General features: G+C 38.1%; 2 protein-coding genes across 2 annotated transcripts; both read left to right on the forward strand.

The window, feature by feature from the left end:
• Positions 1-30187: 30187 nt before the first annotated feature.
• On the forward strand, positions 30188-38496 carry LOC116179728. The gene is made up of 2 exons (XM_031499550.1): positions 30188-31540; positions 35841-38496. Exons 1-2 carry the CDS (start codon positions 30584-30586, stop codon positions 38457-38459), a joined length of 3576 nt encoding a protein of 1191 aa, XP_031355410.1. The 5' UTR covers positions 30188-30583; the 3' UTR covers positions 38460-38496.
• A 4960-nt stretch (positions 38497-43456) lies between these two features.
• LOC116179416 lies at positions 43457-60136 on the forward strand. The gene is made up of 4 exons (XM_031499208.1): positions 43457-43478; positions 43541-43773; positions 53568-53733; positions 59983-60136. The coding sequence occupies exons 2-4, from the start codon at positions 43584-43586 to the stop codon at positions 60134-60136; spliced, it is 510 nt and encodes a 169-aa protein (XP_031355068.1). The 5' UTR covers positions 43457-43478; positions 43541-43583.
• The last annotated feature ends 9018 nt before the right edge of the window (positions 60137-69154 follow it).

The following is a 69154-nucleotide window of genomic DNA, read 5'->3' on the forward strand; positions in this document are numbered from 1 at the left end:
TATGGTATAGATAATATGCGTGTTTTCAAGGGCTGTGTAACGAGATGCTCCAACAGAGGTCACATTTCAGTGTGGAGAAAACTCTGATCGTTTTATTAAGTTTTTACTTTTTACGGCAATATTAAATTTTTGTTCATAAAGTATCCACGGAAACCCTTGTACCTTCCAAAAGAGAACAGCTTGGCTTTTCTCGGAAATTTTTCGCAACTACGTAATTTACGGACGGATTTTCGCACTCCTCATTTCCCTCATTCTCAACTTTTACCTTATTCGTTCTCGGCTCTTCACTGACTTTGGATCGGGAAATTGTGCAAATGAAAATCGCGAGCCGCAAGAAAAACGTTTCCCGCTGGCTATATACCTAATGCCCAAAAAAACTATTATTTCGGACCATGCACTTGATTCCAAAATCGAATGCCTTACCGCTCTCTTTCCTAGATGCTTTCCTACTCATTTTCATTTACGAACACGCCTACCAAATTGAGCTAATAGGTTACATTGACGATTTTTAATCAATTAACGAATAAGCTCCGGTCCCCAGCCCAATCACGTGCGCATAAAGATCGTTAATCTAAGCCCACAACTCTTTGAAATCTTCCAACTTAGCGTTTCTCGCGCTGCTCTATGACATCACTAGGAGTCATTCTGATTTAACGGTGTCGGTCACGTAAAAGACATTAAGATTATGTTATCACCCGTCAGACTAGCGCGGATACTTTTTTCCTAGACTATTAACCAGTCACGTCGCAGGCAAGTTCATTGACTGAAAAAAATTGAAAACAATAAAATTTTTGGAATAAAAAGCCATCTAATCTAACCACCCTGTACCTCTCGTAATGCGCGGTGCCTAAAACTGAGCTATCCCAAATAAATTTTGGAAAGTCACACCCATTAAATGCTTTCCGTTAGGTACAGACAATAAGCATATTATTTGTAATTGCGCCCGACTCCGACACCGACGAGCGCCGAATTACGTTGTTTCCGGATCAAGTAAATTAATTAATGTGTTCATATTTAATGATTACTTCACATTTAAAACTTTACTTTTTTCGCTACTGTAAGTAATATTTACCTCAAACATATCTGCTCCACCCTAAAATAATTCACGGTGGTTGGCTTAAAATCCCTCGCCACTCATCGCAAATTTCGCACAATATATAAACAATTCCACATGGTTTATAAAATCCAGATGAGTCGGAAAAACCCACGCTACGTAGGAATGTATCAACCTTGATAGCTACGACTGCAAAACAAACAAAATCTTTCCTGTAATATGGACTAATTGCGTCACATTCCCGACTTATTGGCGCCCCAAGCTTTCAAACGCATTTACAGGATCGTATAAGGGAGCACAAACCACAAAATCAAAGAAATTTAAGTAAAATTCGAATTAAATTAAATCCGTTAACGGTCTCCCATTACAAATGTTAAATGTAACCCAATTTAGTTGCAAAAATGTGTGAGAAACAAATGCAAGCAGATGAATGAAAGCTAATCCCCGAAATACCAAAATCTTGTGTCTTCTGTTTGAATCAAACTCTCGTTAAAGGTGAATCCAGCAAGCATCTGACTTAATTTCTTCCGTAAAACACCCGTTTATCTTACCTAAATCACACCGACTTATTTCGCTTATAATAGTCACATAAAATATTTACGTCCTAAGTTAAAGATGCTGCATCATTATATTTTTTGGAGTATTTCTGCTTCACTAGCCAGCGAACAAACACTCTAAATTCCCGATTGTAACGGTCGATAGTGCGGGTTCAAACCCAAGTGCATTTTTTTTACAAGGTCTCCATTAAATTTATGCGACAATTTTTTGTATTAATTATTTTAATTATAAGGTACGCTGGTACGTGGGAGAGTGGTCCCGAACACGGTGCTAACTATTTAAATGCATTAAAAGCACTGAGAAGTCGCGGGATATGCCGAGATTAGCATTATTGTGTACTGTATGATTGTAATTACTTGCTATGCTTTTCATATAAAAGGGATGTCTCTCATGATTAACGTGTTTATCGATTAAAAATACAAATAAAGTACATTGATTTTCAATCTTGATTTGATGATCGATACGGCACATGTACTAGAAATTGGAATAATTACGAAAGGAATATACGTGAAAGGACTTGCTTTTTATTTCGGGGTAGGTTCGCTAAACAAACAAACGCGATAGATGATGATCGCTGGCGTTGGTTGCTTTTTTGTAGTAGGAATAATGAAGACAGACGCGAAGAAAGCTTCCACAGCGTTGTACAAACAAGTTCGGCGAAAATGGCATGCTGCTTTTTAACATACACGCTCATTATTGATGGGTGTACAACGATATATTGTATTCTTATTCGGTTGTTGTTTGACGAATGCGCATAATGCAGGCTTAACTTCGGTGACTCATGAATATCACATATCAAGTAAGAATATATACAGGGGCAGGCGAAATAGTTATATACATGGCGTATCTTCTTTGAAGATATTTCAAAGGAATAACTAACGGAACGAATTCTGGTTTGGAGGGCAACATCCGGTTTAGTAACTATTACGATAAATGCGAACAATAGCGATTTTTAACTCTCGCAGATAAACTTCATGCCGTATTCGTCGCCCGGTTTTTGAGTGGAGATCTCCCACACGTGATGTCTTATTGACTAAAGAATTATGTGATATAAATAAATAATTCCCTTTATTAAACTTTATCCAACTTCCCTATTGAAATTTGACTCCTTTCGCAAATACCTCAAAAAGTACCGGGTGTTCCTTTAGAAGTGATAATCGTTTGAATTTCCTCCAAAATAAATTGGTTTCCTCCAAAATAAATTGGTACTGACTCGCAATCATTTATTTAATTACAGTACGTGGTGTATCATCAGACATTCACTAAATGCACAGTCACGTTTGTCATATATTTCAGTGTATCGACGATAGAAATTGTTCAAAACCGAAAAATTAATAAAACGCAAATGGCACACGGCGTAATAGATTTCCTTATTGACGGTCATGAGGTCATGACAGAAAAAAATGATATATAGACCACCAATTCAAGACCGCAATAAAACATCACTACTGAAGAAACATTCAGTGTAGGAGCATTTTTACTTGACACGTTCATAAATAAAATAAATGGGAAAAATGTATCATACAATAACGTTTCGAAACGCCCACTAAATTCGTCCTCGCACCTAAGTTCGACCTCAAATGCAAAACTTCAAGAAAGCGATCGTAAAATCTATCAACGAATTTTTGTTTTGTTTTCTTCCTCTAAAAGTCCAATAACAAATACCTAAACCTCAAGTCCTGAATTTTCCACCGTTTTTTATGGTATTGGAAGTTCCCTCACTCTATACCTACCTGCAAAGGCGGTTGGGGATCTCCAGAAATCGAAAGGAAATGATTACATCACTTGGGGGATTGTTTCGTCAAGGTTCAATATCAGTAAACTCAGGGTGTGAAAATATTCCAGAAAACGCAACAAGTTTCTTTACGTTTAATTACGTTGCGTAACGGGCTAGTTACACTTACAGGGGTTGAATCCCGTGATATATAAAATTTTTACGGCACTGATAAAAATTAATCCTTTAATTAGTTGCACATTGAGTTATTCACGTTGATAAATTTCCGGTGTTTCGTAGTTTGTCAAAAATAACCCTTGTAATTTAGGGTTTTAATGGCAAACAGGAGCTTCAAATAATTGTCTTTAATCTTTTTACCGGTAGCCGTTTTGTTCATAATGTTATAAACCCGCCGTATAAACAAATTAGCTGCACAGCTTTGAATAATAAATTATTTTTTTACGTAACAGAATGTTTTGCACCTGGTACTTGAACGCTTTCGTGGTAACAACTTCTGATGGCATCTGGTAACCAGTAGGTATCCACGTTCGCTAAACTTGTAAAAAAGGCGGCACCGTGTTTGGTTGCGAGGGCGATGATTCTTCCACACCGCGGTCTCAAAAGTGCCGTACACAACATCACAATATTCGCCTTGACAGTTTGGCGAAGAATTTCGTTTTACCTAATCTATATAAATCTCAGCGTTCACAATACGTAAGTTTGTAACGAAGGTTCGGCTAAGAAATCAATACGTGATTGAAAATATGTAGCGCTTGACCGGCACAGCTTCTCTTCGAAAGTTTCAGTAAGAATCCCGCTCTCCCACCACATTTTCACTTATGTACCTCGCCAATTCAAATATTGTGAATTTTTTGAGGTTGGCAGTTTTAGATATTTTGGGAATATAGGGGGTGTCCAAATTGAAAGTTTTTGTTTTGGTTTTTTGTTTATTTTATTTATTTTATTTGTTTTATTTATTTTATTTATTTTATTTATTTTATTTATTTTATTTATTTTATTTATTTTATTTATTTTATTTATTTTATTTATTTTATTTATTTTATTTATTTATTTTATTTATTTTATTTATTTTATTTATTTTATTTATTTTATTTATTTTATTTATTTTATTTATTTTATTTATTTTATTTATTTTATTTATTTGTGTATATTGATGTTAGTAACGGTCGTTTTACTCAAGTCAATTGAATCAACAACAGTAATAAAAATATGAAACATCGCATTATAAACAGATAGATAACAAGTTACAAAACAAGCAGGCTTGGTTAGAATTTTACTGGAAAAATGTTCTCTGCTTCCGGTTGTTTCACCTTTTTTAAGTCACAAGACTCTCGGAAAACTCGCATGAAATTAGCGTTTCAAACCAATGCAAGAAATAAAACTTGGACCGAATTCTCAAATATTTTAACTCGTAGTTAGACTCCTTTGATGACAGAAAAATTTGTTACTTTTCTACATTTAAAACGCGAAAAAATATTTTGAGCAGTACGATGACGCTCCCATAACTAAAAGTCAAAAGTTCATGAAATTGTCTTTTGGACCACAACTGGTGGCACTCGTAGCCCAAAAACGAATCGCTCCACAACTATCCCGACTAATCCTTACCTATTCTTTGTTAATATGAACCCCTTTTCCAAGATCCAATCGGAATCACTGATCCCCCCGTAACGGGATTGGGTACATTTACAAAAGTCGAAGACCTAACTTGCGTAAAATAAAATAGAACCTCTATAGCACTGGAAAAAGTTTCTTTATGACATCAATTTTTAATTTACCAACGGCTAGCTCTGTAACAATAAAACATGTTCATATACTTTTGGGTTGGTTTAATTCAACTCGAATCATACGACTTTAGTTGATTAAATATATTAATAAAAACAAAAGCGATCAAGTTTCATTTGTTTTTACACGTTCTTGGATGTAAATTACGAGGTAGATTTATAAAAAGAAATACAAGAAAAGAAGCGACACTTGTTTCTATGCTGAATTGGATCCTTATCTAAATATTTTATCATTAACACATACCAAATTACCGATACATTATTCTGTGCAATATATGCATACACTTCTGAATGCTAAACAAAATTTTAATCACTGAAATTAAATACAAAATTCTCAATCAATGAAACAAAATAGCCCAAATACTTTGTTTGGATTTGGTTCATATCAATAAATACAATACAAAATCTGTTTCGTGTAGGTACTTCTCATAGGTCGATTTCTTCAGGAAGATCAAAATTACTTCAAACAAAGTCATGAAAATAATTGGCCACTACTTTATATAAATTGACGTGGATGAGATTCCTTTCAGGTTATAATTGGTCTGATCCGCTACTCCATTTAGAAATATGTAACAGATCGCTTCTGTACAATGCGGCGGACTTCGTGGTAATGCAAAATTGACTTCTAATCATGCACAGAAACCTTCCACTGTGTTGATATTGATAGCCCCATTTAATAATTTAATCTTATTGCAAATAAATGGATCGATTCGGTGATTGTCTTTGCTACCGTATGCCGTTGTATTAAAAATGTTATTTATCGCACAAGGCGCTGTCCGAATGGCTCTGGGGAGCTTGCTTTTAACAGTCCGCTACTGTTAACGATACGAACAAACTTCCTTCTTGATCACGATGAATTTGAATGTCAATTAGTTGAAATATCGTCCTAAAGTTATTCCCGTTGATTTTTTATCTCTTGAAAATTAAACGGACTTACAACGAACTAGGCTAACATCTCGTTTGAATGCACAATGTTAACTGTAAGGAACTCGTACTTTGACACGAGTTCTCGCTACTTGATATAATTTTTCCCGAAGTTAAAACTGCTAATTCTTCACTACATACATTTCATTCAAAGAATGCCGTGTTGATTCTTGAATTTCGACCGCAAACGTTTACACATAATAAAATATTTCTCGTAAACGAAATGATACCCGCTTGCTTTTATAACTTCTCTAAGAATTCAGTTTCGACGCACTTAAAATGTTTCGCGATGTTTCGTGAAAATCAACTGAGATTGAATCTTCACCGATAAAAACAGGGCCCGTGATCGATCACCAAAAAAGTATGTTTCGATTCTTTAAATCCGGTCTCTCTCCGCTTGTTTTGCACCTCACACTTCTGTGGGAAACGTGCACGTTGTTATCGCCAGACATACTTTCGTTCTCGCTCGCTATGAAGCGGTGTATTCCTATGTTGGATAATACAAATTTTAAAAAAATCCTAAAGCGACCACCCGTTATACCCGAGAGTACAGGGGGACTAGGCTGTTGTTTAAGAAACCCACGCACTGGAATTCGACTGAATTGCATTGTGGACAATGACTCTGTGGTTTGCATCAGATAAAACTAATTAAGATAAGAAATTTAGATCTTGTTACCATGACACCATGACGCCCAGACTTCCGAAACTTACGAAGTCAACAAGCCGTAGAATTTCAATACTTAGAAGAAACGATCGCTAAATTTAATTGCAAACTCCAACTTGTACTCGGATCTAAATTTTCACTGCATGAAAAGCGAAAAAATTAATACTAATACCATTACAATTCGAAGGTGACCATTGATTATTAAATTGTCTTTGACATTTCCTTTCGTACTGACACTTTTTGTGTGATAAATGTATGTTCCTAAAAAAATGTAGTTATATGAACGGGATGAATTACATTTCTCAGAGGCTAAATAAAGTAACACATAAAACATTTTTATACCTTTGGCCGTCTACAGCCGGGCCACAAAGTAGCGATATAAAAACATACCTACCTACCTACTCATCTAATATACATTGGATGCCCACCGCGTGTGCAAGAAATATCTGCTAAATGCGCTGGAGTGTGTATTTTTCCCATTACCTACGTATTCTTTTATGACACTTTCTAGAGATCTCAGCTGCTGTTCACCGGTTAATCTATGAAAAATGTGATACTCTACCATAGTATCATGCTACCCTGAAGACGTTTTCGCTATAACTGACGTTGACGCTTGTAATCTGATAACGTGTCAAGATGAGTAGAACGTCAGACCCCCAAACTTCTTAACATACGGGACGTGTGGTTGCGTTTTTCATAAACTACCTGTGTACCTACTTACGAATGTATGAGCAACCAACGGCAACTGGTGACCGTTAATTATTTTGGTAGGAATAAGAAAAACTTCATTATCATATTAACAAATTTTATGGCGATTTCACTCTAAAGATCACGGAGGCGGTTTAATTTATTGTTTAACCTGGTGTTTCCCATCGACATAGTTCACATGTCTTTTACATTAAAAAGATCATAGGGCGTCAATTCTAACTGTATTCGCATACTTGCATTGTAAAAGTATTTTAATGTGACCGGAGAAATTTTGTCAGAGTGCCTAATCTTGTAAACTAAAATTTAGCGCGTTCCATTACTTTTCTCCGCTTCATAAGCAACACAATACGCACAATCTACGAGGGAACATTTTTATGTATCTATGTACCTAGATCTGAAAGAAAAAGAATTTAAGGCAAATAAAAATTATTCCAGTACCTCTACACTCCTATTTCTACCGTAATAGTCATTAACATAAACTTTTATTTATTTATTTATTTTGCCTTTACTTTTGAGTGGGCGGGGTTTCAGCCAAGGCTGCTCTACCAACCCAATCCACTATACATTTACAAATATCCATGCCCGAACCCGGATTCGAACCAGGGACCCTAGCACCACAGTCCAGCTTTAACTGAACTGCGCCACACGGGCCGGTATAAATTGTGCACAACTCTTGTGCAGATAAAGGGCATTTTTTTTAACCGAAATAGTTTTTGTTTTGACATCACTAATGGATATATTTCTTGCAGACGTCTCAATCGCCCTTTGTGAGTACCCTCTTCTGACAATCCGTTCTTGAGATATAACGGAATACTCCCGATCACGATTATAGGTCGAGGAGGAGGGCTATGGTTGGTAGAAATTAATTCCTTTCGTTGAGACCTTTCATTAGGGTACCACGAAGGATAAAACTAGTTCCACTCCCCCCCCCCTCCCCCTCCACCCCGTACTTTGATAAGAGGACAGAAAGAAGGGCAGTAGTTGGTAGAAAACGGTTCCTTTCGTTTAGAATACAATGAGAGGTAAAATTAATTTTTAACCCCCTCCCCCATTTCCTAAAGTTTAATTTCGATTTTAACAAATTTGGTATGGTTGAATAGAGCATTCCTTGGGCAATGAGAATCAACCAAAATATAGTTATTTTAGTTGCATCCTTCTCCACCAGGGAGCTAGTTTTGACACTATGACCCAAAATTCTAAAAAAAGAAAAGAAAAGCGTTTTTCAAAATCTCGTTCCTAACCTCAAATATTTGAGAAATGAGATTAATTAATTAATAAAAATGCTTAAATTGTATCTTAAATTTACTTTTGACGTAGGTATTTCCGGTATTTGTTGATGGCGCGAAAGTTTGTTTGGAAAAGCACCCTACACTTTTAGGTAGGCCTTGGAAAATTAAAGAAATGAAACACGATGCATTATAAAATAATAACACCCGTAATTTATAAATTATTCTTCTGTGTTTACATTCAGAAAGTACAGTTGTCTGAATTTGTAATCTTTTCTAAAATGCCGATTTCTAACCAAGAAGCATTTAATATGCTGTCGGCGATGGTTTGTGGTCGATTCGGATAACGCAAATAGAAGATGCGGGCAGCGATGTCGCATTTTGAAAATACTCAAAATATATCGCCAGCATATTAAATGCTTCTTGGTTAGAAATCGGCATTTTAGAAAAGATTCAAAAACCTGCACTTTCTGAATGTAAACACAGCAGAATATAATTTACAAATTACGGCTGCTATTATTTTATAATGCATCGTGTTTCACTTGTTTAATTTTCCAAAGCCTACCTAAACAAACAAACACCGGAAATACGTAAAAAGTAAATAAAGATATAATTTAAGCATTTTAATTAATTAATTAATCTCATTTTCCCAATGTTTGAGGTTAGGAACGAGATTTTGAAAAACGGTTTTCACTGGCCTCTTTGGATGTTATTTGGGTATTTTTCATAAAGAAAGAGTCATATCATTCCATTTGATTTTTTTGATTTTTTTAGAATTTTGGGTCATATTGTCAAAACTAGCCCCCTGGCGGAGAAGGATTCAACTAAATTAACTATATTTTGGTTAGTTGATTCTCATTGCCCAAGGAGTGCTCTTTTCAACCATACCAAATTTGTTAAAATTGGTCAAACGATTAAGGAGCAGGTTATTTAAAAAACAATTGAACGCCCCACACCATCTTTGTTTTTGAAATAACTGAGTTTTTGTTTTTACGAAAATAGATAAACTGGTTCTCTTTAAAAATGTAAAAAAAATTTTTTAGTTTATTATGTGAAATTTAAAGAAAATGCAATTTTAAAATTTAAGATGGCAGTTACGCCCTCTGTTGGTCATTTTTAGAACTTGAAAATATTTTCCAGCGATTCTTCATGACCGATTTAACCAATAATTTTTTTTACGTCATATGACGAACGGTTCTCGAGTGATGGCCTAGGAACCGTCTTATTGGGTCACCCGGTAGGTACTTTTGTATGCATACGGTGTGACCCAGTTTCCAACCAACAACATGGATCGACCTCGAAGCATATATTGCATTTTTTGCGGAAGTTTTGACAAGACCTGCGTGGACGAAATAAACAGATACGTCAATGTCCGACGAGAAGAACGACAACGCAATGCATAGGATGTAACGGGAGCCCACTAGAACATTTTATTTGATTCAATTGTCCTAATTTTTTTATTTGGGAAAATGGTTCCTGAGTACAGTCCCGTCGAGTTAAACGTGTACGAAAGTTAGCGGCGCTAGAAGATCGCGAAGCAAGAATTACGTGACGATTCTGCTGAGCCAGATCCGCTCGTTATCAGAGTGATGTGCTGTGTCTAGAAGAAACCAATTCAAAGCGGATCAATTTTGATTTCTGGAGGTTCCATTAGTTGAGAGGAAGTTAGCTTGAGTGGAAGAATAGATTCAAGTATCTGTACCAGTTGTACTTGTTCGTTTTACTTTAAAATTCTGTTGAGTCGATACACCGCAGATAAAGGGATGCAATAGTTAGCGCACGACCCCAGCACCTGATACGTAATTACATTAATACTAGTTCCCAGTTTTCAAAATTGAATAAAAAGGAAACGATTAGAGCGTACTCTTTCAAATGCGCATAACGAGCACGTTTTATTGATTAAATTTTCTAACCAAGCGAAAATTCAATCACGTAGATGGGAAATAAGTGAACACTTTTTAGTAGGTAATAATTTCGTCATAATTTTTTTTATGCGCGGTAGCCTTCCAGTTAGATATAAAATAAGAAAGATGCCCATTTTACTTGAATTGTATCTGTATGTAAGCTTCCCTGCATTTGTACCAGACAATATTTAACTCGTTTAATTGCTGTATTTAAAGCATACGACATAAACTAGCAGCAGGATTGAGATAAAATTTAATGCAGCTACTTAGTTTAATTGTGCAACTTATCCCCCTGTGCGAATTACCCCAGCAGTTAGTAGTTACCGTTAAAGATTGTATGTTAGAAACATTTTCACCTTATTTACATAATTTTCTCATTATTCCTTACATTATGCATGTATGTCTGTCTCTGCAATACAAAACAAACGAATTATCGCTACAAATTACATCGTACTTTGCGGAATATGCAATATGCGTAATTTGAGAGTTCAACCCGAACATTTTGACTTTAAGTTCAAATGTCTATATAAATCCTGAACTGTAGAAAAACATTGATGGTCACTACGTAGGTACAATAACATCTATAGTTAAAGGTCCCGTCCGAGGTCCCGTCTTATGTTCATGGAGTTGTAGGAGATCATTTTGAAGATAAAATTTTACTTCCAAGAAGAAGAAAACAATGGTGTCGATGCAGTTCTACTCAATTAGGTCACAAAACGCACTGCATGCTGCGTGAGACAACGAACAAACTGTTCAAAACGTGTCCAATAAAAAACGAACAAGTACAATTGGTACAGCTATTCCACCAATCAGCTAACTTCCTTTTCACCAATGGAACCTCCGGAAATTCAAACTGACAAATATAACACAACTCCGCTTGGACGGGCAAACCGCAACACCCTGATAACGAGCGGATCTGGCTCAGCGGGATCCTTACGGAATTCTGGTTTATTTCCTCTCGCTTCGCGGCGTTTTAGCACCGTCAACTTTCGCACATGTTTAACTCGACATGGGTGTACTAGGACCTCATTTTCCTAAATAAAAAAGTCGAAATAAATAAATAAAATGTGCTAGGGGCCTCCCGTTACATCCTCTGCATTGCGTTGCAGTTTTTCCCGTCGGGCATTCACGCATCTGTTGGTACAGGCCTTGTTGCAGCTTCCGCAAGGAATGCAGTATATGATTAGAGGTCGAGCCGAAGCGGAGGGCACTGAAGAAATGTCGTTCTTTTTGCATAAGAGAGTGTTACTTTTTCTACAAGTGCTTCTTCCTCATCGAATATCATTCGTGCTGGTTTGTTCTTAATGTGTTTATTGGTAAAACCATTTTGGGACAGGGTTGTTGTTCATTTTGCCATCTCTGCTTTGTGGTAATTGGAATTTATGTCACACCGTATACTTACATATACCTACCTATTTGGTGAACTAACCTTTAAATCACCGCTATGAAAGCGGATCAAATTTGTTTTTATAGAAACAAGTGTCTATAGTTAATATGTCCTTGCATACTTTAAAACTCAACGAATTTCAATAAAGGCATTTGCTGTGGCTGGCGCAGGTACCCCCACACCTGCGCATGCGCTATTTTGACCAAAATTTTTTAGCTGTTCTCTTGTGTCTAGGAACATGTGTACCAAATTCGATTCTAATCCGGTTCAGCCGTCACTATCGAGAATTTGTTGTGGGGGTCTGCTAAAAAGGAAGTGAAAGGGGTCTGCAAATGAGAAGAAAGATGTGGGGAAATGCAAAGGAAAACGCGAAGGAGGTGGGGAGGAAGCGTGATTGCCATGAAAAATGGAAGCGAAGAAGAAGAAAGATTAAAAGGAAAATATGTATGAATAAAGGAAAAGTGGAGACAGAGGCCAAAAGCATGCCATAAAAACACCTTGTAAAAGGAGGCATAATGAAACAGAAAGGCGGCGAGAACCTCCAGGAAGATGACGTGAAGAAAAGCGTAATCGCTAACGAAGGTGTAACAGAAAATGGCTCGAAAAAGTCATGAAGGAGGTTTAAAGGAATATTGAGGATGGCGGCGAGCAAGGGACTTCAGGAAAACCAAAAGGGACTTAGTGTTGAGAAAAAAAGGAGGGGTCAATGACGCGTACAGAAATGAAGCGATACAGAACGAACAGAAACGGGTTCATGAAGCAACCGTGGAAAGTGGACTCAATGAAAGAATCCGCAGAGAAGAAAAGAACAGGGACGAATCCGTGAAATAATCCTGGAAATCAATGCGACGTAGAGGTTATTTTGAAAACTGCAGAAGACGGGAAGAAAGAAGGTGGCAACAAATCATGTATTATAAAGCGTGGACAAGTTGTGACGGACAAATATAACAATGAAGCGTGAAAGAATACGAGATGATTTGTGAATGAAGAAGAAGGACGAAGAATCTTGCCAACATGATGAAGCGTAAAACAAATAGACGTAAACGAGAAATGCGTGAGTGAAGCGCGAAGAGGGTTTAGACCAAAGAGTACCCATAGTACTCTTTTTTTTGCATGGCCACCTCATTATTATGTCAAGATATTTCGAAATCTATCAGAGATAGGTATAGGACATTATTATCAAAAGTTGAAGGGTTTTGGAGGAGCTAAAAGATGCCAGAAAAATATACAGGGTGTTCTATTTAAAAAAAGTGAGATTTTTTAATTTGAAGTTTTGTAACTTTGGACTTAGGTACCAAAAAAACACCTTGTAAGCTATTTTTTAATGTTTTATAGTAGATGTAGTTATTTGACTTTTACTTAACCCAGGATAAAAGATATAAAACCTGGAATATTAACCATATAATAAATAAGACGTACAATTACACGTAGAATTCAAAAATGCATTCAAATACAGGGGGTTCTATTAAAAAAATGTACCATTTTGGCACCCTACTTTGTGGGCGCACCCTGTATAATTCCAAATATTTTTAAAATGTAGAGAATATGCAACCATATCATAATACAAAAGCACTCTATCCAAAAATCTTATCTTCAAGGCATTAAGTTACTCCGCGCAATCATTGACTCACCCTGTACAGGCGTTCCATAGTAGCCAAATGGAATTCTGTCCAGCACAAGAAATCTAAGTTTTTCATTAATTAAAGAACTGAACGGTTTTTCCACTTGGAAAGCGTTTTAATCCAAGATATGACACAAGGTGATGATGCAAGAAACATCAGTTTACATTCGGTGAACACGAGGACTACCCTCCGGCTTTGGAACCGTATTGCGAGGGGACTCGAGTTGTATAGTATTCCACCAAGAATGGTGAAGATCCTGGCACCGTAGGCGATCTAGTGAACATGTGAAGATTCAGATGGTGCCTGGTAGACGATTGAATTTTAATATGTCGTGGTTCTGGCTTTTAGGATCCTCCTGCTGCCTGCATGTTCTTCAAACCGTATCGCTTCTCGGCAATCAAATGTAAAAAATTTGGTTTTGAATTTGTATCTTGTTCAACTTAGAAAAATATACCGTTTCGTAGCGAACGTGGACAAAAGTATGTCTGGAAATAAAAACGATTGCAACGCGGATATTTTCAATAAAAGTGTGTGTTTCGAGACAAGCGAAAGGAAATCAGGTTTTAAGGGAGTTTTCGGTAGACGAGGTTATAGCGTTAGTGATTCATTCATTCGCTTCGTTAAGAAGAGTTAATTGAAATCAGATTGGTGAAAAAGTGTAAGTTAGCTGCAAGTATAATTCTATGTTAAATGCAAATGTTTTCGGGTGGTAAAAGCGCGAATTGGCAATTCTGAATCTGAGAAAGTTTTTTCGGATCGCTAACCTTCACGGCTGGTTAAGGGCAAGTTCCTTAAAGTTGACTGACGACATTGAGTATCGTATTGCAATCTCCGACGCTGACCGATTTCGAACACTGCTTGCCGATATTAAAATTTAACTCAATTGCGCACACAGAAATAAAGGTATTGTGACTTTATCAAACCTAAGTATTGCTCGTTTACGTTTAGGGCCAATTTCTTTGTGCATGCTAGCGCGATTCGCACATCAATAAATCCAAATGGAAATTATATTTGTATTTCCGCAACTTTCGTAAATCCGATTTCACTTCCTCTCAAAATACGGAAAAATACATAAAGCGTCGCTTTGAAAAGGGGATCATAATAGATTGATGCGCAATTGTCCCCTATTCTGTATTGTATCTTCGGCGATTCCCTTTCCGATTCAACTTCCTTCAAAATAACGTGGCAAACGGAAGTGTTAGTAGTAAATGTAAAACTTATGGTAGTATAAATTTCGTACATCAGTAGACCCAAGAGGACAATGAAATCTTGCTCACTTCAAGCAGCGACAACTAATCCAATAGCAGTTGTAGTAATTCCTTAGAAGGAGTTGTTATATACGCCGGTAAATTTCGCACACATTAAATTAACGGTGCTATAAAGAAGTCATTATACCTACGTTTAATTTTAGTGGAAAAAATTACACATTACCCATATTTTGATGTTTTACCTCTGGTGTATTATTTAATCAAGTTAACGTTAACATTAAAATTAATTGCAAAGCTTTTTTGAGGGCTTCATCCGTTATTGTGTTGAATGTACCCTTAGTTTTAGTGAGTGATTGAATGTGCTTTTAGTGCGTTAGGAGTTGGGGATTCATTTTTGTCGTAGTCGTTGAATGAAAGGTGAAAAATCCAAAGCCATCAAATGAAAATTGCCGAAATGTTCTATCTAAACGTATTTACGTGAATGAACATTGTCGATATCTTTCCGAGGTAAAAATGTTTTAATTGGATTCCTTATTTTCTTAACTACGTTTCTTTGTAGGTTATGCCATCTGTTTTAACTGAATTACCTACCTTTCTTCAAGCTATATCGCAATCCGAAACCCATTTATTAATGGGGTACATAGTTTCAATTAATTTGATATTAGTTTAATGTATAGTGTACTCTTGCTTTGTGACTCCTTTCCATTTCGTCTTTCTGGACGCTTCCTTTTTTCCACGCCTTTCTCGTTCACACTTTCTTTTAAGCTTCCTTCGCCCTCGCATCTTTTCTTTTTACTTCTCCGAATCTTTCAGATATCTTTCAGATATCCTTCCCTCTCGTCCTGTCTTCTTCCTTCACGCCTCTTCCTTTCCTAGTAAATATCCCACCCCCATTCGTTTACACCCTTTTCAAGTCTTCGAAATGTTTACTTCAAGACCAACTTCCATCGTTCTCGCTCATCGTTCTTCGTTGTGCTTCGCGACTTACAGTTCCGTCATATCTCAGACCTCCTTTCTTCCATGCCTTTTGGACGCCCTCAACCCTGTCTTTATTTACGCATGATACAACCTCGCTGTTTTTGAATCTATGTCCTAATTACCCTATTCCGTTTACTCATGCTCAGATGTTACACCTCCTCTATTCTCAACTCTCCTTCTTCGCTTCTCTGATTCTTTGAATCTTTTAAGTATATTTCGCTCTTTTTTAGCGCATTTTTTAAGAATTAAAAAAATTTGGTATTGTTTGCGTTTTGTCCGTCCGTCCGGACCCACTTCTTCCGTTTGGAACTACTTCTAGGGGAATGGTCCTAGAGTCCTGGAATTTTTGGAGTAGATAGCCTATACCTTGAAGGTGTGCCAGACGACCATCAAATTTCGCTGTCTAAAAGCCCCCCCCCCCAATTACTTCCTGAGATGCTGTTTTTGAAAGTATAACTTTTACATACGAAAAAATTGGTCTCAGATTTTGCATACGCATGCCTTTAGTGGTGCCAAGTTAAACTTTAGAAAATGGGGCGAAGGGGGGGGGGGTGGTAACACATGTTCTACCCTTCATGGTATTCTAATGAAAGGTCTCATCGAAATAAGTTGACTATAATTTTCCCGTGCGATTCTTTTTCGAGATCAGTGAGCGACAGGGCCTGACGGGAGGGTTAAAAATAAATTTTATCTCTCATTGTATTCTAATTAAAGGTCTCAATGAGAGACTACTGCCCTTCTTTCTGTCTTCTTATCAAAATACGGGATGTAGGGGGAGGGTGGGTTGGAGTGGAACTAGTTTTATCCTTCATGGTACTTCAATGAAAGGTTTCAACGAAAGGAATTAATTTCTACCAACCATAGTCCTCCTCCTGGACCTTTTATTGTGATCGGGTATATTCCCTTATACCTCAAGAACGGATTGTCGAAAGAGGGTACTCACAAAGGACCGATTATACAAGTATTTCGGGTGGAATATAATGCTAGTGAATCACAATGTTAGTCTAACGTGTTTTTGTTTTTTAAAGAAAAATTTTGCACTGTCTTGAACTGTAAACCTAGTCTATTTAGGGTGGAGATCGCCGTTTGTTATTAGGTAAGATGTATGTATATGATTGAAAAAGTGTAGTGTGTCTTTAGCCGTTGGAAAACGTAGTTTGGCACCGTGGACGTAGAGAGGCGAGTCTAAGGGTGGGCCCGAGTTATGCCGAACTCGCCTTCGGCTCGCTCGGCATTGGTGTGCAAACAAAGTGTAATGTGTGTTTGGCCATTGGTAAACGTCATTTGCCACCGTCAACGTAGAGAGGCCAGTCTAAGGAAGGATCCGAGCTATGCCGATCTGTACAAAAAATGTAGTGTGTGTTTTAGGTATAATTTTTGCATATTTGAAGCGCAAGCGCAACTCTACGTATTAACGAAAAAATTGGCGTTAAACTTCGACAATATACTTAGGTCGTATGTTGCTATATTCTTGGCGTTACAAAGCATCCTCGATGATTTTTACCAACCGCAAAGCTCAAGTTGACGCTCTAGATCTAGAAAGACAATTTCGACAACTATTCGCCTTGAATTTTTAATTTTATTAATTTTCGTCAAAATATAGTCCCAACTTAGGACACCCCTTTGTTTAGCGTAAAATGGACTCGCCCATCCGTTTGACATTTAGTTTTTTTGAAATGGCGGAAAATTCCACAGAGTTGTATATAAGTAAATAGAGAGACAGTCTTGTAGCGAAAAATTGACTCCAATTGAACCTTGCGCAGGCCGTTGGTGAGTGTGCGCAGTAATCGACAACAGAACCGGCTTCAAATTAATTTTTTTTTTTTTTTTTGTAATGACTAATTATATTTACAATCTGCTCTAATAAGCAATAAGTAAATCAGGTGGATTACAAAGACAGAACATGTTGGATGCCGTCCCAGTGGAAGGCTTCCCCAAAAGAATTACTTATTATCTATATACAGGTAATATTCAACATTCAAGACAGTCTAGTATCGGTCTGGAAGGTCCAGGGGGCTGATTCTCCTCAGTCTGTTGATTGTATTGCTGTTATCTAGCAAATTCACAGCAAGATGGTTTGTATGATTTTCTAACCTCGAAAGATACTTTGCACTCACGCACTTCACTTCTTCTTTCACTAATTTCACTCGAAGATCCCTGTCTATGACTTCGTTTTTAACGTACCATGGAGCATCTACTATTGCCCTCAGGGTTTTAGACTGGAATCTCTGCAAAATCTCTAGATTGGAGTTACTTGTGGTTCCCCGTTGCAGCCCGTATGTCCAGATAGGTTTGAGTATACTTTTGTAGAGTAATACCTTGTTTTCTAAAGTTAACTTGGATTTTCGTCCTAATAGCCAGTTTAATTTCGTGAACTTTAGGCCCAGTTATTTTCGTTTACTAAAGATATGTTTTTTCCAAGTTAGTGTGCGATCAATGTGCAGACCGAGATATCTGACTTCGTTAGCTTGCGGTAGTGGTATATTATTGAGGGTTACTAGCGGACACGTTTCCCTTCTTAGTGTGAATGTGACGTGTGTGGACTTGATTCCATTTGCTTTCATGCGCCATAGCCGGAGCCAGTCTTGAACTTGACTGAGAGAGGTTTGTAGGTTTCTTGATGCAATAAGAGGGTTTTCATGAGTTGCAAGAATAGCAGTATCGTCTGCAAATGTAGCGGTGGTCGTATGATCGTTGGTAGGTATATCCGCCGTGTATAGTAGGTAGAGCACGGGCCCTAATACGCTTCCCTGTGGTACGCCGGAGTTAATGGGGTGTAATTTTGTTAGTTCGTCCTGAAATTTCACCTGGAAGTGTCTGCTGCTCAGATAGGATTTGAAAAGTTGGAAATAGGTGTGGGGCAAGTTTTTCTTAATTTTAGCCAGTAGTCCTTCATGCCAGACCTTATCAAAGGCCTGGGCTATGTCTAGAAAGGCGGCAGAACAGTACTTCTTTTCTTCAAAGGCCTGGTTGATTACGCTTACCACCCTGTGAACCTGTTCAATTGTAGCGTGTTCTTCCCTAAAGCCGAATTGATGTTCTGGTATGAGATCATGTTGGTTGAGAATTGGTTTGATTCTTTTTAGTAAGAGTTTTTCAAAGACTTTAGATGCTATTGGTAATAAGCTGATCGGGCGATAAGATGTCGTTTCTTCGGGAGGTTTTCCTGGCTTAAGTATGAGTATTATTTGGGCCACCTTCCATTGGGCTGGGAAATGGCTCAATCTTAAGATGGCATTAAATATGGCCGTTATTAGTTTGTATCCTTTCTTTGGTAATTGTTTTAAAACTTCACCTGTAATTAGGTCATAGCCTGGTGCTTTCTTAGGATTTAGTTCGGACTTAATTACCGACATCACTTCTGCTATCGTGATTTTTTCTATTGGTAAACTTAGTTGGTCTGGTGTCTCCAAATATAGTTGTGTTTCCTCTTCTTCTTCTGGGGTTAGTTCAGAAGGAAAGGGTTGAAAAACATTTGTTAGGTGTGCTGCAAATGCATTAGCCTTTTCTTGTTCGCTTCTGGCCCAGGTTCTATCAGATTTACGGATTGGAGAGATTGCTTGCTGTGGGTGTTTTAGTTTTCTCGTGGCTTTCCATAATGAGTAATCTGTTGCTTCAGTGGCAGAGAGGGTTGATAGATGATATTGTATAGCTTGATTTTTATGGTTTTGAAGCATTGCTTTCAAGTTTTGTGTTGCGTTGTTGAGCCTATTTTTATCATTCGGGGATCTAGTGTTCTGCCAAACTCTGCGAAGCCTTCTTTTCTCCGCTATTGCTCGTTTTACTACCACTGGTAGAAAATTATGCGCTTCGTTCTCTTTCGATAATGGGGTTGAATCCCATGCCGCACTTTGTATAGTACGATTTAGGTACTCTACTGCATCATCAACCTCATCGGTGGTCTTGAGGGGTAAGTCTAGATCTATTTTTACGTTAACTATTTCTCTGAATAAGTTCCAGTCGGTTTTCTTGTTACTGAGTCTAGTTGGTCTAGGCCTGGTATGTATTTGCGCACTTAACGTAATTATAATTGGGGAGTGATCTGATGTCATATCAAGACATGTTTCAATTCGTAAATAATTTTGTGCTATGTTTTTTGTAACACAAAAGTCGAGCAGGTCTGGAATTTTATTCCTGTCCGTAGGCCAGTATGTGGGTTGTCTGGTAGTGAGATAGTTGAGATTATTGGTGTGAAGCGATCTTAACAATTCTCTGCCCTTGGTGGTGGTTACTCTAGCACCCCATTCCTGGTGCTTAGCGTTATAATCGCCACCGGCAATGAAGCGTGTTCCAAGTGTACTAAAGAATTGGGTGTAATGTTCTGTTTTTATATTGTGCCTAGGAGGGCTATACAGAGCGGAGATTGTAATTGGTCCTGTCCAGTCTTGAATGACCACGCTGGTAGCTTGAATGTGCTCATGAGTATACTTGTCTGTTTGATAATGCTTGATGGAACTTTTTATAATTATTGCTGATCCTCCGTGTGCAGCTCCGCTAGGGTGTTGTGTGTCGTACACGATGTAATTAGGTATTGTAAAGTAGCTTCTTTCTGTAAAATGGGTTTCAGATATTAGAACTATATCCAAATCGTGATTAGTAATAAACGCCCGTAATTCTAGGGTGTGATTTGACAAGCCATTTGCATTCCATTCGGCAATTTTGAGTGTTTGTGCCATTAATTCAGTTTGGAAACGATGGCTGCGAGGAGGTTTAACATTGTTTTTATATTCTCGGCTAGTTCTATCATCATTTTTTCCAGTTTTTCTATGTGGGACGTTTGTGGTATATTGGAATGGTAAGAAGATTGTTGTCCGTTTGGCACGTCTTGAGCAAGTGTTCCTTCATTTATGTTTGGCATTTGTGTGGGGATGAAAGTTGGTTGAGTTACAGGCCCTCTAGGGCGTGGCGATGGAAATTTTCTCTGCTTCAACTCCTGATAGACTTGACATCCTTTGTAGTTTGCAGGGTGTGAACCGTTGCATAGGACACACTTGGGCTGGGTTTCCTTTGTTTTTGTACACGTGTTCGTATGGTGGTTTGCGCCGCATTTCACACACCTAGGTTGATGAGTGCAGAATCTTTTAGTGTGACCATACCTCTGACAAGTTGCGCATTGTGGAATTTCCTTTTTCTGGTGGGGTGGTTCTATTATTATTTTTGTATGTAGTAAATATTTGATGTTATATATCATTTTGTTAGTTTCGCAGGGAGCTAGGTCAAGAAAGATCATTGAGAGTGGCTCTTTGGTTTTTCTGTGCTTGACATTATATATGTTCAAGACTTTGTGTCCTTGGCTTTCTATTTCGGTTTTCATTTCGTTAACATCAATAGAATAGTGAATGTTCTTAATAACAACACGGAAGCTACGCTCTTCTTTCAATTGATAAGTATGGAATTGCACTTTTAGTTCCATTAATCTAGTTACTAATTTTCTATAAGTATCTGCGTTTTCCGCCATAATTTTCACTTGGTTTCTACCTATGACTTTCAAAGTATACATTTTTTCAGTTGTAGTATTCAATTCTTCTATCAATGGGTTGATATTTAACACGTCCGTAATAAATATTGGCGGCGGTTTTGCCGTTTTCGTTGTTGCGGGTGTATCTGTGTTCGTGGTATTATCTACTACTGGGAGCGCCTGAAACCGATTTGTTAAGCTGAGTTGTGGTGATGGTTCAAAGGCTTTTTGCTTCACTGTACGATTTTCGTCGTCTTGCATGTTACGTTTATTTTTCCTTGAGGTAACTGTGGTCCATTCATCGGTTTGCTGCTGTGACGTAGGGGGTTGATAGCAGGATTGTTGCCATTGCATAGTAGTTGCCGCATATTGTGGTCCTACAGTTGGTCTTACCTGTTGGCTGTATGCAGGGTATGTATACTGAGGTTGTGTTACTTGGGAGGGTGGTTGCATCATGTTGCCCGGGAGCTGGGGATACTGCGATTGGTACTGCATCGTTGAAGGCTGTGAGTATTGCACGGAGTAATGTTGATTAGTGCCAGCCATTGCGGCTGGCACTAAACTGGGTGTCGTCACTTCTAAGCGCTATATATTAAATATTGTTAAGTGGGCATAAATTGTATTTTTAAAGTGCATCAATTGAGTGTAATAAATCACAAATGTATTTGAAAGTAATCGCGGAGGCGCTATCACTTGACCCGTCGCGCTCGGAGATAAGCACTACCTTACGCTACGAAAGCCAAAATGATCCTTAAAGCAGGTTCGGCTTGAAAATAATATGGTTTCTCATTGCAACAAAAATTGAAAAGAAATTCAATGTGGTGAATGATGTTGTTAACACTGTGTCTTGAATAAATAAGAAACATTACAATCGTTAAGAACTTTTAATTCAGTAGACTACAATACAAAGCTGGTAAGGGGCTTACAACATCAGAATCGAGAAAAGATTTTTTGAGATTCTGGTATAAAGGAAATCGTATATTTGTCGTGCGATCGAGTTTAAAGATCTATTTATGCACTCAGTGAGTATAAAAATAAGCAATGAAAGAATAAAATAAGTTGAAATTTTATTTTGGTGCGGGACAAAATTTCAGGTGTGCAATGCCGAAAACACAGTTTGAATACGGGTAGCCACAAAGTCGACAAACTTCAAATGCCAATAACTCAAATATCTCAAAAATGGAGCATCGGCAGAGGATATGTAGGTACAGTGGCACCACGCTTAGAAGGTTCCTGACAGGGGTGTTCCGAGGACGTTGGAAATTTAGACTGTACTTACATTCTCATGCAAAATTTGACTCTACTAAATATAAATAAGTGGGCACGCGATATGAGTTGCATTACTTCAAGGGGAAACAGTAAAATTAATAATTTTATTTCTACAAAACGTAAACACATTTAAGATTGTTAGATGTTCATGTTCAACACAATGTACAATTCTGATGCACTTCTGCTGTGTAAATATGGACAGTTATTGAAACAATCACATTGAAATTAATAACACTCACATTGACTAAATTCACACACAACCTTTAACTTTTTTCATTCATTATCGTCACTTGACCACTAATCATCATCGGAACTGCCGGTGTTCACAATAAATTGTACATTGTCAATAAATTCATTTCTCGTAGGAATGTTATTTGCTTCTAACCAAAAACGTATCACTTCCTTAGGATTATTCATTGTCGGTGACTTATTTATTTGAACACTGATAAGGTGCGTGAGTTTGCTGGTAAATTTGGTATAAGCTGCTTCTCTAACCACTGTATAAAGTTTGTATGATTCATATCATCGTAATAATCCCCCGATTTACTGTGCGACATCCTCTACAAAACCAGAACGACTACCAGCATACTACGATGTACCTCTGACCAGCCCTATTATAAACTTCCGATACTTCATCTGATTGTTAGCATTTACTCACTCCGTTCGATGGGTGAATATAGGTTTCGTCCAAGTATATAACGGGTTTCTTGTCACATTCAGGTTGTTCATTTTCTTTTAATCTTCTTAAATAACGAGATGCCATACTACAATGTCACTTCTTTCCATTACCAACCTACGTTTGTCCCGACACTTCTTGTATCGAAAACCAAGTTTCAACAATTGCTTGCGAAGAGTTTTCCTTCCACCCATATATTTGATCTTTTCTTGCACTTTTCTAGGAGCATTTTAAAATATCCTTTATTTATGTACCTACAGATCGTCGCCTACTAAACATTGAAATGGCAGTAAAGAGTATAATGTAATGGGCATGCTTAAATTATTACTCCAAAGCGTCTGTTTATTTACAAATGAATCTGAAGCATCTGAAAAATTATTGCTGTTTTGTTTTGTGATTATGTAACTGAATGCACCCAAAAATCGTGCTGATTCCCTTTCACGCACTGCGCATGAGTCCCAACGGCTCCGCCATTAAAAGTCGGCCACTGTAGTTGGAGTTATTTTTCCACGCGCAGGTCGTATGTACTGCCTCTCTATTTACTTATATACAACTCTGTGGAAAATTCTTATTTTAAAGGAAATTACGTAAAATTTTTCGTGAAGACAAAAGACTTCCAACACATGCGGATGGAAATTTTAGAAAGTTTAAGACCCCTCACGGACGTGTCCGCGTCCTATTTAACTCAAAATTGCAAAAAAAAAGCTTCACTGATGACGTCATCGGTGCACGATTTAAGGGTTTCTTTGCAAATTTCAAGGTGAAGTATAGTCCAGTCAAATTATGGCCGTTTGCATCGACAAATTTAAACAGAGCTTAGCTTAAGCGTAGCTTAAAATTCATGGCAACGATTATTGAGACAATGGTTGCCATGAATTTTAAGCTGCGCTTAAGCTAAGCTCTGCTCAAATTTGTCGATGCCAACCAGGTGCAAACGGCCATTAGACGTAAAAATGCTAAATGGTTACAAAAGGTCCGGTAGAAAAAAAAAAAAACTTGTTTAAATACTAAAGAGTGAGAAAAACCCAAGTTTGCCAATGCGACTGACGTCGGGAGAAATTTCTGTGGTCAAAAATCTGCAAAAATACTATCCGAAAATTGGTGAACTTCTGTCGAAAGAGGTCGAGGTGAAGCACACGCTTGAGCACTTAATTTCGGCAAAAGGACAGTAAATCGCTGTGCATCAGCGAGGTTTTATCAACGACCTGGTGTGAATCGGAATGGCAGACTTTAAGCCAGTCGCTACTCCAGTGCGTCTAGGTACGAAGCTTGTAAAGGGTCCAGTAAGGAGTAGCCTGCTTTAGAGGTTATGACAACAAATCAAAAATCAAAAAGCGTTTGTTGAATTTAAACTTAGAGGAAATGACCCTAAAGTCTTGTGGAGAGAGCTTAAAAAATTAAAAGTTGTTGCCAATAAGGAGAAATTAATTCCTCCGCATCTTCAACGGGCTGATGAGATAAATGATTACTTTGTTGATAATATTCCCATTGTTGCTGGCGATTAGTTTAATATTGACGACTATTGTGTTTCCTCATCTCAAATTGTGGTCAATTTTGAATTTTCCGTTATCGATGTACCTACGATTGCCAAGATTATCAATAGTATTAAAACGAAATGTGCTGGTTGGGATGGACTAAACGTTGACATTATTAAACTATTTTGTCCTAACATTTTGCCGTATGTGGCTCATATAATTAATTATTGCTTACTTACTAACACATTTCCAACCCTTTGGAAGAAGGCAATAGTAATTCCTATCATCAAAGGAGCTAAAGCAGATAAATTCAGCGACTTACGCCCAATCAGTCTACTGCCCGTACTGTCAAAAGTTTTCGAAAAGATAGTGGACGGCCAACTACGTTGTTACTTGACCCAGAATAACATTCTCCCTGACAATCAATCAGGGTTTCGGCCTGGTTATAGCTGCACCACTGCACTACTAAATGTTACGGATGATTTACTGAAAGCTAAGGATGAGAACAAGATGTCCATATTGCTACTCTTGGATTTCAGTAGAGCATTCGATACAATTAATCACCAAACTGCAATTTCCATCTTACGTGCTACAGGTCTTTCTCCTAATGCTACCTCATTACTTCATAGCTACCTAACGGGCAGGTCACAGTGCGTTACTTTAATGGGTAAGTCATCTGGGTACAGGGAACTATCTAGGGGTGTGCCGCAAGGGTATATTCTTGGCCCCTTATTGTTCACTATATATACTTTGTTTTATACATCAGTTCCTAAGACGTGTCTAGTTCACATGTATGCAGACGACATGCAGTTGTACCACTCCTTTAAAAGTGAACATTTACACGAAGCGCTAAATCTGATTCAAAGTGACCTTAAGGCTATTGAAAGGGCTTCATTGGAGCACTCGCTGGTTCTCAATCCTCTAAAATCGGCAGTCATGTTGTTTGGTAACAAGCAGAAAGTCACCGACTTGAAACATTTGGTAAAATTCAGAATTGGCGACAAAGCTGTTGCACTAAAGGAGGAAGCAAAAAATTTAGGAATAATGATAGACAATTCGTTTAGATACAACAAATTACTCACTAGCTACATCCAGAGAGCATATGCAAATTTAAAATGTATCTTTCCCCATAGGCACTACTTGTCCCAAACTTTAAAAGCTCAACTCTGTAACGCGCTGGTACTAAGCCACTTTAATTACTGTTCGCAAGTCTACGGTCCGTGCATCACTCAGGATATGTCTGCAAGAATACAGCGAGTACAAAACTCCTGTATTAGACTAGTATTTGGTCTTAGGAAGTCAAAATATCTTTTAGAACCGATGTTCACAACTTAAATTTACGGTTTAGAGGTGGGATTACTCCACCCTCTCATCACACAGAAATGTACAAGAGATCTTTTAGTTATAATATTTTTAAAGTATATTCGTCTGTTCCAGATTTGATTAAGCCCCTTTCTCCGCAGTATTTCAAAATTAAATTGCGTCAAATATTAGCCCATGACTCTGTACGTACGTTGTAGATTGTCATTCATATCTATCTTGTTTAACTTGTCTCTCGTCTCTTTGTCCGCTTTTCTTAGTATATTACTCAATCTCTTTTCATCTCACTCTCATTTAGTTACTCCTATGTGCATTTATTACTATTTCATATTTTCCTTTTTATTATATTACTCAGTTATAAGCATTACTTGATTATGTTAATTCTAATTGTATTCAGGGAGTCGGTGGAAGATCAGAACCTGCCTGTGCAGCAACTGAACCGATAACCCCTGTGGTTTCCATTTCTTTAATTTGGTGGAAATAAATTTAAAAAAAAATCGATATATTTCGTTTAGCCACTTACCTGAATAATAATTTCTGTTCATTCCGTAGGGAGTAACACAAATTGTCGCAATCTCGCTCTGTTAAAACAGGTAAATTGGAATATTACATCCAAAACACATATACTTTGTTTCACTGGTGCTGAACCTGACGTCATAAATGTGATTCTCTCTTCATTACATTTAAATCGATTGAGACAAAAAAATTACGTCATCAACGTAAGTCGTGACAAATAAACCAATTGATCTGTCAATATCAATCCGTCAAACGATGTTCGTTATAGACAGATTTCCAGTGTTAAATGCCTTTTGATTAGGTAGTTTGTGTTAAAAGTGAAGTGTGAAGTAAATATCATCAGTTAAAGTTAAAAACGCTTAGGCAAGTCGACAGTGTAGTACCTAACGCCGTTAATAGACAAGTATTTTAAAAATTTTAAATAATGGTTCGATTCGCCCATATCATGAATTTAGGTCATTCCCGTTACCATTAGCAAAGAGTAACTATAATTATGGATACTCTTTGCCATTAGGTAAATATGATGCACCGATACACAGAAGGTGAGTACACAAAACGAAACTTCACTCTTTCCATTACGACCTGTGGTTTTAGACGAAACATTATAAACCAGGCCTGGGAACGGGAACAATATATTGATACATCAGACATCTTACCGGTGATTGTCAACTTGGACGAATCTGATAGTGAAGAAGATTATTATGAGGATTAGATTCAAGAGGCAGAAGAGAATGAGCGTCTTTATAAGAATATTATTTTGGGCCGTTTATACATATATCCTTGTGGTGTAGTGTCCTTTTGTACATACGATTTGAATATGAACATTTGAGAGTTTTTTCAGGAATAAATATCTTCACTACCTGTTTTCTCTCACAATTGCGTTTTTTTTAAATAAATCGGATCAGAAGATACTCAAAATCCTTATGCGAATATCTTGAGTGTGTGGCAAAAGAACAGAAACTGTATGTATGCTTTGTTATTTCAATGAGCCTTTATCTCAAATTAGTAAGATATATAAATGCGAAAGGCTTACCGATAAACCATGGCCTATTCTACTTCTGCAAATGACTAGTTAAGGGTCATTAAAATTCGCGCAACCTAACGCGTATCCTTCACATTGGTAGTTTACTTAATTTCACCTCAACATTATGTAAACAAAATATTAATTTTCGTACTTCCGGGACTAAAGTAAGAACTTCACTCCTTTATGACAAGTACTGAAGTGTCACTTTTTGTCCCGCCGGGATTAAATTTAGACGAAAATCCCGGAAGGATGAAATTACTAACAAGGCAATTTCAGTAGGTTGTTCCACATTTTGTATGCGGCACTACTTCTTAAACGCATCGTACTGCTGCTCATATAGTTTTTTGGATTTCGGTGGTATCAATTCTTTACCTAGTTTGGCTGCTTTTTATCAATATCAAATACACCTTTGTCACCCACCACCAAAATTATGACACTAGTAATGACAGTTTCCAAATTATTTTTGCTACCATAGCCACAGTGTCGTACCAACGCAACGTTCCTATGGTAACTGGTTAATCAGCGATTTTTTGAAAGAACGCGTTCTCTAACTCCATACATATTAAGTGTTTCAGTTTCGGAAGTACGAAAAATATCGTATATACTTTGCGACTGAAGTAGTGGTCTTAATCCCTCAGGTAAATTATGGCCCTCCCTTCGGTCGGGCCATAAACTTTACCTTCGGGATTAAAAGTACTACTTCAGTCCCGCGGTATATAATATACTATTACGAACTGCCTAAACAAACTTTAAGTTACAAATGTTCCTATGCGTTTTCTGTAACCATCATACACTTCATCTCAAAGAGTTTCTGATGCTCTGGCAGTATCCATTTGGACTGTCGGTGCAAAGAATCGGTTACATGAGGTGATTACAAACGGTGAAAAAAGTTTAATTCATACCAACGGATTTCCTCTACATAAAATACATGACCATTTAGCCATTACAAAACCTGGGAACAGGAAAAAACCTATCAGGACCAGATGCCTTACAAGTGATTGTCAACTTGGACGGTCTGATAATAATGACCGATAGTGACACATTAATAAATAAGTTGAAACGTCAATGTGACAATAAATGTCAACCAACTACTAATTTACGACCTGCCTTAATTTTGCTATGACGTCAGATAGTTGTGACGAAAGGTTCAGGACCCGTGAAACAAAGTACAATGTGAGCAACAATGATTGAAGCGTGCGTCATCACCGCTTGTTCCTATTAATATCAAAACTACCTTCTTTGTATGGAGTTGTATACGAAAATGACGTTGTGCGCTGTCACAGTGACGTGCGTCTATTCGTATTTCGTATCTTGTATCAAATCAGCATATGCTATGAGCGGCACATTGCCAATTTAGCTGAAGCGGCACGCTTCATCTTTGTTGCTCACTACTGTATATAAAATACACTCAAAATCTGTCAAGTTGAATTAGGAAATCGGCCTACCATGCTGTGTTGCCATAATTCTCAGCACGGCTTGTAATTATAGCCGGCTGTGCATAAGCTGTTTATAAATGTCACCTATCAAGCTGACATTGACATACCCCCACCAAATGCCGTACCACTGTACCAGTCAGTACCAGTCACGATTCAGTCTGCTTCTGCTGTTAATAGTGTAGAAACGGCATTCTCCTCGACCAAATGACACCTTCTGCGTCAATGAAGAAGGAACGCAAGCATAGAAAAAACACGTTATTGCCACGTTGACCCAAACCGTTATGTTTAAATTCCAATTAGTTTTCTTGTTTCATGTTATATTCGTTTGTTCATTGTTATAATAATTAGTGGATTGTTATTGTTAATAAATACTTCGGCATCCCTAAAAACTTGTTAGTTTTACTATCCCGTGCAAATTTCGCTTTATCAAATTTTGACCGTATGAATATCACCTCAACTTTTTACGGACTACTTGATTCCGTTGAGAAACTTGAGTTACCTCAAAACCGGCCGTGACCTTCAGTTGTGTTTTACCAATATATTGAACAAGTTATACATTGTTTGAAACAGGTGCAGGAAAGCTTAATTAACGATCAAGTTCAAGTAAAATTCGTCTTATTTTGTTAGGCGAAACTGAAGCGTTCCGTATTTTCAAGCGTTTACTGTCGCCCATAAAGAATTATGTGCTTATAACTAAGAAAGTGTTCACTTATTTCCCATTGACGTGATATACGGCACTTTGATGAAATTTAATCGATTACACTTGTGGCAATGCTGAACAATGCAGCGAAGAAAGTGGGACGATAGTTATTAAGAAAAATCTAATAGGTGGAAAAAAAGTTTTTCAAAATGTTACGAGGATCTTATTCCGTTCTGCCTTTTAAATTTCACACGAAAAAGTAAAATGAAAACTTAATTTTGCATGTATAATCACTTTCTTTTCGCAGTCTATAATATTACAATGTCAGCGTCTGTTTTGGAGAATATGGAAATCTATCGAATTTCGTTTTTTTAATTACCAAAAATTATTCATATCTATTTTCGAATGAAAAACCGCCTTTCACTCGCAATACGTACTTTGTATAGTAGTTGTCGCGGCAGCGGACTGTGACAATTTTGCGTAAAATTTTGACCGGAAAATATCGTTCAGTCACGCAACGCTGGTCGCATTCCTTCGTTCAAATTCATTTGTTAAGTGCAAAGCCGCAAATTACAAATTGGCATTCACAATTCCACTATCACTTTCACCTCATCAAAACCGGCAGTCGTTCCACATTCAGTATAAATCAAACATGCTGAAACGAAACTTAATCGCATTGTAGTTGTTGAGTTGTTGGAATGATGTGTAAAAATTCTTCGTCTTGAGGTGCATTTGTGGCGCGGTTGGAGTTGCGGACTATTGAACTCATTTGCAATCAATTGTGGTGAAAGTGATCTTGTTACGCATTTCGTAGTTTTACGTAAAACCAATGAAGTGAGTGGAAATGGGTTGAGTGCGTGTTTATATAGCGATCTTGTATGTCCATTGACACGTTAACGAAGATTGACAGTTAGGTGAACTTGAAGAAGGCAGATGAGGTGTAAACTTCTTAAATAATTAACCTCCTTTTACAAGTTATGAATTTCCTTGGTGTGTCCGTACAGTAATCAACTTTCTAACATGATTTGGCTAAGCGCGGTTTTAATTGCGATTACGACGGCGACGTCCGCCATACGGGTACCGACGTCGTGGTCAAGTCCAGACGCGTGGGACGTCGTGAGAAATGGGTTGCCCAAACAAACAGTCCGTGTACCGTTCCGAAACGAATACACGCACGCGTTCAATCACAATTACGTACGCACACCATCTGCGCCTTCCACAATCAAAACACAATCGGCTTTTGTAAAAAACCGTAAACCTAATCGGTATAATGACCTACAAAGTTCATTATCTTCGGATAATTGGATTCCTATTAGTCCAAGCGTCGTCGGTAACCGAAATGTCAGGAATCCGAGCGACGAGGATACTAAGCCAAAGGACGTCCCGACGAAGGTCAACTATCCAGGTGTCGGTAAATGGGCGATACGTGGGATTAAACACAAACCCTACGTCCACGTTCCCACCAAGTACGCGGAGGAAAAACCCGCGAGCGTGGATAAACCCGAAGGGTACGACATCTTCGAAAGGGCGAGGCCAACCTTCAATCGGCAAAAGCAGAAACTCGTCCACAAGTTTTCGCCCCATAGAAAACCGAAGAAGGTCGATCGCGAAATCGAAGAACGAAGCGAGGATGACAACGACAACGATTTTGTACCCACTCAGGTATTGGCCCAGGTGCGGCGAAGGGTGGACGCCGATGAGCATCTGCCGCGAGACGAGGACGAGCCCCGACTACGCGAGGCAATTAAAGATTCCAAAGTACATGTTGTCTACACTGAAGAAGGGTACGAAGACATTGGATACGACCATGCCGGCGAGGAACGCAGCGCGGAAGAGAACGAGGGACATTCCATTCGAAATTCCCGACGTCCCAAGGCTCTGAAACCGGTACCGGTCCCTGTAAGCATTCTGCGGGAGTTTGAAAAGTATGAAGATGTCACGAAAGAAGATTCAGACAAAGCGGCCTCCACTCAAAAAGTAAGTGCAGCAACATTAGGCCCGTGATGATGGCAGTATCCATTCAGCAAAATAGAAAGATGGTACCTATAGCAAAAAATGAAAACGCTCAAAAACCTCCACGACCCATTGTAGTCCTTTTGAAATACATATACTGGTGTTATGGTAAAAAAAAACTAATTTGTATAAGATATTTACGTCTGAAGGTAGTCTCCACCATACCCTCCACTTATCCATTTGTAAGAATTTTGAATCCCGACTGTTGACTCTTCAAGAAATTCCCTGAGATTCATTTCTTGTTTCGGTAGTCGAAAGGAACTCAATGTCTTAAAGTATGAATATTAAATTTTGGATCTCGATTCCAAAAAGTTGAACTTCTAACTGTGTATCCTGAACCTGAAATCTAAGACTTTAAGAATTTGGAGCGTGACTATTTGAGTTTGAATCATGATTCATGAAAAGGCTCAGATTTAGTTCAATTCGTTAGTGTTCCTCAGTGCTTTGAGCGTCTGTTAAAATATCTTTGCTACATTAATGAAAAGTTCTATATGAAAATTGAAATTTTATATTAAAATGCGATTTCAGGTAAAATTTAATAGAAAAATCATCAGTATAAATGAGTTGCACTAAACAGCATCCGATTAAGTCGTAAAAGGTATCAAAAGAAGAGTACTCGGGGCTTTGTACTTCAATATTTCCTCGCCAGTAATGTGTCATGACTTTTATGTATGTAACTATTAACCAACATCGTCCTGAAACCTTCATTTTCATGCATACTTTCTGTCAGGAAACTTTAGTTTCCATGACAGAGGCAGAGCAGGCTACATTTCCTGCCTCTTGTCACTTTACTGGCCGCACATGTTACTTTACCGGCCGCATCTGTGACATTGTTAAATGTCTATAATGACTCCTGTCATCACTGACATATCAAAAGTTCTATATAAAAATTGAAATTTTATAATAAAATACGATTTTGGAAAAATCTAATACAAAACTCGTCAGTAAAATGGCATTACTTGACTCGGAAATTAAAGTACTCGGCGCTAAAGGGGCCTCGCATTTCAATATTTCCTCGCCAGTAATGTGTCATTTTCCTGACTTTTATGTAAATAACTATTAGACTCTACGGCACTGGTAAAAATTTTACTGTAGTGCAATCATTAATACCACGGCTCAATAATGAATATTTTTTCAATGGCTCTTACCTTGCTGAAAGTTGCTTCTTTATCACCGCATAATTTGAAAATTAAAACCTGATGCTTGGGTTTATCACTTTCAAATAAATACTCATATGGTTCCAACTCGAGTCTTACATTTTTTTGTGATTTAAATTATTGATGTACTTCATATAATTAAAACAAAATAAAGTTTAACTTCAGATTACTGTCACAATTAATAAGAACAAAAATTTTCTCCTTTGGAAAGGTAGCAGCAATTTGGAAAATCGGATGGTGGAACGCCTTGCACAATACAATCGGACCTTTTGAGTCATCTAGTAAAAATTTGGGTACTTATTGAAAGTGAATCTTAAAAGACGGTTGGCGAATTTAAATTTCTCGCAATTTAACAGTTGAAATTTGGTTATTTACTGGAATCCAATGTTCTGCAGTATAGAAATATCCAAAATTACAATTATAACTTACGGTTTTGACAGCCAACAAAAACTTAATCTTTAATCCTTTTACCGGTTACTGTTTATTGTAGATCTAATGGCACCCCGTATACATAAGATGCACCATTTTGATTGACAAACTTGTTTTTTAATAATTTAACTGCTCTAAATATATCCGCAATGAGTTTTGCACCTTGGACCCTAACGCTTTCGTGGTAGCAATTTATTTAAATGCGAACACTTTAATCCCACCATGCACCCACAAACGTACATATTAAGAAAGTTGGACATGTGTAAATCCGCTGTCCATTGGTTGTCACCTACGAGTAAAAATAAGAGGAGAGAACATTGCATTAAAAAGGCGCGAGACGGAAATGGATATAAAAGAAGCTATAATAGTGATGGGAAACGCGTCATCATTGGCAGTGGTTTAATAAAACAAAACTGACATCGTCTCTTCTGTTCTATGATAAGTCAAGTAGACATAACTGACCAGCGCAAAGGAAGTAATATGATGGAAACTTCCGTCGCGTGCTATGCTATTTCCCACCACCGATATATTCTCCCCTCTTATTTTTTTAATCGTAGGTTTTCTCACACGGCAAAGTTCCCTTGTTGCATAAAAAATGCCTCCTATTACTGGTTTTGTTCGAAAGGGCACAGAATTGATAAAGTATCCACGACAATAAATTCGTCGAAAATGGGGGCACAATTTTCCGGTTACGCGGCTGACGATTCTTTTACGTACTGCTGTTATACGGCTTTCGGTTCGAATCTTTAATTTACAATGCAGTCCCAAAAAATTTCCGCGCTTACTTTACATGGATTTGCCTTTCTCCCACCCAATTTTTACTATGCACTCAGTGAGCTCGAGTGATGAAACGCCAACGAAACCTAAGCTTCACTCTCTTTTTTGTACATGTTCGAAGGTATACCAGAAACAGCGTGCCTCATTCTTCGTCGCAACGGTTTTTAGAACCGGCAGCACTGTAGCGTTTCGACTCTCATCTGCTTGAACACTCGTTTCTTATCTTAACGCTTTTTAATTTCTCGCAGATCAGTTCTCTTTCTTTTTGAAGCTGTACAGGAATAAAATTTTCTATACAGACAAATTTGTAACTGTTACCTGTTACACTTTTTGTTATTCAGTTGCTAGAGCTACAAGTAACAGAATAATAAAATGTTGAAAACTGCAGAGGGAGACATGGCACAGACGGACTAACAGACAGAGGTTGCAATACTAATGATAATAAATATTGCTGTGTGCAATGGCCCGACCAACATGAGTCATACACAAAACACTTTAAACCTAGCATTTTAAAATTTTCCTAGAGCATCATCCGAATCCCGCCACAATGAAAAATTTCAATATCCACTTCAAATTCAAAATTCCAAGGCAAATAATGGCCGCGATCAAATTCCTTAAATTCCAAAAGGATTATTTACACAAATTTTGTAGACATATGAAACAAACGTTGAGTACCGATTAACAAAATTAATCATAATTGAGAAATTTATCTGGATCGTTAGAGGGTTCGAATAAACACACAAACGGAGACTACTTACAGTTTTCTATTAAAATTCCAAAAATCCGGTCACACAGAGCACTAATTGTGGAAGAAAAAACGCATTTAACAAAACTTATCGCACTAATTTATCTTCTGGATCAGATGGAACTAATTTTACTCAATTTGAATTAAACTGGCTGGCCAAGCCACGACCAATGGAAACAAGTATAAATTGTGCACAACTCTTGTGCAGATAAATAGCATTTTTTAAAAGCGAAATAGCTTTTGTTTTGACATCACCAATGGATATATTCCTTGCAGACGTCTCAATCGTCCTTTGTGAGTACCCTCTTTCGACAATCCGTTCTTGAGGTATAAGGGAATATACCCGATCACGATAAGAGGTCGAGGAGGAGAGCTATGGTTGGTAGAAATTAATTCCTTTCGTTGAGACCTTTCATTAAAGTACCATGAAGGATAAAACTAGTTCCACCCCCCTCCCCCTCCACCACGTACTTTAATAAGAGGACAGAAAGATTACAATACAATTAAATTGAAGAGTGCGTATTTTTTAACGTAATTGTCAAGTCGACTTTAATAATACCTCACGAAAAATAGTGCTTCCCATTAAAAAAGTGACTCTCTTAGTTCGGTAGCTCCACACCACTGGAAATAATTTGTAAAGATCTAAATTTACTTGAAAGTTATAAAACAACTCCTTTGTTTAAGCTATTAAGTTTTGTTATGCAATTTTGTACGTTTTTATATCCAAAATGGTGCACACTTTAAGCATATGTAATAAAAAAAAGCGGTTACTATGAAATAGTATATTAGCCCCCCTCGACCATGCTGAAGTACGCCGCTGAACACAATTTTAAAGTATGTAGGTACGTTGGTAGCAACCTGTTTACAATTTCCTTTTAAAAAAATGTTTTGAAGATATATTCAGTCCTACTACAAATTTAGCACATCATTATTTGTTACACACTTCCCTTGGGTACTGTCATAGAGTAAACAATACCATAGAGTAAACAACGTTGTTTACTCTATGGTAATGCTTAGTGAAGTTTGCTGTTCTGTATCTCTGAATACCTAGATCATTCTTAATTGGTAGCAACCCAAATCTCTTTCGATTGCTAAATGGTATCTGTCATCTACACAGACCTGCCAATATTCCGTTACATCTAATTCTACATTTCAGCACCGCAAACGCTTTGTGAATGACCTTCCGACCATTCAAATAGAAGATTACCTACCGGAAAAGCACGAACCTACCAGTGCACCCACGAAACAAAAACGCAAAAAGTACCCTTACTACTCACTCGATGCTTTGAGGTATTCTCCACTGAGATATGCAGAAGACGCTAACGTCCCCAAAAAGGTTGAGGGTGAGCTTAGCTTCTACGACCAGACTGGTGCAGCAAACTGTCCTGACATTCCCCTCGAGGTGAATCCCGTTCCGGAGAAGGCAGAGCAAGAGAAACCGGCCAACCGATCGGAACCTAGACTGACTAAACTGGGTGACAAGATCTCCTGCCTAAAAGCCAAGTACTTCGGCGAAGATCCGCTGGATAACCCACTGTTTCGCGAGTCTACGGTTGAAGATCCGAAACTAAACTTTGAAGAATTCCTTCGCACCTTGCAGAGGCGCAAACGTAAAACCAGGTCGGTGGACGAAGCCGCTACGGAAAATGAGGTGGAGGAACCCCTCCCGGAAAACGCCGCTTTACGAGTGCGGCTTGTGAGACGAAAATTTCGTGTACCACCGCCGAGGGTGTGGGTCTCCAACTACGTGACAACAATTACCCCTCCGTTTTCCGCGCACCCCACCATGATACCGAAATACAAGACTATCAGCGAGGTCTACTACAAGGAGGAGATCCAGCCGGATGAACAGCTGAACGTGTTTTCCGATATTATGAATAACATTCACAAAACCCGCGTAGATTCGGCCAGCGCCGATTCGGAAATTATCGAAAGTAAGGCGACCCCTGAGCCCGAGACCTTAAAAGGTGTGGTGAGAATTAAAGTTCCGCAAAGAACGCTTAAGATTAGACAAACGCAAACCACGACGACAGTGAAACCTTCGACTACTCCCAAACGCGTTTACAAGAATCACAAACATATCCCTCAGGTGTTTGAGGAATACGTGCAGACAATCAAACTGAATGAGCTCCAAAAGGCTAAGCCCCAGAAGCAGGAATTGGACTATGAAGATGAAGACGTGGAGCCCCAGTTCTCCGCGCCTCTCGAGGAAACAGTTGACTTTACGACCTCTAGGAGTTTTGATTTTGATCAAGGAGTCTTGAATTTGTACCACGTGGAAGGGATGAACCCGCCTACTAATCATCGTCCGGTATCCTACTACTCCTACCGTGCACCACCAGTGGTTCGGGTGAGGCGCAAGAATCGCTATCATCGAGTTTACAAACGGAGCGCCACCAAGCCGGCATATTCGGAAATAAGACGCAGACGGCCAGATCCATCACCCGCCGATGACGAAGACGATTATATTCCGCAACGTAACAGAAATTTTCGGTATGACACCGAAAAACAGCGGGTGGTTTATGATAGACCACCCGTTGAGGTTGAAGAAGACGAAGAGGTTATAATTCCCACTAGTACTACAACCACCACCACCACCACCACCACGACTACAACCGAAAGCGGCCCTTCCTTTTTGGATTACGTTTCCGATTTAAAGGCGCGCAGCGGCTACAGCTTTATTCCGGAACCCACAGAAAAACCCAAGGTTAAGGAGGAAGCGCAAACAACAACCACCCCAATTCCCGTGCACACTCCCGCGCCTGAGTTTTTGAACATTGTAAAAAAGCTGAAAGTTAGTGACGGTTACATGGCAATTGCAGAGAAAACCCCAAGGCCTACAACGACAACTACCGCAGCATCGCCTGAGGAGGATTACGATTCGGGCCCACCAGAGCGTGAGCCCGAGCAACTTCCATTGCGAGAGACGTACGTCCCCAAAGCCGTTATCGACTACTCCAAGTACAAAACGATCGAGCGGAAACCCGTGCACAACATTAGCAGTCGATATAGTATGGATGATGACAATATCCCTTTAAGTAATACTGGAAGGCTTGTAATCTCAGATGCTACAAGCCAAGTTTCAACGACATCAGCAACACTAACCAGTACTAGAAAGATAAGGGTGCGAACACGAAGAAGACCACTGGTTACCTCCTCCACACCCGCGACCAAGTTAACCCCTTCGCCACCTCCGACAAGCATCCAGCGCAACCTGCGGCGCAGATCCAGACCGACGACAACAACCACTACCACCACCACTCCTGCGCCCACCGAAAGCCAAACACCACGACTGTCGCGAAGAAAGTTTCAAGCCGCTGGCAGAGTCCCCCCGAATCACAAAGAGGTCTACACCCCGATCGCGTCGCGCGAAGAAATCAGCGCCAGAAGCGCCAAACTGATCTCAGCGCGCGACTTGCGCGACGTGCAAATCATAAAGGAGTACGATCATAATAAAAGGCACGGGGGTAACTACCAAAGAGAACCGAAGGAGGTCGACGCGTCGCCGTCGCCCGACGACGACGACGACGTCGATCGTTTAACCGACGTCGTACCCAAACCCGATGCGTTTTTCTCCGACCCCAACCTGCCGGAGAACGTAAATGAGCTGAGAGAATTCGCCAAAGATTCGATAGAAGCGACCAGTGCAAATCCCCACAAGGAGGAGGTAAAAATTGTCGAAGAAAGTGACGGGGAGAGGGTCGAGAAGAATTCCGTGTTTATTGTTAAGGATCCCAGCAAGCGTTTGTATTTTTATGCTCCAGTAAAACGATAGTTTGTTATAAGTTTATTTAATAAAATATATTTTTTCGTTTTGTTTTACCATCTTTTTGACTCGGCAGATATCTGACGCACTGAGTATTGTAATACAAGTTCAGCCAAAAAGATACTCTTTGGGCTAGCAGAATGTTACATTACTCCTCAGCGAAGGAGTTACCACCTAAACTACACCAACTGGGGAAATAAAAGGTCGCAACTCGAAAATTCGACGATGTATAACCGGGGTAGATATATATTTTCACAGATGCATAGGCGTGTCGAAGCTTGAGACTGGTCCACTATCTCTCGGGCAATAATATCTCTCTTATAACTTTTTCGTCCACAGGAAATAATTTATGTAGGAGGTCCTGTACTGGAAACGTAACATTTTTTTTCGGAAAGTGATCTGAGAGATGCTAATCCATTCTTCGACGAAATATTCCCACACTGACGCAGGTTCCAGAGTAATGCGCATTTTTCCCGAACAATCCTCCTTTTACGATGGACGACGAACTGAATGGCAACGGTTACTAGGACACCCCTCCATTCGGAAAACGATTTTCATCTCAACTCAAGTGTGCTTTGGATAACAAATTAATAACAAAACAATATAAAATACTTATTTAACACCTATTTTACATTATAACTTACATGTATTTAATAAAAAAAAAAAAAAAAAAAAAGGTTTCAAGATTTAAACAATATAAAATATATTAAGATCTCAACACATAAATAAATAAATTTACTATCCTTGTTACGACCTACTTAACATGCGTCATGGTTTCGTCCTCTTTATAGATGTCCAGCTGTCTTACCCGCCCATTTCGCCATCGAAGGTCTTCACTTCCGCGTTGGTGATGAGTTCCGTGAAGTTGAGCACGCCCCCACTTGCTTAATTTAGCGCTGAACCTCTTTTTGAACGTACTACTCACTCGAATAAATATTCTGTGTTCGATTTTACGAACTTCATGCTCAATCACCACTGCACTAACGACTACCGGTATAATTCCTCTCCAAAAATAGTCTTCGCCGCGTTCCTATTATTTGTTTTATTCTCTTAATTAACGGCAAAATTGCGCTAATCGGCCATCTTTAATCATTAAGCGATAGACCACGCCTACTTAACCCAATCAGGCGCGTATATACAGTGATATTTATTAAGACATGCAGATGGGGATTTACATGTATTGTTTTTCCCTATGTATACTTTTTAACTGACAAAATCGCTTCTGACGGGCGCTTAATTTTATGCAACCAAAATAACTTCCTAAAACAAATAAAGATCTGGCCATCAAATTAATTAGTATTATTGCTTTCCCTATGTCTACTTCTTAATAAACATCTGATGACGAACAAATCTGAATTCGTCGTTTTGTAAAAGACGTTATCGGCCGAGTTATATTTAACTCTAAACCTTTTACTTGAAAAATCACCCTTAAACACGGTTCCAACTATCAAAATCTCATAAAAATGAGCCTATACTCATTTGGCCTAATTACTTAATGCGGAATTTGAAGGTGTAAAAATGGCCTACCGTGCCGTGGAAAAGTTCACCTCTGACCCTGCAACAAAAAAACTGTACATAGGCACGACACCTCCCTAAGGTACTCAGCCAAGAAGGACTGGCCTTGACACGAGGGCAGAAACCACGACGATGTTGCACTGATTACAGTAAGGCGGCGCGGTCTGAGAGACCTATCGTGGAAAGCTGAACCTCGCTGATGGAGCGTAGCTCTAGGGCTCGCCCCCTGGTACATCAACTTATAAGAAAAAGTCATCTGAAAATTGTCACACATCGGAAAAAAGTCAGAGTCGGTAACATTCTTTCGAAACTCTAACGCCCTTCACCCCCCAGAACTTGCGCGCTGGTGCTACGATGGAAAGGAGAAATAGAACAATCAATCGTTATTATTTGGCGAACGACAAAAGGACAGGAATCAACATCTACATCTGTTTCCCCTAGCATATCGATCCGATGTATACAGAGCGACGAAACAAACTCTCGCAAGCGTGTTGCCAAATGTTCAACGACCTTAAACAAGAACTAGACGGCATTCATAACTTGGTGCACGATACATTACAACGGTATGCTCTTGCACATCTAGTGTAACGTCACAGCGTTACTCTATATTCTGTGGCAAAATTACGCTTCTAAGAGGGGGGGCTCATTTTGGTGAGATCACGAAGTAGAAACAAGACACGTCTGCGTTGTCGACAGAATACTCTAATCCCATTGCGTAGCCAGTGAATGTCCCGAATAATAGCTTTGGTATTTAAAAAGAAATTCGACCAAGTGGATAACGGACGTGTCCTTTACTACTTAGTGACGAAAGTGTTATACGTTGACAAACCGGATTATCGAATGATGTGGAACATCTTGGAGAAAGACAGGTACACGAATAGTTGTAGTACCTAAACTAGCCAGTGGTTAGATGGTCTCGATTGGCACAAGGTCCGTAGTATGCTAGAGATAATTTTCCGCGAAACTGGTATGGAAATCTTGGTATGTAAGGGGTTCGATTTTCCTAAGACCAGCGAGAGGGCGTATATTATTTACAGAAAATGCGGTCTTTTCCACGGATTCGGAACCCATATTTATTTTATAATTACCTTGTGCAAGATAGACAGTAGACTTTTCTCATTATCCACGATTTCATCCATGTATGGTAGCGGATATCTATCCTCTATGGTATTTCTCTGGAGTCGTTCACTGAAAACCATTCATTTTCTACTGGAGAAAATATAAACGTGGTAAAGTCAAAATTTTATTTGTGAAACATTTTGTAGTATGTTTTAAAATTTCTCCGTTGGATGTCGTCATTGTCGTCCCCCTTTTAAATCTCTTAGTCTCTCATGGGTTTGTGCTTCTCCTTGTCCCCATAAAAGTGCGATTGTTAAGAACCAGACAACACTTCCGACACTTCCTATACCGCTTACCCACTAGCAACCAGATCCAGAAACAGACTACAGACCCCTATTAGAAACCGCGAAGTCCGTTTAATTTAATTTACCCAAAATCGTTCTGAAACCTTCATTTTCATGCCCTCTTTCTGTCAGGAAATTTTAGTTTCCATGACAGAGGCGGAGCAGGCCACGTTTTACAATTGGGAGCGTTAAAACCATGTCTTCGAGCTCCAATTTGTAAACCCCTCCCCTCCAGACCCCACGGTATCAATTCTTAACCGCCACTGTCTGTGCCCCCCCCCCCTTTCAGTATATTTCTGCGGACGCTCATGGTGCGGCGTCCGATTCAACCAACTTTAAATAGGAGTTGCTGGCATCGGATGGAGGTTCCTGTTAAGGGCAGTCGCCAGGTAACAACCAAACACCACGTTCCGATTTGGGAAAATAAAATTACGAGTAATTACAAACGTATATTTGACGCCATTCCGTTTTGACAGCGACAACCAGTGGCGGTGCGTGCGGCACGCCCAGCACCTGCTCCGATTCAAGGATTCATTAATATACATAATATGTTATAATATACTCCTTTAATTAAATAGACTTAAATTATTACGTGCAAACATCCCATTCAATGGAATTCTAGTGCGCGGGATTCTTAAGGAACAGCCTAGCTTTCCTACACCCTGGGGTGTAACGGGTGGTCGATTTAGGATTAAAAAGTGTTTTTTTAAATTTGTATTTTGTCCACCATAGGGAAATTTACACATACACCGCTTCATAACGAACGAGAACGAAAGTACGTCTGGTGATAACAACGTGTACGTTTTCGATAAAAGTGTGCGGTGCGAGATGAGCGAAGTTTGTCATCGGATTTTAGGTATACAAGGTTAGACTTTTGAAGGGTCGAAACGTATTATTTGGGTGTGTGAAAAAAGTATATTAGATGACTAATTAGCGAGCGATCACGTGCATTGTTTTGTGCGTGAATTTTTCTATGGTTGTAGATACATTCTAAGGTGATCATTTTAAGTATGTTGTAACTGATTTCTTAGGGAAAATGTAAAAGCAAGCAGCTATCATTTCGTTTACGAAAACTTTCGATGCTGGTTGTGGCTTCAAATCAAATAATTAACGATGGAACTCGCAAGAAGCGAATAAATCTTCAACGAAACGTAACTCGTCACTGAACGTGGTAAAAGCTGATTTTAAATTTTCAATGAAATGTAGTTCCGCGTTGAAGATGGCAAAAAGCGACGCTTTTCTTGTTAACGTCTTATTTAAGGCGAAACCTTTCTTCCGATGAATTAAAATTACAACAACCAATCATACACAGTTGACAACAAAGACTATCTTATCAACGCACGTTATTAGGCCAACAAAAATAGAGGTTTCTAAATCAATTTGTTATCAGACATTAAGAGATAAATCCAAATTTAAATTCTAGGAAAAATAAAATTTTATCTCTCTTAACCACACAGAAACGGCGATAAATCACATCTATCTGTCTATTAAATTAAGCATTTACTTTCGATAACAGATAAAGACCCAAAAAATTCCCGAAACTTTCTACGTTTAAATAAAATATATAGCACTATAGCACAATATCTCCATGCCGTTACATAGACCAACGACAATGAAATATCTACAAACAAAACTGGTACGATTATTTGTGCTTCTTTAGTCTCAGACGAAGGCTTTCACGTACCTTGAACGCAGTTCTTTCTAATTGCTTACAAACTACTGTAATACACCGATTATTACAACCAAATCGTTAGTAATCCTGTTCGCAGCGCCAATTGAATAAGTTAACTTTTAATAATTGGAGTTATATTTAAAAATACTGTTATGTCGTACGTGTAGTACATAATGGCTGTAGTAAATAGCTTCGCATAAACTAATACATATTCAACTCCTTTAAGTGCTTGGCAAACACTTGCAAATATCGGAGACGTAGCGTAGCGGTATCACATCACATAATCTGACAAATAAAAAGGAAACGATAAGTTAAACGGAAATTCAATTTTCTAACGTAGTTTGGGAAGTTTACTATAATACCCAATCAGCGTCTTATGCAATTACACAACTCAAATTCCCTATAAGCCAGAATAGTTCTATTTACTGTGAGTTGCAAGTAAATCCCTCAAATTAGATGTCAAGATTTTATTTTTCCTGAAAATCCACCTCTGATTTCAGATGCCAAGATGTAAATTTACCTAAACATCCCGCGCGGAACAACATGGACTACCAATTTTTAAAACGGAAACTCGTTCCTGTGTGGTACCAGCAGCGCAATCCGTGGGAGGACCTCGTTAAGATTAAGGTGTCGACGTCTTCCGTGGAAAATACGGATCTGCCGACGACGACGTGGGAAACTGCATCTGACACCATTGTATCCAGACAAAATTCAGATTTTAATGAAGGAAAAGGTGAGCGAGTTTTCGTCTGTGGAATTACTATTCATTTATGCGCCCCAATGAAATCGCATTTAGTTTTTTCAGCATAATCTACGCTGTTGTATACATTTAAAATAAACCATTTCTTGTGAGACTCCGAGATTAAAATTAGAAGCTTGTATATATTGCTCTTTTTAAGTCTACCCTTTCAGAGAAATTAGAAAATATGATAAAGTAAGAGATTTTGCAATACAATTTTATACAGGGTATCCTAAATTTGAGATATGACTTCATGTAAGTACTATCTTTATAAATGGCAACTCTAATTTTTTAAAACCATATTGTACCGACATTATGCTCCGACGTCATTTAGACGCATTCGCCAAGGTGGCAAGGACAACGACAGTCAGTCATGTTATTGAAAGGGATAGGGATAACGCGGGTCACGCCATGCTGCGAGTGGAGAAGAATCGCTATTACCCCGTCATCGGACCTTTGTCTAGGAGTTCGGTAGTATCGAACAAGTTGCTGTTCCACAGAAGATGCTGGTTAAACCTCCTACCTTTGATGGGAAAACATCATGGCCTACTTATGCAGCGTGACAGTTTGAGGCAGCCGCTGCTGCAAATAAATGGAACCACGCTGCTCTCATGTTGGCATTGCGAGGAGACGCGTTGAACGCGGTGCTAACAATCCCCGAACCACAGCAACGTTCTTGCCAGATATCGGTTGGAAATGCGTTGCAGCGAGAAGCACCTCCAACAGGTAACTGAAGAACCGCCTGCAGAAGAAGCAAGAAATCTTGCAGGAGTTGAAAACGGATATCGCCAGATTGATCCGTCTAGCCCACCCATCAGCACCAGAAAGCTTCTAAGATCAACTAGCCGTGCCAACCTTCATCAATGCTGTACGAGACAATGATGTCCAGTAAGTATTAAGGCTAGCAAGGCACGGGAGGATCAAGAAAGCCCTTGCTTGGGCGTCAGAATTCTCAGCAGCAAAAAAGGTGTCACATATGGAACCCATCGCGTGCGAGATGTGGAACCTAGGGAAACATAACGTTGAATTTTTAGTGTACACCCCTCTAAATTAATGTGAATTAACGTTTGTTAATTAGAATTAACGTGAATTAATTTGAATTAGAGAGAATTCAACGTGAATTTTCATTTACGTGAATTTGAGTTAACGTAAATTAATTTCATTAGCGTGCATCAATTTGAAGTAACTTTAATTTACGTGAATTAATTCGAATTTGAATTTCATAAAATGGTACTTGTTTCCCCCTAACGTGGACGCCAGTACCAAAGGAGAGCAACCCAGTGAACTTTTCGAAAATTAAAATTAAGAGTAGACCATCATGATCAGCGTTTATTCAAGAAGAAGAAATTACGTTGCTGAGCATGCGATAGGACTAGTCATCTAAGAAGAAATTGCTCCCGATTTACAAAGGCTAGTAACAGCAACCAGGAAAACGAGAGGGTTGATGTGAAGGAGCAAACCTCGACTTACCTGCGTACTACCATTTGAGTTTATATGTGGATTGAACCGTGATGGAAAAAAGTTGTTCATTGACTGGTCCGACCAGAACAATAGTGCGACCTTACCTTGTGAAAAATAAGAAACCGATATCATTCACCCTTAGGCTTCAAGACTGGGTTCAATACCGGAAAGAATCAAGTGCTGGTGCTGGTGGCTGATATGACGAATGAGATGATCTAGGTGATCTGGATTTGAAGATTGGAGTAATGAAGAAGTTGCAGTACGCCAAGAAGTTGTAGAAAAGGTCTATGTAACGCTTGATGAAGACGTTACTTTGCCCGAACGAAGTGAGAAAGTCGTACTAGCGTCCATGAATGGTGATGCGCTGGGCAAATAATATACTGGTTTCTCGCCACCCAATTACAATGACAATCAACTTAGTCGCGGTGTTCTGGTGGCTAAGATGGCGATCGACAATAGACGAACACTCCTGATTAGCGGTCGCCAAGGAAACCACGTCTATAGTAAATAACGAGGTGCAGTGGTCTGCTGTTGACACTTGACAGCGATCGTCAACGGCGGCCGTCGACGGCTCCTATCGTTCAAGAGAGGTACGTAGTTAGAAACGTGTGAACCGGTATCTTCGTTAGTTCGATGTGTAGAAACCACCGGCTGAAACAAATGCATTAAAAATATCTAACCTATGTTAGACAAGTGGTGCTGCAAATTGACTAAGAATCAAAGAACCATGGCACAGAATCTGATTCACAGCTAATAGCTATCGACATGTGTTTTCCTCAGAAAAAGGGCTAAGAGGTAAAACTAATATCGTGACCTATAAGGTCAGTACTGCAGCTGCACAAGCGATTATAGAAAACCCGAGAAGACTGAGATCATAGGGGATGTGGACGTCACCCGTGGTGTTGGTGAAAAAGAAAGATGGGTCCACACGATTTTGAGTAGAATATCGACAATTGAATAATATGTTACCACGAAAGAAAATTACCCGTTACCAAGAATCGATGACACTTTAGATACTTTTACCGGAACTAAATGGGTTTCAACGTTGGACGTGAAGAGTGGTTACTGGCAGGTTGGATTCGAACCTCAACATCGAGAAAAGACTGCGTTCGGCGTTGGTTCGGGTTTATAGCAGTTTAAAGTTATGCCGTTTGGGTTATGCAACGCCCCTGCAACGTATGAGCGAAAACTTGGTTTGATGAACACCTTGCAACTAATTACGAAGAACTTTAACCTCTTGGCCCAGTACTGTCACAAATGCAAGACGGCCAAGAAAAAGTGATCGGATAAGACCTTATGCTCTGCTATGGAGCAATTCTCTGGTGGCCTAAAAACAGACTCCCCACAAAAACTTGCGTGGCATGCATGAACGGGCGCGATGCGAACAACGCCCACAACCGTTCATGCAGGCCCTTGTGAGTCTGCCCCCACTAGATCACCACGTGAGAGAGCAGGCCACTCTGGCATCCTTGCGTCTGAAAAATGATGGTATCGTTGATTGATAAAATCAACGATGGCAGTTCACATGAATCGATTGGCGCTATATCCTGGTCAAAATGAACCAGGAAATCAATCTGTAAAGATCGTATCACGTATGTATCGAGAGCCATCTTCTGAAGACCTTATAGCACATTATGCCACTGGCAGGAAGGCGAGATTTGTTCAACGTTCCTGCTGAATATTCCTTAGGCCATTATATTGCAAAAGACGGGAAGATGTCCCGAGTAAATGCCGTTAAGTTTAAGCTCCGTTTTGGTCGCCTAAGGGAAATATACCTGCAGCGTCCGCAGGAGGAAAAAATATGTTTTCTAAAATCTGAAGGACCTGGGGAAATTCCTCTATTACATTCGTACTCGAGACGAGTTCAGTGACCTTCCCTGTTATAACGTTATGTGGATCGTACTACAAGATTTGAAGTGATAGATGCAACTTCTAGGCATTAAAAATCTGGCGATTCCAATAGTCGACTGTGGGTTGGTCCGGTCCGGTTTGATTGAGATAATCTCGGAGATTATATTTGGCGACATCGATATAGAGATACTGTTAGAGATAGTGTTGCTATTACAGACGTTATAGAATATAGAGCAGGCGTGGGCAACCCACGGCCCGCGGGCCAGATCCGGCCCGCCGATCAGTTTTGTCCGGCCAGCTAATATAATTCATAGTTAATACTTCATAGGGCCCACAAGTTTCAAATTCTAATTTATTTATTAATTAATATGATTATGTTACACGTGCAGCATCTAGTGGACGCGATCCGAAGCTTCCAAGACGTTTGAAAGCCTAGTTAAAGATGCATTTATTGTTTCAGAGATATCGCCAGGTATTTTCCAGAATTTTCCTCGCGATAATACCGGGTGGGGCAATACAATGACACGTGATTTAGGGATTAAGAATCTTAAGAGCATAAATGAAAATTTGGATACAAACTGAAATGGGGATTTATTATCCACATCTGGCAAATTTTGTTTGCAAAATCGTGTCAATTTTCAGGAGTACTTATTGATTTTTTTTTAAATAATTTTTACGAAAGCAAAAAATAGATGAAGACCAAAAAGAAATAGATACTTAGATATTGATTTCTTTAAACATACTTTTATTTGGATTTTCAAGTGTGGCCCGTGGCGCACATAAAAAATTTTATTTTGGCCCCTTGGAAAAAAAGGTTGCCCACGCCTGATATAGAGGATTGTATTTTAAAAATATTTGGAATAATGGAACAAAGTAGGGCGCCAAAATGGTACATTTTTTAAATAGAACCCTCTGTATTTGAATGCATTTTTGAATTCTACGTGTAATTGTACGTATTTTTTATTATATGGTTAAAATCCAAAAAGCTACCAATAGTAGTTTTAAAGATAATTCTATTTTTAAGAAAAATTGGGCATTTGCAAGCGTCGGTATATATTATCATTTATCAATATTATTACTTAAATTTTGACTCCAGGTTTTATATCTTTTATTCTGGGTTAAAGTAAAAGTCAAATAAATATATCTACTATGAAACATTAAAAAAATAGCTTACAGGGTGTTTTTTTTCTAGATCCAATGTTACAAAACTTCATATTAAGAAATCTCACTTTTTTTTAATGGAACACCCTGTATATTTTTCTGTCATCTTTTAGTTCCTCCAAAAACCTTCAACTTTTGATAATAATGTCCTATACCTATCTCTGATATTTTTCAAAATATCTTGGTTTTCCTGGTTTTTATATTCTAATCTTAAATAAGTTATACAGGGTGTTTCGAAATTCGCGCACACGGACTGTGGGATGGTGTTATACAACGAAAACTGAATAAAAAGTTCCTCTACCAGTTTTTGATCATACCGGCACAGTTTTTTTCGACGTGCTGAAGCTTGTTTACTAGCAGACGGCGGATATTTTGAACAACTATAATTGTAATTACGTACTCGTCATAATTATTATAGTTTATTTTGAACCTTCTTTTGTTTTAAAACATGTGTTACTAAGTTTAACCAGTGGCGCAGCGAAGGGGGGGAGCGGAGATTTTTAAAACCGCGGTAGCTCGAAAAATAGCGGTCTGATGGAAAACTGGTAGAGGAACTTTTTGATCAGTTTTTGTCGTATAACACCAACCCATAGTCCGTGTGCGCGAATATCGAAACACCCTGTATGCAATTTACATAATAAAGAGATGGTCATGCAAAAAAAGGCAATGTTCATCTGCCTTGATCAAAGCTAAAATCATATTTATTAATTCATTTTTCTAATAATTCACTTAAGTTTATAAAGACTGGCGAATAAATTTAATAGTAAATACATAAATAAATATCTCGGTTTTTCTACTTTTATATTTTAATCTGAAATAAGTTCTAATTTACATAATAACGAGGTGGATATGAAAAAAAAATGAAACTAATATCACTGACTGGATGAAATTAGGAGTTAAATTAAATTTGTTTTGTAGTCAAATGTTTTTACTTATTCTCCAGTTTTTGGACTTTAATAAATTGTTTGAAAAATAAATTAATCGATATAATTTTCGTTTTGGATGAGATAGATAAAAATTGCCTTTTTTGCATGGCCACCTCACTATTATGTAAATTACATATAACTTATTTAAGATTAGAATATAAAACCCAGGAAAACCAAGATATTTTGAAAACTATCAGAGATAGGTGTAGGACATTATTATCAAATTTTTTTTTGGAGGAGCTAAATGATGACAGTAAAATATACAGGGTGTTCCATTAAAAAAAAGTGAAATTTTTTAATATGAAGTTCTGCAACTTTGGACCTACCAAAAAAACACCCTGTAAGCTATTTTTAATGTTTCATAGTAGATGTATTTATTTGACATTTACTTAACCCAGGATAAAAGATATAATACCTGATGGAATCAAAATGTAAGTAATAATTTTGACAATATACTGACGCTTGCAAATGCCCAATTTTTCTTAAAAAACGAATTATCTTTAAAACTACTAGCTTTGCGGATATTAACCATATAATAAAAAAGACGTACAATTACACGTACAATTCAAAAATGCATTCAAATACAGGGGGTTCTATTAAAAAAAAATGTACCATTTGGTCGCCCTACTTTGTGGACGCAGCCTGTATAATTCCAAATATTTTTAAAATGTGGAGAATATTCAACCATATCATAATACAAAAGCACTCTATCGAAAAATCTTATCTTTAAAGCATTAAGTTACTCCGCGCAATCGTTGTCTCACCCTGTAAGTAAAATTTTGCCATACCCAAGTGCCCTCCCACCCACTCTTCTGCAGAAGCTTTTGTCCATTTCAAATATGTATCTCTTATCGTTGAACAGCCTTTCGTGGATATATGAGAAGTCAAATTCGACTATTATTTTGATCAGAATCGAATCAATGCAGGAGGAATCGATGCCTTACTGTGGACAGAGTGGATCTTGGTCCTAAGGAAACTACAGTAATCCCCCGAACCCACGGGGCTCAGATTTCTGTACTCAGCGTTGAAAAAGTTGGAAAGATTTCAGCGATAACTTGCATGTAATTATACCATGCGTTCTAAATCCAACGAATAAATGTAGTCGAGATTACTAAACGCAGTTGGCAAAATTGACCAGTCACTTTCAGACCTCGATAAAAGTTCGTGGAATCTTTAAGATCCCTTAAGCAACAGAATAACTCAGCAATCGGGGTCATTGTACGTCAGGCCTATTTTGTTAGTTAATAAAACGAAAAAGGGGGAGGATAATATCTGCGTAGTCTACAGGAATTTTAGCACTAAGACGAACAGATGACTTTATGGACAATCTTCACTACTCTAGATTTGGATTCTGGTTATCATTAGATTTCACTTGTAAAAGACTGTCAAAAACTGCCTTTATCGCGCCCTGTGACCATTATGAATATTTGCGTATGCCTTTTGGTCTAGTCAACGCTCCTCTAGTATTCCAGAGAGCTGTAAATGAATTACTGGGACCGTTACGCTACTACAAAAGTGCTATAGTGGTATATAAATGGTGTTGTGTTACTGTCTGTGTTAGTCTGGCAAGGGTTGGAGCGACTGGGCGAAATGATGAGACTTTTCAGGGACGCTAAATTATGGCCTTAGGTTGGACAAAAGTCATTTTCTTCACAATACCAAGCATTTAGGCTTTATCAAACCAGGACGTTACAATATTAAGGCGGTTGAGGATTTTCCGGAGATGATCTGCCAGCGAAAAAAGAACAGACGGTGAATATTCATCTACTTATTTTGTCTTCGTGTTAGCTAAAATTACACGAGTGCGTGAATATTTATCAAGTTGGCCGACTGTAAGCTATTTACGTGACTTATCGCCCTTAAATATGCGGACCACGGATAAAAGCAGGGTGATGAATGGAACCGGCGAGGTGGGCAATACTGTTTTGACAGGCAACGGTCACGGTCGGCACTGTATTTATTATGCTTTGTGTTTTGGGACTTGTTCAAGTTTGTTAATTAAAGTGTGGTGTTTTAGTAAGAAGGTAAATTATAATTGGTTGTTCACTTTACGGAGCCTTCGTATCGTACGTATGTACTCAGCATGTGTTGTGGATGAGTGTTTCTAGCATATTGCTACAAGTTTCCTTATGACACAAAGTATGAAAATAAATTCTAATGTACGGTTGACACAGAGGATGATCCAAGCTAAATCGCGTGAATTTACCTACTTACCAGACGCAGTTCGATTAGGTGATATTTATCGCGTGGGAGCAATTTTTCGACACATTTTGAACGGTGTGGTTGGATAACCTCCCAGTACCTATATTTACATCGGAACCGTATTCTGAAAAACATTTTTATAAGCAAGGCAGCAACCATATAATTCACAAGGAAAATTAATGGGAGAAGGGACGAAAGCAACAAATTCTCTTCAGGCCTCCCCCAGCGCATAAACACAAAGAAAATGTTACGCGAGGAAATAATAAATTTCTTCCACGCGTCAAAAGGCCCTAGTACCGTGCGGTCGTTGTAACGATTAACAAATTTTAGACGGGTATATCTTGAAAGCTTGATTTAACGTTTCAACACTAAATCTACCCGCGCTTAATAGCGACACTTACCCTTTAATAAGCTATTCAAAGGATGAAAAAATTCAATTAGGATTTGCCCTAGTTATACTTTATAGTACGTCGGTATATTCTTAATATCGGAATAATTGGATTAGGTATAAAGTGTCGCTGCTGCTAGTCAAACGACTTCTCACTTTATTATATTCTGAGCGTTAAACGCAAATTTTCATATGGCGTTCTATGTCTTTTGAATGTTGTTATGTTTTGCACAGTAAAATCTTTAAATTTTAATAACATACAATTGAAAAATGTCTAACATTAGCAATTAAACTTACATGAAATATAGTTTACCTACCCTATAAATCTGAAGAAACTGACTAATGAATTCAATCAGTGGCGGCTGGTGGGCTTTCTATTTGGAGGGGCGCCGAGGAAAACTTCGACATTTATAAAAAGCAAACAGTTTATTTTTACATGCTCGCTTACAATGTTGGTACTTTTTTAAATGGAATTTTATCCTTCTGTTTTTACCTTAAATGAATTTTTCAAGGACTTTTTCTTAGAAGTCGGGAATGATCTGAACTAGAGTTTTTTCAGCAAAAATATCTCATATAGAAAGCCGATTAGATTTTGACGTTTTCGTAAAATTTTTTACTGAGAAATACTTACGCCGAGCCATTTTGTCACGTAACATGGTGACAAAAACATTTTGGGTGGAAATTTTCTGAAGTGTTTCTTCTTACGAAAACAATTTGATGAACGACAAAATTTAGTCACGCTATTTTTAAACACGCAGTATATTCGGCTTACATATTTATTTCCTGAATAAATATCAAATTACGCAATACAATTTGACGTTTGCAAATAATCGCTGAAGTATGGACAGTAGCCGTAGCAATTCTAATTATTTAAATATACGATGGAATTAATCAACTGACTGAGTTGTCAAATTCTTTTCCTCAGATACCTAAGTTTTAATTCATTTTCAGAAAGAGCTTTGTACAACAGTTGTAATTAGAAACGTTATTCAATTTTAAAACCTTCATTTAATTTGCTTCTGATGCAAATTTACGACTACGACGTGCCACTGCGATCGAGAAAATGATATAAATAGTTTCATGTATACTGAGCAACTGGGCTCTGCAGTTTCCGCCCTCAGTATAAATAGAAGCACGCATCGTTACCATGGAAACCACATACAGCGCCGGCGCGATAGCGTCTGCGGACTAGCTAACATCAGAGGATTTCGGGCGGACGATAGAGAGCCCTTCGACCGCGCTTTTACACGCGCTTCATTCATGCATATAACTGATTGCCCGTTTATTTTTATGTAAATAATTCGGAAATTATCTAATTTTTGAAAACAATATTTGTGTTAAATCATAAATGACCAAACATTTATAAAATGTGAAATATGTGTTACGACGTGATCTAGTGTTTCTTGTAGGGAGGGCGGCGCTCCAGAGCCCCCCTGCACGAGCCGCCACTGAATTCAATTAATCCCAATTTGATAATTTCTTGGCAAAAATAAACAAATGATGATCTAAAAATCTGTATATCAGAATTACAACAGCGTATGTGATAAAATTTTTAATTCAAAACGTTTTTTAAATGCTTCTCGCAACCCGAAATTTTTACAAGGTTATTGTAATAAATTAAATTACCTTTACTATGGCATCCTATTAGCACAGACAACTAGTATATGTTGTTTGTGCTATTTAGACAGACAACTAGTATATGTTGTCTGTGCTATTAGTAACATAAGTACATCATGTTCAATAGCAATCACCGCTTTTGTTTTCGCATTTACTAAAGTGTACTTTTCTGATTTTTTCAGATACGATATACTCCCTGGTCGCAGTGTCAATTGGTGTGATTCTCCTACTTGTTGTCATCGCTCTAATTGCCTTCAAAAGACGTAAGACCAAAATTAAAGATGAAGAGCATGTGTCCAGCATATTGGTGTATCCGTCGCAGCAGGGCTCCTCCATACCTCAGTTACTGTAAGTGTGACAATGTTTTAATATACACTTTTTGAGTTAAATTTAATTCAGACTGGGAGCTAAGGTTTGGAATATCCTCTTGCAGGATCGCACCTGACTTTTACGGATTTTTACGGTTCAAAAAACTACCTTGCGGTAATCTATAGGATGATTGAGTTCTTTCGCGGCTTAGTCTGATTTGTCCTACGACTTCCCACCAAGAGCTGATGCTACAACAACCGTTATATGAAATTGTCATTTGCGTGTTTTTTTGCTGACCTTTTGTTCCACGCGGAGTAGATTGTGGTGTGTGTTAAGAAATCTCATTGGACGAAAAAATTTGTTTCGATTGGCGAACAAGGTTTGAGTCACGGAATGAGTGTGATTTAAAAAAAAAAGTTGTAGGAATTGAGTTGTAGGTCGAGAGCCGTGGGCCAACGCGCGTTAAGCCATGCTAGTGCTCGAGTCGAGCCGTCACGCAATTTCAATTAAGTCGCAGAGCAATTCGCGTCGAACTGGGAGAAATTATCGTGAAGTGTCAGCGAGGTTAAGTCGGTCAGTCGTAGGTAACCGTAGGGTTTGCTTTTTGAAGTGGCTACTGCTTATTAATTATACACTAATTAGCTTGTCGTTGTGGCTTAGTGACAAGCTCGCCGTTTCTCGATTTACAACGGACGATAATGCGGGTTCGATTACAAGAGCGCGCGTTTTTTTTCTATAATACATTTTGAATTCCGGTCGACACCGCAAAATTATGCCGACCACACGTGTAAATATTACTTACAGAGAAGTTGGGTGCGCCGCCAATAGAAGAGTACGTTCAAATCAAACGCGAAAAGGTTCCGAATTAAGGTTTTTCAGTTACCTTAACTTTGATGGGATATCCCGGTTGAGAAATAATCGCGGAAATACGAACAACAAATTTTAACCCATAAATATAACAACGGCATTTGCTACGAAAAAGAAAAACTATTACGATAATTCCGAACTGTAGTGGAATTTTAACTCACAAAGATTTGAAATCCTGTGACTTTAAGTAAAGTTGGTTTGCGAAATATCGGATACTACTGCGAGCATGGATAACGGTGTAAAATAAGACACACGGAAATAAATCATCGTAATGTTTTAAAGGGAATGGACTAAGAATAAAACTACCCAACGTAATTTGTCGCCCTTCTGCAGTGATTGACTTTCTCCAGATAACATTTTTTTAAATGACATTGACGCTTACCGTCGAATTACGTAATTTATGGAGTAATCGTGATGAAAATTCCAAGTTAAAGCAGCCAAATCTCAATCTTGTCTCTCCATATAGTTCCTTAATGATGTTCTTCTTGTCTATTTGCCTCTCTTACATCACCATCCGTACTTTTTCCTTTTCGGTCTGTCAAACGCAGCCCTTAAGTCCATGAAAACGTGAGCCGCGATTCACGTCTCCCTCTGCTATTTAAAACATTCTTCCTTCTCTCAGTTTCCGCCTCGCCTCTACTTGAACTTGGGTATTAGAAATTGAACACATTTTCTTATCGGCGAAATCTGCATATCTGAAAACTAATTAGCTTACAAAGCGATAACAAATTTCTTATTGCAACGACCGGATTTAAATGAGATAACTAATTCAAATACTATGATCGAAATGGTGTTCAATCTCATATTAACGATCACATTTACGTTTAAATTGAAATTCACCCATACAGGGTGAGCCGTCAGTCTCCCCCTGCTATTTAAAACATTCTTCCTTCTCTCAGTTTCCGCCTCTGCTCTACTTCAACTCGCGCATTAGAAATTAAACACCTTTTCTTACCAGGCGAAACCTGCATATCTTGAAACTAATTAGCTTTCGAAGCGATAACAAATTTCTTATTGCAACTACCGGATTTAAATGAGATAACGATTGACTTCTAATTCAAATACCATGATCGAAATGGTGTTCAATCTCATACTAACGATCACATTTACGTTTAAATTGAAATTCACACATACAGGGTGATCCGTCGTTATTACAGGTGCTGAAGCCAAACAAAACATCCACAAGCCGTAGTTTCCACAACAACATAATATTCCTCTCCCATTTCTGAAGCCGATTGGTGTTTCCTCCAACATCCTCTTCTCTTCCATTTCTCTTTCTAATCTTTCATTCGGTACCATTGCATAGATTCTATACGCCGTCGTCATTATCGTGATTCCCCTATAATTTTCCACCCAATCTCTTTTAAAAATCGGCCCTTCCTTCCATTCTTTGGGTAAAACTCCTCCTTTCCATACCTTCTTTACTAAATTCCTCATCTTTTCCTTAACCCTATTTGTGGCGAAAATACAAACCTCATTTCCTATTTCGTCGCTCCCTGCTGCTTTCCCTTCCTTCAGCCTTTTTAATTGCTGCTCGATCTCTTTTGTTATTTCATCTACATTCACGTACCTCTTCCATAGCCTCCTCTTTCCTGCTTTCCTTGATCTTAATCAAGTGTGATTTCCAATCCCCTAGTTGTGTTTCCCTCCCGCTTGTTCTATTTCTCTCTTTCATCTGTTTATCACCTTCCAAATCTCCTTTGTTTTTATTTCCCTGATTTGTTCTTCGTATTCATTCTGTTCCTCCATTTTTTGTCTGTACATTTTCTGTTGTACTTTTTTTCTTGTTTCTTTGACCTTGTATCTGTTTCTCTTTTCTGTTCCACAACTCCTTTCATTTTGTTCTCTCCCTCTTTTCAATTATTTGTTTCCCCGTTATTGGTTTTATATTACTCTCAACTCCTCTATACTCCCTCCTATTTCTTTTCCTTGTTCCCCTAGTCACCTATAGTCCACTGTATCTCTTGTTCCTAATTGAATCTCTCCACTTTTTTCCTCTTTACTTTTCTTGACTTTCTTATCTTAATGTTTAAGCTTATTTCCATCGATTGGTGATCCGATTCTATATCCTTGTTTCTTCCCTATTATATTCTTTCTTCTAGCATTTTTTCGTTTACTGGTATGTAATCAATTGCCCTCCCATGGTCAATTGACCGTCCCTATCTCTCTGCTCCTCCATTTACAATTCTCGATCCTCCTTTTTCGGATAATCCCAACACTGCTCCCTCTTTGCTGGCCTCTTTATTTCTTCATTTTCTTTCCCGTGCCCCATTGGTGTAAAAATAGGTGTTGCTAACGTAATTTCCGTGTGAATATCAAAAATGGTGGTCGCGACACCCTATAATTCCTATATGTAACATCATTCACAAGACCTGGGAATTTTTATATTTCAAAGAGACACAGAATGTGAAAATTTTGTTGAATTATCAGCTTTCTTATTGTAAATTTAATCGGTAATTGTTTAATTCATTTAATTCTATTTCTTGTATTTAGTTTGTATCAGTTAAATTGAAAACCCCATAAATAAGAGACCATTTAATTTTAATTTTCATGTGAGTTAAAGGTTTTATCTGGTCAGGTGATACTCAAAAGTTATTATCGGACAAAATTAATAATTTTGCGATAAACAATGCCACGAGCAAGATAAGAAATGCAGTTGGTTATCAGTTCGGGCGACGATGCGGAATTTCGAGTGTCACCGGGGAACAATATGGAAGTGGGTTCTCTCTTAACTAGCAGGAATTAAGAATAAACGAGACCGTCTCGGATTATTTTGAAGGAGAGTGTAAAACAGAAAAAGGACACAATTGTGTAATTTGAACTAGCTTTTGGGTGGTATGGTGACCGCATACCATTGCACACAGCAATATATTTTGTTGAAATTTTAACGACAGATGCTTCTAATAAAGGCAAAATTATCGCATATTGTAATCAGGTGTGCGCATGTGCAGACTGCGTAATTCCAAACCTTTTCTTTATTAAAATATTGTTATGCTTATATTAAACGCAAACATATCGCATATAGCAACAATCAGATGTGCACATGCGCAGATTACGTAATGCTAACTCTTATTTATGGAGACATTTCTTTCATATTTTAGCCATAGATACTTCTAGTAAAAAAATATAGTGCGTGTAGCTATGGCCTTTTGGGAAATGAATGAAAAATGCGCTAAAGTTACTCGCCTTTGGGCGAAAACCAATTTTTACTTGTTTAACTATTTCTCCGTCTTTCTTTCTCTTTTCTTATTTTCAACTTTTACTCTTTTTAATGTTATATTATTCCTTACCTTTGTCTCATTTTTCCTCTCCATCAGTTCCTATTTTTCCTTATCCGATAGCTCTTCCCTTCATTCTCTCATTCTGTTCATTTTCTACGTTAACCCTCTGATTTCTTCCCTCATGGTCCTTTTTCAGTTTATCTATTTGTACTTTTGTTTCCTTTGTCTTATTCCCTCACTTACTCCTAGCAGTTATTCCATTCATTTTTTTCAGGTTTTCCGTTTCCCTTGCCCTCACTTCACTCCACCTTCGGTGACACGTTGTTAAATAACATTGTAAACGCCTTAGGTAGCTACTGTTGCACTTTAATTTCGTAACGAACATTCTTTGTTGCCAACCCTCTGAAGACCTTCAATTGTTAGTGATTTCTTTTACACAAATTTACTCTTCCTGAAATCTTCTATTTTCTCTCAAATTATTTGGCCTTCTCTTTCCTCTCTTCCTGATCAAAGGGATCAGTGAGACTTTGGTGAAGTTAATACAAGATGACCTGTATTCTCACTGTGGAGATTTTGGATTAAGGGTAATTGGTCGCTTAGGCGGGCACCCCAAAAGTGACCTGTTGGAAGTGCCAGCAGCAAGGCCATCGGTCATCACAATATCATCCTGTGACCTTCCCCTATGTAAACATTGTTTTAAATGTGGTAGTAGGGACGTATCAGTACGTTATTGCCAACAATGTCAACGTGACGGTCGGAGAAACCGAAACCGACTAACGCGCTGTTCTCCTGACTACGCCGCAACTAAAAATAACATGCGACACCAGGCATTTTAAGTCAGGCTGAAGGTGATGTCACAATTTTCCTAAGTCTATTGGACTCCGGAGCTTCTAATGGAAAACCATCGTAAAGGATGTATTAGTCATCCCTTCGATCCACCAAGGTCTTGTTCTTAGGGCCAAGAAAGTGGCTGTTGTACCAAATTTTCGTCAAGGCGGCGCTTGCAAATTCGCTTATGAGAATAACTCAGATAAACGCAATTCAACCTCTCTCCTCCTTAAATGATGCCCATCTAGTACAATTACATCATTTGATAGAGAATTGAGAGTACACTGAAGAAAATGGGAAATAGGTCATAGAAAGGTAGTTGATGGAGAGCTTGACAAGATGCTGGAAGCTGATGTGATAGAATTGTCTTCACCAGTCGTCATGGTGCGGAAACGTGACGGTAGCTACAGATTTTGCGTCGACTTTCGTAAGTTAAACAAAGTCGGTGAGCCAGATGCATATCCTCTCCCATACGTTAGCCATACCATCGAAAAACTGCATGATGCACGATTTCTCTCCACCCTGGACATTAAGTCTGGTTACTGGCAAATTCCAGTCGCCGAATCTTCACGTCAGTTTACTGCCTTTATCGTGCCAAATCGGGGACTTTTTCGATTTAACCGAATGCCCTTTGGGATTCACAACGCCCCTGCCACTTGGTAGCGTTTAATTGACCGTGTCATTGGATCTGATTTATAATATGTTATCATATGATAATATGTACGTCCACCTTTGACCATAGATAGATTGCTTTTGTGAGTCAGAACTTCGATACCGGGGGTGTGTGGTAATTGCCAAAGGTCTTCTAGTGGATTCTGAAATGGTTGATACCATCTTTAAAATTCCAGTAGCATCTAATTGTCATGAATTTCTTCTGATAATAGGCCTGTGCTCTTGGTATCGGAGATTTATTCCATATTTGTACCTTATAATTGCACCACTGATCATGCTAACACGAAAGAATCATAAATTTAAATGGTCCGACGTACCTAAAAAAAATTATGGGCGGTCGAGATAAATGACACCTAGGCAACAAAATAGATTCAATTGCCACGTAAGTCACATAAACACCGGCGTAATTCTGAATGAATTCTCAGATTCAAAAGAAAACTGAAAGCGAAACGGAAAAATTACACAAACGCATCTGTAAATTGAAGGTAAATCCGACACGGAACCGATGTTAGGATAATGGGATAAAATCGTAACGGGTTCGTGAACGCTCCTTAGTGCGTGAAATGGAACTAATGAAATTGAGTAGGGAATGATAATGCAATGAAGCTCCAAGCTCCCGTTTCTGAATTTAGTACACGACCACAATCACGCGTTTTACCCACACCTGAAAAATTGTAATACTAATTTGAATCTTTTTCAGAACAAAAGATATCGACTTCAGTCTTCCACCCCTACGCAGCACCTCATTAGGAGATCTGAACGAGCCGGAACGTGACGACGATTCCGATTACGATACCGACACCTTACTCTTACCAAGCAGTCATAATCAACGCTCGCACTCGTTTAGTAAGTAACGACATTAATTATTGAACAAATCTGCCACAGCTATAGCCCTAAAAAAATGAGACCGTCATGCGCCTCCCTCGGCGCTCGTCTGTCATATCTAATTATTCCAAATTCCCTACCGTAATGGATCGCGACGCCCCTAAAACGTGTAACAAATCGCTCAGAATATTACATAAACGTTGGTGTACTGTTAATTAGTTTGGGCGACAAATTCGCCTTCATTTCTGACGGGTTATTTACACGGAACACAATGCCCTATTTTAAATATTCATTATTTTTAGCTCGGGGGTCAGTTATACTGTTGAGAACAAAAAGGTTTCGGCTTTAATAGTCGTGCTGGGAAATTACAGGAAGCTATATTATTTATAACTCGGATCATCGTTTGCTTTAAAAAACGACGTTTGCTGCCGACTTAATCCTCTTTTTGAGCTGATATTATCCTATCAACGCAATTTTCATACGCCGCCCGTACCTTTGAAAACCCACAATTTGAAATTCTACAACTTTAAATAAATGATGGGTGCTCGTCAAGTACCTACTTGCAATTTTTATAAGCATTTAAGCTCTTGAGGCTGTATAAGGAACGAATTCAATGTTGTACATACGTGTTCCACTATAAAAATCGATTTTTCTTTATTTGTTCCTTTGGGCCGAATAGCTCAGTGGCGATTACTTCGAATTGTAGGGCGGGTGTAGGTGTTTACAGTAATCGTGCTAGTTTTTGGTAGGCAGTCTTGACAGTTCGAGCATATTCTATGATTTGTTACTCGTGGCGTCCAGTATAGTACCTATCCTGGTAGTTATTCTTAAATTAAACTTTTCCTTGATTAATCATACAAAAGATTGCTATCCCCCCCCCCCCCCACTTTCCATTACTTCTCTTTTTGTAGTGGGACGTATACCGTTTCCACCAGTAGAACTAATTTTAGGTAGCCAATCAGATTGCTTGACTGCCCTACATCCTGAGTCTTTTCCCGCTGATCTTGCAAAACCCAAACTATACGTAGCTGTCTGGATAACGACCACTGCAAAATATTCCCGTAATAACAAAATCGGCAGATTTCACGACTTACCGGCGCCGTTAGCTTTCAAACGCGTTTAAAGAATCAACGAAACAACTTAATAGTATTTTACATTATTAGCCAGGTAAGTGAGTTTTTACTGGCGATAGGAGAAGTTGACTGGCGAGCCGTTAGGCGAGCCTGTCATCTCCTAGAGCCAGTAAAAACTATTACCTGGCGTATAATGTACAATATTTTATTTGTTACTCATTTGTAAACGTAAATAATTAGTTCTTAAATTGATCTTGAAGAAATGTCTAAAATATCATGTGATCCATGTAACAGAGACTTCGCATTAATTCTGGCCAATGAAATTACTAAATTACTAACTTGTAAAATTTTTACAGGTCTGCTGTCAGTTTTACAAGTCTGCCGTCAGTTTTACAAGTCAGTAGCGTTTAAACATGACGTTTACCCGTTTGCGTTTTGTCTTGTTAATCAACAACAACTGAGTAACAAATAAAAAAATTAACAAATGATGTATAGGACTACTATTGACCAAAATTGTCTCAATCGGGAAATTTATCATAATCGGTAAAAATTAAAAATCAAAATCTGGTCATTCCATGAACACTCGCGCGCATTGTCCTAATTGACCGGTTTAGTCGCGTTTTACGACACGTAATGTCATCTGGGGTAAATTTAGGACAATACGTTCGATGGTGCCTTTGGGGTACTGGCACGGGTCGGTCCGAAATGTGAAATGTGCTGTTGGATCTGCTTGGGTAAAAATGGGAGCTCAGCTTTGGAGCGATTCCAATGTTTGAAAGGCCATCCTTTTTTTTTTGGTCCCCAAGTCTACTTTTTCTTTAGCAGAAATGTTAGTGGGCGCGAATTGTGGCACGAATTGGCAATACCAAAGCATGTTTCCAGGAATAAAGTCAAACGTTTGAGGTTTCGTGGGCTTGGAAGTTTCACACCATGGCTTCCGCATTGGTAGGATAGGTGGTCATTCCGGCAGCGGTGACCTTTTGTACATCTGGCCTTTGGTTTGAAATGCCGCATCCTTGAGAAAATTTCACAAAAATCGTACAGGTGGGCTAGGACTGTTATTTCCATGGAATTGGCCTACCTTCGGTCGCTGGAGCGTTTCTGGTTCCGAAGGGCATCCGTTTTTAGCGGATTTGTTTCAAGTCACCATATAGAGAGAGACTTATCGGCGCAACCTCTTACGGGGTGAGTGCGACAAGGTGTCTGTGAATGGCAACGCCCAACCGGCATCCACAAAGATTTCCGTGGCCATTTTTTTTGTTGTACTAGGGAATAAGATATACGTACAAGAGCGAATTTAGCTCAGTTCAAGGCCGCTCAACACATGGCGGTGAAACTCAAGGGCACTCTACCCTTCACCCAAGCGCTTTACTGATGTTGACCTTGGAAAGTTTGTGACCTTCGAAAGTAGACTCAAGGATAGCTCGTCCTCAAAGGTCAATTACCCCATTTTGTGGTGTTATATTGCGTTTTCATTTTCATATTTTGTTGTATTTCATTTTTAAGATTATCAAAGTTCAATGACCTCCTCTTATTGCGATGCCAGATTTCGCTTTCAAAGTCATCAAAGGTCAAAGTACTTAGTAATGTGGTTCATCTCTTTATTAGTTATCGTGAAGTGAACGATCATAGGAATGGGTATGGAAGCTACTAGTTAGTTAACTAGTTTCAAAGAACTATTTAACTGGGTATAATTAGTATTAAACAATCTCTTTAGGAGGTGACAATGTGGCGTTCAAAGGTCAATTCAGTATTCTTTACCCTAAATGACTATTTGTAGACTAAAGGTTAGTTCAAGGATAGGTCATTAGGATTATTGATCCACTTTGAAACTGAAATGACAGGAAATGGGGGTCATTGGCCTTTGTTAGCCTTTAAAATGAAATAGAATACCACAAAAATGAGGGCATTGGGCCTTTGATGACTGACAATAAAATATAATAATGCTATTCTTTAGTGTCAAGGTCATATGACTGTAACTTTAAAAAATAGAGGTCATAATAATTAACAACGACATTTAAAAGCAAATAAAGACCATAACGAACGATTTTTCAAAAGGACAGTGAAGTCTTAGGGTGAGTGTGTGGTGTAATTTCTCGTCAGTTCAAAGTTTGACTTGTTTAGTGGAAAGAGGTTGCGATTATAAGGCCCCCCGCATTCATGTGTATCGAATAACGTTAATTACGTCATGCATAACGTATGCTGAGCCGTCGTGTGTGATTCCCATTGAAGGATAACAGGAATGTCCATAGTCAATTCCATAAAGTGAAATTCAGGTCTCCTCCTGACGAGGACTTTCAGAACTACATTGTAGCCTAAAAAGTTATCGATCTTCGAAATTAAGTCAGTGTAAAGGTTGGTCGCCGTTCAAAGTCGAAAGTTTGCTCACCGTGCAAATTCCAAAGGTTGATAGTTTTTTAAAGTGCAAAGGTTAAACATACTTTTTAAATAACTTATCTGCTTCGATGGCTGCATTTGTAATTCGTTAACCGGTTATAAAGGTGTCGTGTATAAAAAGAAGACGCAGGTACGCCGGCTACAAAACTATGAAAATAAAAACTTCTTAATTTAGAACATTTTTTAAGCCAACTTAGTTGAACTAAAACAAATATGTCATAGAATAATGAACTGTAATGAAAGAGCATTAAATATAAACGTCTGCACACTATACAGGTTGATTCAAATTCGAGGGCCACCATGGGGATCTCGGGAACTGTAAGGTAGGTAGTGTAAATTTGGCAAAACAAAGCTTGTTTAGACATAATACTCCGCACACAGGTGGTCGATAATTAAAAATCTTATATTATTTAGATTTTTTTTCAATAATCTCGGTAATCTACACCCTCTGATACGGACAAACCGTGTTAAAAACTTTCCACAAACAACCACTTGACGATCACTTAAATCTTTTATTAAGATTGCTTAACTTTGGCGCACTTTATTTCAATTAAACAAATAGGGCGAACTGCTCGAAATTTAAGGCAACAAAATTTACACGTTCTTTAACCGTCGGAGAACTCGTAGAACTCGAGAAATACGGCTCTCACTACACCAAAATCTCCTTCAAGAAATTTCAAATAACTCGCCAATCACAACGGACTTTATAACGCCAGCTTCGAAAGAACGCGCGAAACGTTCCCACTTATGCCGAAATAGTGCGCAATTCTTTGAAACTCTTGTAACAGAAATAAGAACACGTGCGTTAGTTAAATTTCGTCTGATCCTTATCGCAAAACAACCAGATTTTATAAATAACGCAAACTTGTCCAGATGTGCCTAACTTAAAGCATCTTATCTAAATTGAACAAATTAGAAGAGCCATAAAATTTAAACAAAAAGATATTACGCAATTACAAACAATCCTAACATGAAAATATACACTGAGATAACAAATTCAAGTAAAATAAACCAAGCTTGTGTTTATACGTAACTCCAAATAATCCCCCAGATTTACACTTAATAAATTGAAATATTGTCATGTACAGGGTGTTCCGTCATTACCTTTGGTGTTTAACATCTAGATGACCTTGTTTACACAAGAATATGCGATATGCCTACTTAAAAAACCAATCTCAATGCATGGAATAGATTGCTATAGGCACGAACATGAGTTGTTTAAAATTCTTGTGTCCTTCAAGATTTTAATAATGCATTCCCCAAACCCGTTTTATCACTCTTCTCGAATTTTATGAAACCCCTCTCTACGCTTTCCGTTTTAAATTAAGCACAAAGTTCGGGGTGACTTCATGAATCGCTCACGTGACTTTTGCAGATCTTCAGGAGAAATGTTATTACGTGTAAAGTTGGTTGCCTATAACTATCTATTCCATGCATTGACACGATGTTTTTCAAGTGTGCGTAGTCCATAATATATAATATAATATGTATACATTTAAGAAAAATTCCAAGTATAACTTTTTTTACGGTTAATGTAAAATATGCAGAGTGGGTAAAATCCGTAAGAGCATTTGTAACGTTAGCGTTGAAGTCAGCTGGCCTGACTCGAAAGGGGAAATTCCAGTAATTTCTCCCGCCACATTTTTAGAGGAAAGTCAAATTTGGGAAGGGGATCATGCACTCGTGTCGCGTTATCGCGTATACTGATACTGATGTACTGCATTATACAATATTGAATATGCATTCACGATGCAATAATCTTCTATACCGCTGACCGTAAAGGACAATATTTCTCTTTTCCCTTTGTAAGTATGTAATTAGAATTACAAATACAAAGAGAAAAGCAAAGACAACTCAACGCTTATTAAAATAAAATGTAGGTATAATCATGTAATCCAGTCAAATTACCGTTTGGGCTGGATCTGGATGTTCTCATTTCACTCAACGAAACCAATTGTACCTACTGTATGTAAAAAAATCCGCTGAATCTGAAAATCATACTCCCGGAACATTTTGTTATAAAACAAAGAACGAAGAAAAAATGGCAAAATGTCGTTTCTTTTCGCATTTTACTTCAATTATCTCGTTAACTATTGCTCTGAGGGAAAAAATGAATAGAAATGAATTTGTTTATACTCGAATTGTCTATAAGATACAGTTGGTATGGAACGTTCATTTTTAAAAGTTATTGTTTTTTATGGCAAAATATAAAAAAGTAATCCCGAAAATTAACAATCTACGAGCCCTAAAAACTAATTGTTAAGACAAGCCGTTTAATGTTTCCGTTATTATCGAGCTCCTAGCGAGTTTATAATTTTGCGATGTCTGTCCGTCCGTCCGTTAGCGTTATATTTCGATAACGGATGGATGGATTACGATAAAATTTTGTAGGTGGTTTCTTTATCAAATTTGTAGATCGGAGTTCGTGAGTTAGTAATGTAGGTCAAAAAATAAGGAAGGCCCTTTTGATATCTCCGTTAATTATTAACCGAATGGTGTGAAATTTAATATGGGCATAGCTCTAGCCATATAATACGCAATTCCAAAATTTGAGTCTAACCCATGCAACACTCACAGTGCCCTTTTCACATCTCAACCATTTATGAAACGAATTGCAAACTTTTTTATTTATGAAGGTATGTATATGAAATTTGATACATATACGCACTTGGAATAAAATCAAATCTAATGCCGGTTCAAAATTCGGTTTTACGCATGCCAACTTTCTTATTTATGAAAGCATTTAAATGAACTTTGATACTTAGACAATTGGAATAAAAGGAAATGGTGACAATTTAGTCCACATATCTGCCAGTTTTGACTTTAAATCTGGAACTGTTCTCTGGGGATTATTTAGTAACTGCTGTTTCATCTTATGCCAAAGGGTTTCAATAATATTTAGGTCTGGGCTACTAGAAAGTAGAAGGCCATGACAGAGCTGTTATCCCATTCTCAGAGAGCCATTTTGAGTTGATTTGGTTGTATGACAAGAGGCTCCGTCTTGCTGGAAAACAAAATCTTTTTCGCCATACAGCTTATTGACACTCGGGAGAACTCTATTCCTTAATATTTTTTGATATTTCTCTGCGTTTACAGTACCGTCGATAACTTCAAAGTGCCCCAAACCTTTTGCTGACATACATCCCCATATCATAACGCCTTTTGGGAATTTTACGGTACGTTTAATACAACATTGTTTTGTTTATTGTTTTTTATCGAAAAATATAAGAAATAAATTCGCATTTTGTTATTACTAAGTAAAATTCATCCCATCTTTTTGAAAATCCGTATTTGGTCATTTCTTTTGATAACAAAAAATATGACAAACCCAATCACCATAATTTTCATACGAGGTTTCATAGTCATTGCATGATTGAATAAACAAATTAAAAAAAAATTATGCTTTGTCTTTCAAACTGGGTAACTCCCAGAGCGTTTATAATGTTGTTACAGATAGTGGAACCCTATTTACAAAAATTGGCCCGATGATTCTTGCAAGAAGACGGGCTCTGGAATTTTTTTAGTTAACTAACAAATGAAATAACTCCCGAAATATAACAAGAACGGTAACTCTATAATAGGCCCTTGGCACTCTCATTAGGTAATAGAAATCGTACATTTTGCTCCAATAGAAGCATAAAAAAGTTCACGTTTTAAAGAATCGCTTGATGCGACCCGAGCATGCGACAAAGCATCGTTTTTTAAAATTTGTTTATTTAAATAAACTAAACAAATATAAAAATCGAGCTCTTGGGTATGGCTATAGCATGTGCAAAACCAAATTTTAAACCCGATGTCAGTTTTGCTTTTATTTAAAGTGTATTATGTGTTATGTATGTATGAAATTTCATTTTATTGCTTCCATAAATAAGAAAGTTGGCATTGCACGTCCTACACAAAACCAAATTTGGAAAATGGCGCTACATTTGTTTTTATTCCAAGTGGCTATGTATCAAATTTCATTTGAATGCCTCCATCAATAAGAAAGTTGACACTGCGCATGCGCAAAACCAAATTTTGAAACTGGAGTTAAATTTGCTTTTATTTCAAGTAGTTATGTATCAAATTTCATTTAAATCCCTCCATAAATAAGAAAGTTAGCACTGCGCATGCGCAAACCGAAATTTTGAAACTCGCGGTAAATTTGGTTTTATTTCAAGTGCCTATGTATCAAATTTCATTTAAATACCTTCATAAATAAAAAAGTTTGCAATTCGGATTATAAATGGTCGAGATGCGAAAAAGGCACTGTGAATGTTGATCGGTTAGGCTCAATTTTTGGAATTGCGTTTTATATGGCTAAACCTATACGCATATTGAATTTCATGCAATTCGGTTCATCACTAACAGAGATGTCAAAAGGGCCTTCCTTATTTTTTGACCTACATTACCAATTCACGAACTCCGATCTACAAACTTGATAATGAATCCACCTACAAAATTTCATTGTAATCGGTCCATTCGTTATCGAGAAATCGTGGTAACGGACGGACAGACGGACAGGTACCGCAAAATTATAAACTCGCTAGGAGCTCGTTCAGTGGCTGTGGCACCTACGGTGATCGGGTTTGTCTTATTGTTTTGTCATCAAAAGAACTGACCAAATACGGATTTTCAATTGATCGGATGAATTTTACTAGTAAAAACAGATTGTTAATTTTCGAGTTTTCTTTTTTTATATTTTTCCATAAACACAATGCGAGCGCTTTTGTTTAAATTCATAATTCCATTATGGCATTACCGACTTTCTAAACGCGACGGTTTTTAATTTTTAAATTTTTACTGTTTCTGAATTTATAAAATAGGAAACAATAGTATGTACGGATTCGTAATTTTTTTCTCTACAAAAAACCTAAATAGACTTTATTTCTAAAATAATTAGGGAAGCCAAATCGGAAATTAAAAAATTACTATTGAAATTCCTATGGTACGTTCGTCAAGTCACAACTCCGTACGTACCTCGTAACGCAAAAATGTTATAATAATAAGTAATAAGAAGAATAATAACTACAGTACAGTAGTACACTTCTAATTCTTCGTGATATTTCCTTCCTTTTTGAATTGTCAGTCGTTGTGTCGCTTTTAATATTATAAACGCCCATAATAACCGTACGATCGCGGGTATAACCGAATGATTACACACCAAACTGTTGCGAATGTAAGGTGGGAGAAACTAATACTGGATCACGGAAAAATTATGACGAAAACATACTTTTTACCCGACCCCAGGACTATTTTACTATCAAATGTAATGACTCGCAATTTTTTTTAAAAGGTAAATAACAGTCTAAACTCCATTATGACTGAATTGTTTTTCCACTTTTATTATTCTAACCCTCTAAAAAATATGTCAAACATTGACTATATTTCTCATTAACGATACTTCAAGGGTAGTTTTTGCAAAAACACTCGCGATTTTTAATATTCTAATTCAGACATATTATACCTCAAGATTTGAAGGTACTCTATTCCAAATTTGAGCTACGTATCTTGAAAAATGCCCTGTCTACAGCGACGGGCATTTGACCATTTTAACGCCGGTTTTTAATGTTTCCACGACGTAACACATGCTCTTAA

This window comes from Photinus pyralis, unplaced genomic scaffold (assembly GCF_008802855.1).
Source record: "Photinus pyralis isolate 1611_PpyrPB1 unplaced genomic scaffold, Ppyr1.3 Ppyr1.4_LG8, whole genome shotgun sequence".
In the NCBI taxonomy this organism is placed as follows: Eukaryota; Metazoa; Arthropoda; class Insecta; order Coleoptera; family Lampyridae; genus Photinus; species Photinus pyralis.

Excerpts from the sequence above, each read along its gene's own strand:
- LOC116179728 (XM_031499550.1), top strand. The coding sequence starts at position 30,584 with ATGATTTGGCTAAGCGCGGTTTTAATTGCGATTACGACGGCGACGTCC. Across the intron at positions 31,541-35,840 it reads AAGCGGCCTCCACTCAAAAA|CACCGCAAACGCTTTGTGAA; the intron begins GTAAGTGCAGCA and ends TCTACATTTCAG.
- LOC116179416 (XM_031499208.1), top strand. The coding sequence starts at position 43,584 with ATGGACTACCAATTTTTAAAACGGAAACTCGTTCCTGTGTGGTACCAG. Across the intron at positions 43,774-53,567 it reads AGATTTTAATGAAGGAAAAG|ATACGATATACTCCCTGGTC; the intron begins GTGAGCGAGTTT and ends TGATTTTTTCAG. Across the intron at positions 53,734-59,982 it reads TCCTCCATACCTCAGTTACT|AACAAAAGATATCGACTTCA; the intron begins GTAAGTGTGACA and ends AATCTTTTTCAG.